At 35.5% G+C, this 72,089-nt stretch overlaps 1 pseudogene; it reads right to left on the bottom strand.

Moving 5' to 3' along the window:
- Window positions 1-58,283: 58,283 nt before the first annotated feature.
- On the bottom strand, window positions 58,284-58,943 carry LOC149156377 (vacuolar iron transporter homolog 2 pseudogene; annotated as a pseudogene).
- Between the last annotated feature and the right edge of the window lie 13,146 nt (window positions 58,944-72,089).

Here is a 72,089-nt window from a genome sequence, read left to right as displayed (position 1 = left end):
ATGCCAAGAGGGTCAATACATTCGCTACTAATCAGATCACTGAAAGGCCCAGTACCTCAGAAGAAACAAGACCAGCAACAGGACAAAGTCTCTACAACAGGGTAGAGAACTTATTCTTTATAATGAATGAAATTAAACATCTGTTTGAAGTGCCTCCAAACTTCTACAAATACACAGAGGCAGATGAGACTTTAGAGGCAATTCTGAGACATCAATTGCCCACACAGGAATGGTGGACTAAGGCGATACAGATGATATTATAGACAAGAAGCCATTCACTAAGTTTTTCATCAAAAAATACAAGTTATCATGCACAGGAAAATTTTGATAAAATCAGCATGCATGGAGAAGAATGGGCTGAGCCGACTCAGCAAAACTATTCGGCCACCAAGGCAGCAGTGACAGTCACAGGTGACAGGGCCGAAAAGCTACAGGAGGACAGAGCTACAAAGACACGTCATTCATCATTTATAACAGAGCGTTCAACCGACTCAATGGCCTCCAAAGGTCAAAAAGTCTTCTGACAGAATTGAAGAGCATTTATGTTGTATTCAAAGCTGTAATAACTTCTTATCTATTGTTCTGTACAAGTTGGTGAACACATTTATTTCTCAGATGACTCAACGCCTCAGATATTTTGTATGACCGCTTGTATATATTCCCCCCTCGCATAAGTTTGCAGGGGTTGTTGTTGATTTCTCTTCTAGAGTTCTTATGCTGTAAATTTTCAGAGAATTAATACAAAGCTGATGGAATTTCCAAAGCTCTGCGTTACCTGAGGCATTGTGGTGTTTTTGCTGAATGTTGCAGGATTCCTGCGTATTTCATGGTTCAATAAGTTTTCTTAAAACTCTTCGTTATGTGTTTTGTCATCTTTTCATAGCTCATTCATGTTCTGTGTTTCACAGTTAATGGCAAGGAAAAAGAATAGTTCTAGGATTTAATCACAGATTACCCTGAACTCAATCTATGCTATTACAAATGTTTTCCTTCAATTATAGTCATAAGGTCTAATTCTTAAATGCTACACCTCCAAACTATATCTTTCACAGTGATCGTTGTCTCAGGAATTCAAGTATGCTCCTGTGCAATATATCTCATTCTTACACCCCAGCTTAGTGGAGAATTCTTAATTGCTTTTCACTGGTTGATCACAGCTCATAATCACACTTTAAATTTTGTTTCATGAAGTATTTAAAAGGCCCTGTAGTTTCAGCAACTCAACTCAATATTTCAAACAACCTGTAGCCACGGACTCCATAGCCCAATGGATTAGAACTATCTGAAGATTTGCACCTTAGGTACAGAAAGATATCCCTCAATCAAAAAATAAACCAAACCCTGAACTCATAACTAGCCTAAAATCTTCACAAAACAGAGACAAACCTTAAAGAGAGAGCCCTCTCTGATTACAGTTTGGCTAGAAGTTGTACTCCAAAGATTGGTTAGTGGTTACCCCGGCCGTATTCCCTTGGGAGTCAAAGGGAACAACCTGGGTGTTAACAAGAGGGATGGTTGGTTTTAGTCTTTGGGTGTTGGAAGTCTCTTTGTAAAGAATATTCTAAAGAAGAAGGGAAGCATTTTTTTGGGTTTTCCACTTGGAGGGGTTTTTCCCTAGCTTGGAACCTATATCTTGTGTATTTTGTCTCTTTGTGATCTTCTTTTTTTGGTAATTTATTGATGAACAAAATTAAATAAGTAAAGAAGTATTATCAAGCTAAGGAAAATGAGTTATAATATACAAGTCTCCAGATTTTCCAACACACTTTAACTAGATAGTGGGACTGACAACTAAGAACAATCATTCGACATGCCACCTTCCACTTTGGCGAGACCAGGTGGGTTGAGAACAAAGAATTTTCTAGATCCTTTCCCAAAAATTGATAGCCTCAATTGTTTTTATTGTTATAATGTAATAATAACCATTGTATTCTCTTAACCATTCCCATAAGCTCATTTCTCTGCCCTGTGGCTAGGGTTTCACTTTGCAACCCTGTAATGATTTCTCCATCTTTTAGAAATAGAATTTTGGTCAAAGAATGTAAATGTACACTAATTTTTCATTATACTAGGGCTTAGAAAGCAATGTACAACTATATTTTAATCCATAATCTTAACTGGCCTTGAAGTCGAGGTTGTGGAGCAACTTGGATTGAACATGGACTTGTACTACATAAATTTACTACACTAATATTTCCATAGCACATGTTAGGACGATTATCATCAATGACATGTCTAAGAGGTACTGAGCGTCCTTCCAGATAATCAAAATTAGATAAACTGTCTCCCCTATTTCTTTCATTGGTATAGTAGCTTCCAATTGGTGCAACACAACCCAGAGCCAGCTTGTAATCATATGTCTTGGAGAAATTATGTAGCAAAACCTAGAGCCATAATGTAATCAAATGTTCTAGAGCAATAGTAGGTCCAGAAAACGTAGGGATCCAAAATATCAAAAGATCTTGCCAACATGCACATGGAGCAGTAAAACCCATTGGAGGATTGAACTCAGGGTGAACATGATGGATCTTCTCATAGCCCCATTTATAGTGTAGCCACTTATTTATCTAGTAGTCCAATAGTCATGAGTCATGAAATAGACTGCAGAACTCATTTTGTTCATACATAATGAGAAAATAAGAACATAGAGAAAAATGAAGAAAAGGCTTACCTTGATCAAGGGATACAATGGCACCTACAAAAGTCCCACAACTATAAATAATACAAACAAGACAAATCTGTAGCAGTATAGCATTTCAGACTTGGGTGATTTATAGCAATACAACAATTTATACATGGGTAATTTATATCAATGAAACATTTCAGACATGGATGTCTGAATTGTGGGTTGAATCTTATACTTTTTGGTGTTTAGAAAAGCAGATAAATTGTGAAAACAATGAGGAACGCGATGTTGTGGTAATGCGATTTTTTGGTAGTGAAGAATGTTGTCAAGTATTCTAGCTAAATATAACCAAAGAGTTTACCAATACGGTAGGGCCCTGCCCATCTCGAACTCTGCCTGCTCTAATATTTAAAAGTAAATCATTGTAAAATGGTCAAGATCTTGCCAGAACACCCCAATTGATAGGGTCGTATTAATCGCCATGCCTAGTTGCAGCTACCAGATGTTATATTATTGGTGCTCCTCAAGACCTATGAGGTATGTGCGAGAGTTCAGTGGAGCGTTCAGGTGGGCCTCATCTAAGGTAGGAACTCACATGAGGTACATGCATATTATTTCATTTTTATTTTTTTTCTATTTCATTTTGATTTATTTTTTAAAATTTATTTGTTTTTTATAGGCATTTTGAGGTGGTATAAGGTGTCGACTTTCAGCAGACATCGCAGGTCATCCAATACAACCAAGGAATAAGTCAGTCAATGTTACTCATATAAATATATACTTAGATTTCTCCCAAAAATAAACATAGAGGCACTAATCTGTTCATATCATACTATTCCTTTGTTTGCGGGGTTTTTACTCATGAGTTTCCAACCAATGTTAGTGTTGGAGTGGGAGAAGCTAATTTTCCATTACAGAAGGTAGCTTACTAACACAAGTAAATTTTATCTCAAATCTATTATGTCAAATCTATGCACATATTTCAACTTTGTTTTTTGCAGAGGACTATCAAATTCTTGGTAGTTCGATTTAGCGTTTACATATAACACATTGACTTTGTTACTTTGATAAATTTTATATATCTACATATATTAGATTTTGTAGAGAAATAGATTCCTTAGAGATGGATTTGAATCTTTCACTCCAGGCCTCACTCCTTAGTTGTTCTTCAAATCTGGAAACCTACAAGGAAGATCAAAGTGTTATGCAAGATAAAAGAGCATATATAACATACGTCAAACATAAACTATTTAACAGATCAAGTGTAACACCCCTCCCTTGTGTGTTAGACTATTGTAAACCTAAGCTGAGAAAATTTATGTATGATGTGTAATATGAAAAGCAAATGTATTATTAAATAATTAATAAATTGATCACTTGGAAAAGCAAGACACCAAGAGATGAGATTCTTTCCAAATCCCATTGAGAAATGGGATAGGATAAATCTTTCATGATAAATCTCCTAGATTTGATTCTAGATAAGTTTGGATTCATTGGATGTAAATATCCATGAGATGAACTGGAGAGAAATATACATCAAGAAAAACATTAAAGGTTTTTCGGAGATAAAGGAAAGCTTTTATGAGGAAAAGCCTCACAGGAGATAAAGGCGAGCTTTTTTGAAAAAGACCTAGGCAAATGGAAAAAAATCCATAAAAATGGGGCATTGCTAATGGAAACTATATCATGAAAGAGGGTATTAATACCCATTGCATATATCAATTGGAGGCGGTTGATCCATGGCAAGAACCTCGGCTAGGGGGGAATCAGAGGTGATTCATGGTTGGGTGTTGGTGCTTCACTTTCCAAGTGATGTTTTAGAGGGATTCATTTGCGTAAAATGTTCTATATGATGTTTCTTCCTTCTCTGTCTAAATTTCATTTAGTTTATGAAATAAGTTGCACGAGTTCGCTAGCCATGAATGAATGAAGGAATTGTATATAGTCATTATGTATGATTAGATCTGTTTCTGTTAATGGATTTTATGAGATTCGTTATATCGATGCATGTGATAGTATGGCTCATTATTAATTGTGGGTAAGGCTTAATTGGATAATTATGGTACATATTATTTAGGTTAAGCATCCAATGTTGTTCCTTTGACTACTCATGCATAATCTATATGGTGACCATATTAAACTGCAGCAAAAAAGAAAAAAGGTGGTAGAACTATGAATTATGTATGATGAAGGATTCCATTTTTTGCATGTGACTATGACTGTATCACGAAGATAGAAGCCTAGTAGGTAGTTGTTATTTGCTTAGGGTCAGGGAGTTATCTTAATTAATTATATTAAGTTGCTTGTGGGCTACCCTTGTATGGGTGTGTGAGACATCTACTGAATCTAAAATGTGATCATTATCATGTTAGGGAATATAGGATTCCTCTGATGTTAAGTGATACTCCTGGTTAGCTTGACATACATATATGCCTAAGACCTGAATGCATATGGAATTGCTATGGAGAAAGGCTTCTAGTAATATTGTTTAGAATTTTCCATACCATGCATATCTCAAGACTTACATACAATATAGTTGGTTTAGCTTCTCTTGCATGTTGCCTAAACCTTACCTTCACTAATCCTTCTATATATGCGTAAGGTATGATTCATGAGCAGGATAGTGGGGATATATGCAAGATAAAAATTGCATATAAACCTTGAAGAAGTTGTGATTTAAGCTTGAGGACTGATCCAAAGAGTACGTAAAGGGTTCATTGCCTTCATGATGTATTTTCAGTTAATATTTTGAGTATAGTAGTTGGGATGATCACCATGTATGCAATAATTAGTTAAGTAGACGGTGAAAATGCCTGAAACTTGATTGTAAATAAAGGAATTTTTAAAGTTATGGAGCCTAGGGGCTAGAACTATGAATTATGTATGATGGAGGATTCCATTTTATGCATGTGACTATGGCTGTATCTCAGAGATAGAAGCCTAGTAGGTATTTGCTATTTGCTTAGGGCCAGGGAGTTATCTTAATTAATTATATTAAGCTGTTGGTGGGCTACCCTTGTATGGGTGTGTGAGATATCTACTGAATCTAAAATGTGATCATTATCATGATAGGGAACATAGGATTCCTCTGATGTTAAGTGATACTGCTGGTTAGCTTGACAAACATATATGCCTAAGATCTAGACGCATATGGAATTGCTATGGAGAAAGGCTTCTAGTAATAATGTTTAGAATTTTCCATACCATGCATACCTCAAGACTTACATCCAATATAGATGGTTTAGCTTCTCTTGCATGTTGCCTAAACCTTACCTTCACTAATCCTTCTATATATTCCTGAGGTATGATTCATGACCAGGCTAGTGGGAATAGATGCAAGATAACAATTGCATATAAACCTTGAAGAAGTTGTGATTTAAGCTTGAGGACTGATCCAAAGAGTAGGTAGGGTTCATTGCCTTCATGATGTATTTTCAGTTAATATTTTGAGTATAGTAGCTGGGATGATCACCGTGTATGCAATAATTAGTTAAGTAGATGGTGAAAAAGCTTGAAACTTGATTGTAAATAAAGGAAATTTTAAAGTTATGGAGCCTAGGGGCTAATTTGTAAGGATGAAGAGGTACGTTAGAAATTGAATCGGAAAAATCAAGTTCAAACCTTTTTGGCCTCTGGGCCAATCCACCTCTGCATCATATGACAAAGAATGAGAACTAATTAAGAAAAATAACCCGAATTAGGATTTCAAGTATTAATATCAATATATATAACACTTTTTGAAACATTAAAAACTAATGATGGTTTTTATGCATACGGTACTTATAAAATAAGGGTTGTAATTGACTAAATTATGGTATAGGCATCAATATGTGAAGATAAAAACCAAGTAGTAAAATCTTCAATATTGCTAGTCAAATCAAAAGTACATTGAGGATGAAGCTAAAATCCTGATCATATGAGTTGCTTATCATACCCGCAAGAGTAATAATTGTTTAACTTAGAAAATTGATTAAAGGGTTGACAATAATAATGGGTTATAATAGCATTTTCGTTAGTTATAATGGGTCAACATATCATGCAGGTGACATTCAACATAGTAAGTGTATAAAAATAGAAGTTGTAACTTTAACTAACCCTATATTATTGATAACCATCGGCAGTGGAAGGAACGTTTGAGGTTTCGAAACCATAGCCTTATCAGAACCCTAACTAGGGATGGTATATTGTATTTCACTATTAACTTTGGCTAACATTGTATGGGGAAAGAATATCAAAATCATTATTAATGTCACCACTTAATCAGATCTTGAAGATGATGGAAGACTATGACTGGATTCATATACATGTTAGGTGGACGGAGTAAAAGGAAGTGTTACCATTGTGTGGGTGAGAAAAATAAACATCTTACTATCTTACAGTGACTATGTCATAGTTTAACCCTTCAAGTTGAGAGGACAAACTAGAATACTCATCATCACAGATACAAAATCAAAAAAAGGAAGGCACGTTTTGAACATCGCCTTTTATGCAAAGGCTTGAAGTAGAATCCATATACAAATAAAGGAGTAGGAATGTTTTAAAAGCTTATTGAATAGTAAGTTCAAGCATTTTTACATTTGGATAACGCAACAACATTACAGTGATTGTTCTTCTCTTCCCACATTATCCGCTTGGATCGTACCAATTGCTGCCAGCGCTTATGGATGAAACGTGTAGACGATCATGCGTAATGTGTTAAAGACATGGATTATCGTAACGGGTCAAAGGACCTAGATAATGTTTAACTACCATCAGTGATTAACGGTCATTAGCATTTAAATCCATGCTGATGTAGAGGAAAGTATGGGTGAGCTACCAATTTTGGCAACTAATGAATCAAGAAAAGGATTTTGAAAGCAATAATGTTGCTATAACTTCCACACATACAAAGCTCATGTTCGCCTATTGTATCTTTTAGAAACATCACCAGAAAAGCTCTAGACTGATGTTTCTCTTCTAAATACTACCCTTTGTGTCTACTTTATCACAAAGAGGAAGTATGCAAGTTAACCAAAGAAAATGATAAGGTTTCAAGGAGGGATCATAGAAAAGCAGTAACATTGTTTCCTTGATTGACTGGAAGGATCTATCCACTGGGTGAAGGAGATAAGTTGAGATGATGATTATCCTCATCACCGCTATTATTCGAATCCATAAAACATTATCTTACCTCTGCGATAAACACAAGAAGGACAGGATAAAATTGGAAAGAAAGGATAATAATTATCCCATTGTGTGCCTTATCCTCCAATCCATAGACGTTACACAACATTAAATAAACTAGCTTGATCTTGAATGAATTACATTGCTTTATAGCTGAGAATGCCGAACCTGATTTCTGTAGGAGTTTAAGAGGCTATAAGCAAGACGCTACTCATAAGTAAGTGAGCAAGCTCGGTCTCTGTAGACCTCATAATGCTCTGTAGAGAGCAAGGGTAAGTATTATTTCCTTCAGTCAATTTGGTTATGTTTGAATTAGTTGAAAGTATGTTAAAAATTGTTCTCAAGATCGTCTTTTTTGTGGATATTGCGAGCCCTTCACACCAAGAAAAGTTTTGGCACTGCGGTGGAATGCATGTTAATTAGAAAATTGCACAATGGTAGAATGTCTATTAGTTGGAAACTGTACGACATTCTCTGGTAGGGTAAGTAAGCTCAGTGTCTACACCCATTTTGATGATTCTTGGTATTTATCATTTTCATGTCAAAAATGTTCTATTGTATCTGAATGAATTCTAAAATAAATAGTCACCGTAATTTCAAATACTTTCTTCAAGAATTCTTTGGCAGCTACATCTTAATGAAATTTTTTGCGACAAAGGGTGTACGTTGTTATATATATATATATATATATATATATATGGCTATAAATGTTGTCACCACTACCATGCATGCTCTTTCCATGAGAGGTGTTGAGTTTACTGAAACCATAACGTTCTATAGAAATTTTCCTTACCAGAGGGCTCTCGGCTTTGACTGAGTTATTTATAGTGGTAATAGAATGATATGATATAAAATTTGTATCCCTAAGTTTCTCAAGGACAATGTATCTGTTCTCTCTGTCTAGGAGGAATCCATATTAAAGAAACTTAAGTAAATTGGTGGAAATTTGAATTAATGGATCGTGGCTATTACTTGGTTATGGCTGTGACTTTGTTTGTTGGAATTTTTTGATAAATTCCATAACAAACAGACAAAAACATGCTCTATTTTTATACTCTGTTTTAACACAGAAAACCCAGAAAATTGCTTGCTGGACATGGTGTTTCAGCAACACAATTTTTTTCAGTTGCTGTAACTGGTGTTTCAGCAACGCTGATCGTGGTGTTTCAGCAACGTAAATTTTTTACGTCAAGTATTTTTTTGGTTACGGTGTAACAGCAACAGGAAAAATTAACTTGTATTCATAAACAGTAAATCATCTGATACAAATTTGCCTTCCTCACATAGAGGGATTTCTACAAGGCTACTTTTAAAGACAGTTCAAAACTTAAAAGAACTTCATGCTGTAAACAGAAAATACATTACTGTGTCTGCACTGCTGTACATTACAGAAAACAAAATACTCTGTCTCCTCTGAAAAATCAACACGCTGTTTTTCACTGCTGTGTCTGCACTCTGCATTGTTGTGACTGCACTCCTGTGCATTTACAAAACATGTTGCTGTAACACTCTGTTTCAGCTCAGAACGCTGCTATAACACGCTGCTGTAACAAAAAAAACTTCTGCACTGTTGTGCATTACAAAGAGAGCTTCTGTCTCTGTTCCTCAAAAAACTTACACACTGCTGTGTCTACTTTTCTGCACTGATGTGCCTTCATTGTTGCTTCTACTCTTCTCTACAGCACACAATCACATTCAAGCGCTGCTGCGCTTCTCTCTTACATTTCATTTACAGTCCCTGCACTGCTGTGCATGAAAGCTTCTTTCATCTGAGCTCGTGCTGCTGCACATTCTTTTTCAAAACACAGAAATTACATTTGAGCGCTGCTGCGCTATATTGCTGAGAGATTAACACTCCTACCGCTCTACTTCTATGCTGCTGCTCATTACATTAAAACAACACACTAGAAAAAACTGCTTAAAATTATTATGACAAGACTGGAAATTAAGACAAGGTATGGAGCAGCAGACAAATAAATCTAATTCCTGAGATTTTTGGATGTTGCGATACATTCCCCATGTCTGCAATAAAACCTGTTGTTTACCATTTTTACCAACTCTGTCAACCGCATTAAATTTCATTTATCGCTTGACTGATAAATCTGGTTGTCAATGAAGATTCAAATTCATGTCAAATTCATTGCTGCAGGCCCTGTACATTCAATCGGACAGCTGCCCATCCATATCGCATGGCTCTATCTGCTCCAGGGAAAATTGTTTTGGTAAAACTGTTGTCCATGTGTCTGCTGTTTTAATTTGTGCTGGGAAGCGTACTGGCTTTCTGGAAACAGTACGCAGCAGGGGAAATTAATATTTCAACACTCCCCTTTAATTTCAACTGCTGGGCATTCTGTTGTACCCAAACACTTCCTCTCATAGAGGAATTCACCAACTGCTTCTGATGCAGTTCCACAACCAATTAAAATTGTCTTCCTCTTAATAGAGGGGTTTACCTGAGACTGTGCTTAAGAGCACCTTCCTCATGACAGAGGGATTCACCATAACAATGTGCTGAAGAGCACCTTCCTCTTGAGAGAGGGATTCACCTGTGACTATGCTGAAAAGCATCATCCTCTTAATAGAGGGATTCACCAAGGAACGCTTTTGTTCCACAAACCAATTTCTGCTATCTCAGAAAATTACAGTTTCAGCCAGGCTGTTGCTGAAACACACAGTTTCAGTCACACAGTCTGTTGCTGAAACACGTGTTTCAGCATCTCGCAGACAGTTGCTGAAACACGCCTGTAGAATGCATTGCTGCTCCAAAACACAGCGAGAGCATCTTCACAATAGTGCTTAGGCTGCAATATGCTCTACACTGCTATTCATTACAGACTCTGTCTTCTCCTGAAAAACATTACACTGCTATGTGTAAAATTTTCAATACATTTATGCTGCTGCATATTCCATTACAAAACTTTATCTCAGCAACTCTATCTCAGCACTGCTGTTTCAGCACTGTTGTTTCAGCACTCTCTCTATCACTGCACTGTTGTGCATAAAATAACTTCTCAAATTGCTCTTGCACTGCTGCGCATTCCTTTCACATTTAACAACAAAAATACGCACTGCGTGCTCCCCTTCATTGATTACACTCGCACTGCTGTTGTGCCATTACCTTTCATTTCTTCAACAAAAAATTTCATGCTGCTGCATTTTCTTATTTGCATTGCTGTGTAAAAACACATTTCTTCATTCTCTCTTAGTTCTGGTTTCATTTTCTTCGCACTACTGTGCTTCTCCTTCTTGCCATCACGCTGTTTTGCGCTGCATTCTCCACACAACAAAAATTAACACGGGGTGCTGCCTTTTCTTTTTACACCCTTGTTTCACACAATCTTAGTCTTCATTCATCATTTTTTTTTTTTTTTTTTTTAACACAATGCACTGCTGTGCGGTTCCTTTCATTTCTCTGCTGCCACACATTATCATTCACCCATGTGCATTAAAAATCTGTTGTGCCTGTTTTTCTTTATGCATTTCTTTGCATGCTGCATTGCATATGAAGAAAAACATTACATTTTTTTACTGCTGTGTATTGTACTCACTCTGCTGTGAGTATGTTCTCTCACATTACATAGAAGGAAACTACCTTCCATTGCTATGCATTTCAATGCATATGCTCCATAACAAAAATTTCCAAACTGTTGTTTTATGTTCTGTCTTCCCACTGCTGTGAGGGTCTTCTTGCTTTGCATACTTTTCTTATCTCGCTGCTGCTCTTTACATTTCAGCGCTGCCATCTTTTCTTGTTTATGCATTTCTGTGCATATTGCATAAACACAAAGCAAAAACATTGCTGATTTCATCACTGCTGCATATTACCTTTTAGAGGGATTAACAAAAATTTCATTTGCAACTGCTGCGCTGCAATACATCCTTCATCAACAAATGACTGTTAATACAATTCAGCAAACAAAAATTACAAGCTCCCCTTTAATGTGTGCTTGTCTTCTTTTAGCAGACTCTTCTCAAAACAAATTTAGATCCACTGGGGAGTTCAAGGGGTTTTCAAATTGCCTTTCCTTCCTTCTCCATACTTGTGTAACTTTCTTCTTTTGCATGGGTCTAACTTGCATAGGAGCCCATGTTAAGTTACAATCTAGTGCCATATGCCCAATGTTATGACACTTGAAGCATTCAACATTGTTCATGAATAACATTTCATGATTTCTTCTTGTGAAATTATTTCTTGGAGATTGTTGGGGACCACAACATCTATCTCCATGAAATGCTCTATAGTCTTTTGCCATATGACCAAAGTTTGAGCAAGCATAACAATAACCATAAAATAAACTTTGATACCTGGGAGATGGAGGTTTCCTTGATGTACTTCTGAAGCCTTGCTGCCTTGAGATCCTTTGATGATAACCATTGCCTTTTGCCTCTTTGACATCAGCTACATTTCTTCTTGGAGCTGGTTTTATGCTTGGAGCAGGATTTCTTCTATTGCAGCCTTCATTTTTCTCCTTGCCTTTGCTGGAACTAGGAGCATCACCATCTCTTTCTGGCTTCTTCACATCTCCTTTGCTTAAAGCATCCTCATCCTTGTTTGAGGGTTCAGCTACATACCCAAGTCCTGATTTATCATATGGAGATCTGTGATAGCTGAGCATATCATCCAAGGCTTGAGAGCTCTTCATGATCTTGTTCATCCCTTCAACCTTCTTCCTGAGGAGAACAATCTCTTCTTCCAATCTTTCACACTCATTATTCTTCTTTGCAAGCTGTTCCTCAATTTCTTCTTTGCTACAAGTAGCTTCAGCTGCTACTATTTTGAAGGAGATAATATCTGTCTTCATTTTGGAAATTTCTTCATCTTTTGCTTGACTGCTCTTCATTTTCTTTTCAGCTCCTTGTGCCCGCTTCTTCGCTTCTTGTAGTTCAGACTTAAGAGAGGTGACCTCTACCTTGTACTGTCCAATCTCTTCCACAAGCTTATTCACTCTCTTATGTCTTTGTTCAAGTTGGTTTGTCAAGGCATCTACCTGCTTCTTTGCTTCATTCAGCTGATTTGTCATGGATATGACTTCTTCATGGTGTTTCCTATTGCTTTCATCAAGTTCCTTCTTAAGCTTGGCAAGCTCTTCATCGCTTTCTTTTACTTGAAGCTTGATGCGGTCAAGCTTTTCATTCTCAGCTTCTATGATGGGTTCTTCTTGACTTATTGTCATGGTCAGTGCTCCCTTTGCATGAAGGTCATGCAGTCTGTCCCATATATCCTTTGCTGATGTATATTTTCCAAGATTCTTCTTCACTGAATCAGGGAGACCATCCAAGATAGTCTTTGCTGCTTGTGCATCATACTCCATGGATTCTTTATCCATCTTGTTGTCATCAATCACTGACTCCCAGACTTCAATCCCTTCAAACATTAGGAAAGCCCTCATCTTTATTTCCCATACATCAAAGTTTCCATCAAACTTTGGAACTTCAAATAGAATGTATTCTAATGGATTGCCTTCTAGTTTAGTAGAAGGGGGAGACACATTTTTAACAGCCCTGGAGGCTTTCTTCTTTGACCTTGCCATTCTTATCTAGGCTTTAAAATCTCTGACTGTGTTTTTAAAATCACTGACTGTTCCTTCAACAACAACACAGAAAATTAGTCTGAGAAATACCTGGATCCTTTCTTAGCTGAGTCTTCACTCTGCTGGTGAAGCTGCTACTGCAATAAACCCTTCCTTCAGCTTCTTTGACACTTCAAAGAGCCTGGACTAGCTCTGATACCATGTTGGAATTTTCTGATAAATTCCATAACAAACAGACAAAAACATGCTCTGTTTTTATACTCTGTTTTAACACAGAAAACCCAGAAAATCGCTTGCTGGACATGGTGTTTCAGCAACACAATTTTTTTCAGTTGCTGTAACTGGTGTTTCAGCAACGCTGATCGTGGTGTTTCAGCAACGTAAATTTTTGACGTCAAGTATTATTTTGGTTACGGTGTAACAGCAACAGGAAAAATTAACTTGTATTCATAAACAGTAAATCATCTGATACAAATTCGCCTTCCTCACATAGAGGGATTTCTACAAGGCTACTTTTAAAGACAGTTCAAAACTTAAAAAAACTTCATGCTGTAAACAGAAAATACATTACTGTGTCTGCACTGCTGTACATTACAGAAAACAAAATACTCTGTCTCCTCTGAAAAATCAACACGCTGTTTTTCACTGCTGTGTCTGCACTCTGCATTGCTGTGACTGCACTCCTGTGCATTTACAAAACATGTTGCTGTAACACTCTGTTTCAGCTCAGAACGTTGCTATAACGCGCTGCTGTAACACGCTGCTGTAACAAAAAAAACTTCTGCACTACTATGCATTACAAAGAGAGCTTCTGTCTCTGTTCCTCAAAAAACTTACACACTGTTGTGTCTACTTTTCTGCACTGATGTTCCTTCGTTGCTGCTTCTACTCTTCTCTGCAGCACACAATCACATTCAAGCGCTGCTGCGCTTCTCTCTTACATTTCATTTACAGTCCCTGCACTGTTGTGCATGAAAGCTTCTTTCATCTGAGCTCGTGCTGCTGCACATTCTTTTTCAAAACACAGAAATTACATTTGAGCGCTGCTGCGCTGTATTGCTGAGAGATTAACACTCCTACCGCTCTACTTCTATGCTGCTACTCATTACATTAAAACAACACACTAGAAAAAACTGCTTAAAATTATTATGACAAGACTGGAAATTAAGACAAGGTATGGAGCAGCAGACAAATAAATCTAATTCCTGAGATTTCTGGATGATGCGATACATTCCCCATGTCCGCAATAAAACCTGTTGTTTACCATTTTTACCAACTCTGTCAACCGCATTAAATTTCATTTATCGCTTGACTGATAAATCTGGTTGTCAATGAAGATTCAACTTCATGTCAAATTCATTGCTGCAGGCCCTGTACATTCAATCGGACAACTGCCCATCCATATCGCACGGCTCTATCTGCTCCAGGGAAAATTGCTTTGGTAAAACTATTGTCCATGTGTCTGCTGTTTTAATTTGTGCTGGGAAGCGTACTGGCTTTCTGGAAACAGTACGCAGCAGGGGAAATTAATATTTCAACAGTTTTAAATAAAACTTCTCCACTATGTGCTTTTGCTAAATATACAGGAAGACGTAGAGGCAAAGATAATGCAATGAGTAAAGGGCAATAGAATCATTCCCCAAACTACTTTCCATGATCTAAATTTTATGTTGTGAAGGAATAAAAGATCACTGTAATTGTTTTGCGATGTTTTGTTCCTAATACGATGATGATGCATAATACGTTCTGTGCAATTGTTTCCTAATGATGACTTGTTGAACTAAATCAATAGATTCTTTATGATGAATATCAACATTAATTTGGAAGCTTCTAACAGTTGGGAAGAATGATTTGTTTACAACGTATTGTTGTCGTTGTTATTAAATTCAATGCGTGAACGCACTGACAATATAATTCAACATTCCTCATCCACCATCTATTTCTAGATAAGAGTAGCCATATTACGGAACCACACTCGTTTGATCCATTACAAAAATTACAATTATGTCTTCCAACAATGAAAGAATTGTACAATATCTAAAATATATTATTAGAATACATAAATGGTGATGTAACTATAAGTTACAAAAGGCGTAAAACATTATTTAATGTTGCCTTTAAATGAATAGTGTCATCATATCAAAAACACATTGCGTTAGACTTCTCAATATTCCTGAATCATCTCTACCTAGTCATGCATTTGAGTTAACTTGGTCTCAAGTCGGTTATCTACCTATGACTTAGAGTTGCTAGAAGCGAGCGCCAAAAAATTAATGAATTATTTACACTGCAGGGTTTTGCTGGTTTTCACCAGTGTTTGAGGAGTATGAACAACACTCTTGCAGTACAATTGTGCCGATTAATTTGCTGGGTGGAGTATGCCAACAAGAGGTTTCTATCAAAACCCTAATAAGCAAGTTACTTACTTGATTGGAAGATTTGGTCTAGTCTTGAACATGTAATAAGAGTCAGGGAACAATTTTTAAATGGACACTCGTAAGCGACAAATGGTTGTGAAAATGAAATCGATGTGTTATATATGTGACAAAAATGAAGAGATGAAGAACATAAATGAATTTTAGAATACATTATTGACTATTTATCAACGAAAAGGAAACAAAACGTAGAATAAACCATATTTAAAAGAGTAAGTGGTTGTGGGATTGAAATTTTGTGGAATTGTGTTACAATTTTTGAATTTAAATTCTATTAGGTACAAGTTGGTTTATTTGAGTGGGACGACCGGGTATAACTATTGTGTATTCAAAACTAGAGTAATGGTTATGATGAAAAATTCGTTTAGTATGTTTGAATTGCACAAATTTCCATGATATGGAAAATTATTTGGCGGAGAATTATACTTCATGCAATAGGTGTTGCATTGTCATGTGGTGGAAACATAGGAACGTAAAGAATAATACAAACAATTAACCTGTTATTGATATCAATAAGTTATGAATATTATCGATTTGTTGTATATATACATATGAATTAACATGTTCTTATGATAAGAAACAAGGGAGTGCATTACCAAATTATGAACATTTTCTCATGTCTAAAACGAGATATTTAAGACACCATGGAAGGGATATAGTAAGACTTGATGAATAATCGAGTAGGTATAAATCCGTACAGTCATATAAAAAAACTAAAAAAATCTTACAACTAAGTCATTATTTCATGCTTAAACTATATGTCATAATGAGAAAGTGGCTTAAAATGATGATGATAGATTTTGTTATATAAATATTGCATGAAGAATTCATCATATGCTATGTTTCATAAAACAATGCTAAGTGGAGAGTTACCATGAGTTGTCTTATTGTGTTCCCTCCTAGATGAGGAACTTAAATCTTTATAAATTGTCAAAAATTAAGCCTTGAAAAATTATGCTTGCAAATATGTACAAGGGGGTAGATAAATAATAGATAACCATGGGAAAACATTGTCATCATATTAATACAATGTTTAAGATCAATAACAAGTAATGCATATAGGAGGAATATATGATTACTTGAGTGGCACACTTACATATGTTGCCTTCATGAGTGAAAGAATCACAATTCTCATAAAACTAGACTATGATAAAACCAGAAAGGAAATTTACCATGCTTATTAGAGAATATGTGGTAATTGATTCTAGTCAAAGATTAAACTATGGTCATCATGTTATAAAAACAAATAATGAATGGTATAATTGCTATGAAAGGACATGGGTAAATAAAAATCCCACCTAATACTTGAGAGGGTGATTATATAAAGAAGGAAATGTTAAACCTTAGTAAGGTAACTGGTTCATAAGTAAAAATCCAAAGGGAAATTATATACCTCATGAGAGGTTGGGGATTAAATAAGTGGGTTCCACCCTAAGTATTATACCATGGTAAAGGTTCCCATGAAATAGTGTTAGAATTGTGAGAACATGTTATTTGTATAAGACTATGTAGTTGTACAAATTGTCTTTCAATTTAATCGTTTGATTAATGCATTTTGGAATATGATTTGTTCTTTGGTTGGAATAAAGTGTGATTAAGAGGAACCTAACTTTAACAAGTTATTATATACCATGACATATGCATATTTCATTGGATATGCATAGTTGGACCTATAAGTCTCCCTGAATACAACAATATAAAAATAACAGTAATTTAAAAGAAGCACAATTTGTATGGACCATTTAGTCAATTAAATGGTATCCAACAATCTATTCAAATGGACAGATATCATACAATTGAAATACATATTTTGTATCAAGCATTTTTGGGAGGTTCTCTTGTTGGATTGCATTGATAATGTGTCTGAGTTGAATAGGACAACATAAGAAATGTTGCATAAACCATACATGAATTCATAAAATGGATAATTGATCTCTTGGTTAAGGGTGATTTAATGTTAAAGAGGAGGTGTTAACATGTGAATACCCTAAGATCATAAGTACCTACAAACTAAAAGGGTGTATAATTGAAAGTATTAAAACTTTCATGTGTAACTCATGAAGGGGAAATGAGATTATATCTACACTAAATTATGCAGGGCCAACAAGATGTTGAGGCATGAAAATGGAAATAGTAAATCACACGAGATTAATTATTTAAGTGTGGAGTATTGATCTGATGATTATTAAACTTCAAAAAAACAAAATCTATGAGTTAATAGTCTGCTTTAGAACATTAAGCATAAGGTATTATTAAGATGAAAGTAAGCATGAATCTTTTATATTGATATTGTGTTACAACCATATGAAATCAGAAAAGGATTTGCACTTGAATAGTATGACATAAAACTTTCTTTGATTGCAAAAAGGGAACATGTTCACAGTTTGTTCTACTTACCAGAAATAGAGGAAGGAATGCTTGGCATAATGCTATCATGGTTGAAAACATGTGGATAAGTGTATGTCATGCAGGTGATGCTATGGACATTGGTAAGATATGCAGTGATACAGACTGTACTATGCATAAGAGATACATATGGTACCAGTATGAATATATATATGGCATGATTAGAACATGATATGTATAGATATGTGTGTAATACACCTTGTGTGTAGGTATGCATAATGACACTGGGTAGGTGTCTTGTAGGGCAACCGACCTAGAGGTTGCACAAAAGAAGGAAATTAAGAAGTGGTTCAAGGATAAGTAACAATGGTTTATTTGTAGTTTGGCATACATGTGATTATGATGAGTATATATGGTTATGATGGTTATATGTGAGCTAACCAATTATGATGTTCTATGCATATTGGTGTGGAAAACATACTAACTGACATGTTGTATGGGCAGAAACGAAAATAATCAAGTGTTCGACCAAAACACAAAGGCTAGGAAGAATGCAGGGGGAAAACATGCATTCTTCGAAATAAATAACGAACAATATAAGCCATAGTTGTTTTAATAGTATTGAGTGAAAAATTATGAAATTGATCATGGTAAACTTAGTTGCATTTCTGCATCTAAAATTTCTTACGAACTATTGAAAACAATGTTTCAGGTAGCTATGGAAGGAGATGTGCTGGGAGCACTCCTTGTAACCGATATACATCAGAATATTTAAATGAGATGGCAAGGCCATAAAAGCTGTGGATTCATAGACAACTACCTGTGAAAGAGGATGCAGTAATACACCGAGGACGGTGTAAAGTTTAAGGGAGGGAGTATGTAACACCCCTCCTTTGTGTGTTAGACTATTGTAAATCTAAGGTGAGAAAATATAGTTATGATGTGTAATATTAAAAGAAAATGTATTATTAAATAATTACCAAATTGATCACTTGGAAAAGAGAGACACCAAGAGATGATATTCTTGCCAAATCCCATTAAAAAATGGGATAGGATAAATATTTCACGATAAAGCTTCTAGATGTGATTCTAGATAATCTTGGATGGATTGGAGATAAATATTTATTAGATGAATTGGAGAAAAATATCCATAAAGAAAAACATAAAAGCTTTGCGGGAGATCAAGACAATATTTTCTGAAAAAGGCCTAGCTAAATGGAAAAAAATCCTTAAAAGCGGGATGCCACTAATGGAAACTATATCATGAAAGAGGTTATTAAATACCCATTACATATATCAATTGGAGGTAATTGATCCATGGAAAGAACCTTGGCTCAAGGGGAATCAGAGGTGATTCATGGTTGGGTGGTGGTGCTCTGCTCTCCAAGTGATGTTTTAGTGGGATTCATTTGCGTAAAATGTTATATATGATGTTTCTTCCCTCTCTGTCTAAATTTCATTTAGTTTATGAAAGAAATTGCATGAGTTTCCTAGCTATGAATGAATGAAGGAATTGTATATAATCATTATGTATGATTAGATTTGTCTCTGTTAATGGCTTTTATGAGATTCCTTATATGGATGCATGTGATAATATGGCTCATTATTAATTGTGGGTAAGGCTTAACTGGATAATTATGGTACAAATATTTAGGTTAAGCGTCCAATGTTGTTCCTTTGACTACTCTTGCATAATCTATATGATAACCATATTAATCTGACAAGCAAGTAGGGTGGTAGAACTATGAATTATGTATGATGAAGGATTCCATTTTATGCATGTGACTCTAACTGTATCACAGAGATAGAAGCCTAGTAGGTAGTTGTTATTTTCCTAGGGCTGGGGAGCTATCTTAATTAGTTATATTAAGTTTCTTGTGGGCTACCCCTATATGGGTGTGTGAGACATCTACTGAATCTAAAATGTGATCATTATCATGTTAGGGAATATAGGATTCCTCTGATGTTAAGTGATACTCCTGGTTAACTTGATAGACATATATGCCTAAGACCTGGATGCATATGGAACTACTATGGAGAAAGGCTACTAGTAATATTGTTTATAATTTTCCATACCATGCATATCTCAAGACTTACATACAATATAGCTAGTTTAGCTACTCTTGCATGTTGCCTAAACCTTACCTTCACTAATCCTTCTGTCTATGCCTGAGGTATGATTCATGACCAGGCTAGTGGGAATAGATGCAAGATAACAATTGCATATAAACCTTGAAGAAGTTGTGATTTAAGCTTGAGGACTGATCCAAAGAGTATGTAAAGGGTTCATTGCCTTCGTGATGTATTTTCAGTTAATATTTTGAGTATAGTAGCCGAGATGATCACCGTGTATGCAATAATTGGTTAAGTAGACAGTGAAAACCCCTGAAACTTAATTGTAAATAAAGGAAATTTTAAAATTTTGGAGCCTAGGGGCTAATTTCTAGAGGTAGGCTGAAGAGGTACGTTACATCAAGAAACATTAAGCTAATAGCATAAACATTTACACAATTATGGAAAGTGAACATGAAATCTGTATATTAAGAAAATAAAAAGGGAAGCATACAACCTATGCCTTAATGTTGGAGCCCTCCTTTTGGTGGATGTCCAAGTCAAAGCAAAGACTCTTCAAGCACTCCTCCAACCTACAATGGGTAGCATGTAAGCATAATCTCAACATAGGGATGCAGCAACCAATTACCAACCATTTGGGGATGGAAGGGAGTGAATTTATACAAAGGGAAAGAGAGTTAGGGATCCACAAAAGAGGGAGGAAGGTACACATCTCAAGGGGAAAGCCCATGATGATAATATTAAGAGGTCCAAATGAGAGAGCTCAACCATATCAACAACAACCAATATCCATCTCATTGTTCCTGAAGGTTCTAGTGAGTGAAGCTTCTCCTCCAGTTTGGGAAAGCATACCAGAAGAGGTTCAGTGTGAGTTTTCCTATGAAGACTCACACTAGAAGCATGAGTGTATAAATGAGAAACCTGCCATCAGCACGAGTAGGCAATGGATAAAAATGTGTTGATGCCAAAAATTAGGTTTTTAGGCAACCTTCTCCATAATGTATTCAGGGAAGTTTTCCTTTGATTCCTCAGGGAGGTTTTAGTTTGTATATCATGATGAATATGTTGCACAGTAGGCCATATTTTGGCACTTCGAGATATAGCATAGGAAGTGAACAGGGGATATGACAAAACATTGTGTAACACATACCCCCAGCATGAAGGAAGAATAGGGAGTGATGGCTGAGGGTCTTTACATGTCAGTGAAGGGATGAGAAAAAGATCGTTAGGAGACATACAAATCAAGAATATACATATACATATACATATCTGACATCTCTAATGATCATGCCCAACAATATAGGAAAAGGCATCGAATAATACATGAATCAACGGTATGGACGCATCCATCCATAAAAAGGGATCATGTGCAAGGATCCTCAGTATGGTCATAGCCATCCGAATAGAAAATATCATGAATATGGACCCACGGTATGGTCGCTACCATCCGTCCAGAGGAAACATGTGTATAATCATGAATGACACATAACTCCAAACAAGCTAGACTCTATTAGACAAAATCCAGGGTTTTGCGCTCTATGTCAACCCGACTAGTATACAAATTCTAACATGTGAATAGATGTGTCAAAGTTAAAAATGATAGAAAACCACTTGATTATCAATCAATGATGTAAACCATTAACAGGAATGAGAGAAACCACCAATAATAACAATGACTCTCAAGGTACAATCAACACAATCCATGACTGTGAGTAGTGGAACTGAATTTGAACACCCTTGGAATCATCAAATCGAAGGTCAATGATGTAAACCTATCACTAAATGTGAAGAACTTTCCATTGAGGCATGCAAGCTCTAAGGTACTGGAAGGGAGTTTCTAGATCATCTTCCTAGATAATGAGTTGAAGTTGACAGGAAGTGATCCATCAAAGGAGGACCATAATGAATCCCACATCATCGAAACGAAACAAAAGGAATGCAGTAGAGTAGATAAGTGTGATGGAGGACCGTGGGAGAAATTCAGGCAGTTTGTAGGAAAATATAGCATATAAGACTTTTCTTGAACATATCACTGACACAAATTTGGCATCATTTGACTCAACATAGGATCAGAGGTCATGATGACAGAATGATATGATCAAATGAGAGGCAAATTGGATTCCCAAAACCTGACACGAGTAATAGATGAGTGTCATGTTCAAGAGAAACATGTTGCCTTTACAGGATACAAGAGATGAACACTTTCACTTTTCTCCCCATAATTTCTGTTGAGTACCCCATATCTTTTTTATAGCAAGTTTGAATGGGATAACATATGTTTGCCATATAAGTTCACCCTTCAGATGAATCAATCCTAGTAAGTTTTGCAAGCACTAAGAAGGAGGAACTTGATCTCGTCATGGCGACAAGTCGTACATTGTTTAAGTTTTATGAGTCTGACGGAGGTGAAACTTGGCATCTTTTTAATGTTTAGAGAGTTTGAAAAAGAAGCGAAAAATAAAACTCTAAAGGTCCCTTTTCGTAAATCGTCTCTCGAACACGGAAAGGTAGAAAATAATATTCAAGAGAACCTCCTAGCCATGTTTGACTAATGTATTCCTTTTTTTGTACAATATTCTATCTCAGTCCGGAAAATCCTTAAACTTATATTGAGTAGATCTCATTTCATTTACTTTTATGAGTTCGAAATGACAAGTAATCGGTGACCTTTCCATTTTTTGATAGTTAGAAAAGAGCTTAAAGATGACTCCAGGGAATCACTTTTATGTTTATTTTTTACGAGTCTAAAAAAGTGATTAAAAAAAACTCATTTAATCAGTCAATATAAATCACCATCACTAAGAACATATGACCTATTGTTGTACATGGAAATGCGCATTACTAATTTAGAGGAAAAATATTAAAAAATGAGTGAAATATGCCCTAACTTGGTAAACATATTATTTAAAAGCTATAAATAAGGGAAAAAGTAAGTAATTTTTACCATCTTACCAATTTGCAATTGTGAGAGCATATTTACCTCATTTTACCTCGATTTTCAAGCAAGGAGGACGAGCAATCCTAGACATCATTTGTCGAGCTACTTGTTATAGGTAATAGATCTATCCTTTCCCTTGATTTTAGTAGTAATTTTATGCATTATCATCCATACGGTAGGTTGAAAGAAATATTTAAAAGAAAAATACATTGTGGGTGACCAACGCAGGTTTCACCCATCGGACTCGCGCTTCCCACCCTCAGGCCAGTTAGTCACTCGCGCTAGCAGCGTGAAAAAATTCCTATACAGACATGCTGGCGCCGAGGTAAAATTTTTGAAGTGAAATCTTCTAAGAAAAATAGTTTATCTTGATTTTTCTCTCCATGGATGCTCATGAAATGTTGGTTTGTTGATCTTTTGTAGGAAAGCAAGTCCAAAATGGTGATTGAATGGAAAGAGAGGGGTCATGAAGCTAAAGACCATCAGGATATGTAGGATGAAGATTGTATTGATTCCCTTTGAGCATTTGGACTGCTCAAGTTCTTCATGATTCCCGGGATCATAGCACAACCTGAGTTATTGCAACACTTAATTAGTTGGTGGGATGTATATCACCAATTGTTCATGTTCAGGGATCGAGAGCTTAAAATAGAGATGATCGACATCTACTTCATTACTGGGTTGTCCAAAAAGGGACAATGGGTGCAGTTATATGGATCATGCACTCAAGGAGAGAGCATAGATATTCTCATTGCGAGGCATTGTCTAGAAACCAAAAAGGGTAACAACGGGAAGATTGACATAAAGACTATTACCAACGTCCCACTACAAACAATCCTCCATACCATGACTTGAATATCTGGGGTGCAAGCATTGCATGAGGTGTCAAAGTCTCATTTCCATTATGCGATTGAGTTCCTAAATCCCACAGTTTTCAACTGGTGTGAAGGTTTGTTGGTGTGCATGAAGCACCAACTAACCAAGTGCAAGAGGGGGAATCTGAAACAATTTGGTTTCAGATCTATTCTAGGGATATTCATCTTGGAATGTGTGCCATTGTTTCTCTATTAGTGCTTGGAAGTGCATCCACTAGCACCCAGAGATCAACGATTTCTAAAATGGGGAGAGTTGATGTCACGGTGTGGGTGCGATCAACATATGTCATTCCATCCTGCACTTTTCGGATGGTTTCATCAACAGCTAATCATGGTCGATGGCTTGGAATATTCAGCAACAAATTTCCAAGGAGATTCAGATCTTCCACTCCCTCCAGGGGAATGGTGGACCAATTCAGGTAAAAAATTATTTCTAAAGTTTTTTGAAGTTTTTATCATTTTTTGTATATGTGTATTGATATTTGACTTATAATGTCGTGTAAATGTTGGACCAAAGAGACCTTCAAGGGTTTCTCCAATAGCTAGGCGAGTGGCATGCCAAATCGAGGATGCTCCTCCATATGTAGAGGGAACAAACCCCATCATCGAGGTAGAGCGCAACTTGGAAAGCTTAACCAGTGGGATTCCAGAGTGTGCCTCGATTCATGAGGTGCCATTACAATACCAGAGGCACACAGTAGGGGTATCTGCTAGACTGCATCAGCTTCTGGGCTGAGTCATTAGAGTTTTTTGTGTTATCATGAGCACCATGTGGACAGATAACCAACTTCTAGTTTACTTTCTACACTATGCAGGTTTATAAATCCATGTGTCTCAGAACACTAATTTTGTTATTTTGATGTAGCAAACTCTTTTTCAAACACTTTCTATATATATATATATATATATATATATATATATATATATATATATGATAGTACATGTTTTCCTATTTACCATATCTGATATGTGATGTTTTATGATTTACAAGTTTTACAAATGTTTATATAACACAAAATTAGCCAATGCATCTGTTAATGTGTTCATGTGTCTTGGAATGTGATGATAAGTAATAAAATCTAATTCTCATTCCAATAAATGAACTCACAAATACATTCTCAAAATTTTAGGGTTTCTGACTGAATATTGTCCATTAAGTTGTAGCACAATGACTTGTGAATCAAGTTTTATGATTAACTTTCTAATGCCAAGAGTGATAGCTTTTGACAAAATTTCGATGACCGCAGTATATTTGGCAATGTTATTAGTTGTCTGACCCAAACATATACCTTGAAAATTCACTAACTCACCATTGGGGTCATAGATTGTCCATGTAGTGGAAGATAGATTTTGTGTGCTACAACAAGCACCATCAGCAAAACCGACATAATGGTTGGATGACATTTGCAAACCAAGTAGAGCACGAGGTAAGAAAAGGAAAAGGTTTTCAAAAGAAAACTGATACAACAAAACAACACTGCACACTAATGTACATAAGTATTTACATGGAAAATGAGATCGAGCCCATTTGTGGACTCGAGTAATCAATCAATAGAGAATAAAGCTAGAGTCTTACCATTGGCATGACACGTAAGCATTAACTTGGCCAAATAGTGGAAAATGACAATGACCCCATGCCCCCCGGGGGAGTTAGGGTTACGAGTCATAGGATGAATACCCCATCTCGATAATGGGTGAATGGTAAATATTTGGTGAGAAGATGTCATTAAAGAAGCCAAGAAATCTTAATCTAATGGCAAGAGTAAGATGCTTCTAGTTGAATGATTTTTACAATCTTAGGTTGGACTGAAATGTCAATGAGCAAGGTACTAGTGATGTTCCCCATGTTTCCATCAGAAAAAACTTCATGCACGAAGATGGGTGTTTGAAGTGGATGGGTAAGTGTACGAGGAACAAAGGTATCCAAACACGATGAAATCTCTCCAAGACTCGAGAGAAATGAGGAATGTTGATGAGCATCATTCGAGGGAGTTTCCTTAAGAGAGATAACCTCATTGATGCTCTCATCAGCAAGACATGTCTCGTTCAAGGGCTCTAGAGAATCCCAAGAACCAAGCTAAGGAGATTGTTAATACATGTCTAGATGCATACTAAGAGTAGTATGACTTTCAGAAGTGGCTATTGAAGCCAACACAACAACTAGGTAAGCTTTTTCCGCTGGGCTAATTGGCATAACATCACCAAAAGAATCAACTTGATTAGGAGAAGGAACGATCCAAGGATCATAAGAAGTAGAGATCATGTTGAAAGAAGCGACATGAGGAGGTGAGAGTGAAAAAGTTCACATAAGAGAAGAGTCTTTAAAAATACCTACCCTAATTCTCTCATAGCAAATGTTCGTATTTCCCACATAGGGAACGTTGCCATTTGAAGAACCAAAAGAGAAAAAGGCTAATTGATCAACGATGACTATTTTCCCTTCATGAGGAAAATGGAGCACGTGGAACAAAGAAGAAACCACACAAAACATATCATGCATCCAACTTCTACCAACTAGAAGGTTATAATTCAAATTCACATCCATGACTTCTACTTCTAATTCGATAGTTTTACCTTCCAACGTGATGGGAAAATGTGTGAGAGTACAATACGGGTGAGATCCTGTGCCATCAAAGGCTTCTAAGGTTTTCGTAGACTAGTTGAGAGGCGAAGAGTCGATAGATTATAGCATGAAACAAACATGATGCAGGTGGAAGCACCGTCATCAATCACAGTCTAATGAATCATATTCCCTTCTATAATAACTTGGATTAAGAACGCAAGTTGATGGGGAAGACGAGGAACATGATTTTCCATGTCAAAAGTGATCAAATTCAAATCCGTAGGTTCAATTCCTCCTGTAGTGGATAGTAATGCTTTCTATTGCGTTCAAAAAGTTTGGAGAATTTCCAAGGAAGACATCGTCGAAGGCACTTGAGCTAAATCTTCAATAATATTGTAATGTTGGGCAGCTTGTGTATTCAGATTGTGAGATGATCTCCAAAGAACACCCTTGGGGGCGGTCAGATAAAGAAGTCATTACTAGGTCTCTCAATATGAGGAGGGTCAGAACTCGGTAGAGTAGAAGTAGAAGGTGTATCGGTAACTTCTTTCTCCACATTCTATTTTTGAGTAGTTTGATAGTGTTTTTACTGGGTGGCAACATAAATAGGCACAATTCCACTCATGTAAACTTGAGAACCAAAATATTTAGAAGATTGTGGTTGTGCTACCAATTGGGTCTATTGTGATGGGAAAGGTTCTTTTAGTACAACCAGTGTACTTTGAGTGCCTTTTAACAAGCGAATAACTTCCACACAATGGGGACAATCCTTGGTATGGTGATCTTCATCACAAATGAGGCAAGGATATTTTGGCTTATGTTTAGATGCATCATCAGTAAACAACTTTGGAGGATCCTGTTCTGGGGTATCAAATTTTTCTTTTCCTTTACCCTTAATTTTACCTTTAGAGGCTTTGTCTATAGCAGTAGGCTGAATTACATTAACCTCAGAGGTTTTACTAGGATTTGGAGAGGGATTCAAAGGAGGATTAGATGCAGGATTCAAAATGGATTTTTGCTTTGAAGAAGCTTTACTAGAAGCTTTTGTCACTGATCTAATGATACCATCGATAGGTGGTACATCCTGAGGCTTAGACGATATTGGATTTATAGATGGTCTCGGAGCATCAACCAAGAGATCATAGAATGTACCGGATTGGGAATACACCAAATCTTAATATTGGGCATGGGAAATGGATTGATCTTCGGTTACACAATCTCCCATTACTGTGTCCTTGCAAATTTGGTTGACGAATGATTTGATAAACCATTCAGTTAACAACTCATCAGGTATAAGAACTTGATATGATCAAAGATGTGGGTAGAAGTATGCTATTTCAAAGACATAAGAAGATGGGTACCAGTTTCATAATGAACCAGTAACTAGAAGTGAGTAAGGAAGGCCATTTCCAAAAAATATTCAACCCGGGAATTAGATGAACACCATAAATGTTAAGTCATAACGTGGGCCTGGTAGTCTTCTCCAGACTTTCCTTCAAATTTCAGACAATGTCCAGGAATCTTAGTGGGAACCCGAGGCCTATAAGGTGAATGAACTATTGGATCATTAGTGAGACTTGACACATCCAGCAATTCCAATGTTGCTAGAAATGGCAATTGTGGGTTGAAAGTCATGGGAAGCCTTTGATAAAGCCCATATTTTGGATTCCATCCTTGTTGTTATGTGTTATTTGGAATTTTTCATCTACAGATAAATATAATTTCCCTAGGTGGGTAGATACACCTAGAACAACAGATTTAAAGAATTTAACCTTTTCCTATAGCAGTTAAAAAAGTCAAGCGACCTACTTGTTATCTTTCACCTCCCTTTGTCTCCTTTGAATACCTCTCGTTTCTCCTTCTCGAACTGAATCCGCTTGATAAGTACCTGCAATCATAAACAGAGGACAAAAACAATCAAAGCAAGAAATATATCTACTATAAGAAAATGGAATCAAAAGCATTTACACATATAATCATCATACATAAAGACAAGAATATGGGAAAAGGTGTAAACAACCTTATTAAGTAGAAGGAAGAGTTACAACCAAAGAATTCCAATCCCATGTCACTCATCTAGCTTGAGTTCCATCCTTCATCACACCAAACGCACAATGCTCTAGCAGCATAAAAATACTTGCTATAATATCAAACCTCAAACCAACAATATCTCCTTAAAAATTGTCAAAGTCCAGCCCCTAATCACTTAGATGAGTGCTCAATTTATATGAAAATGGAGGTGGTTTGGTCATAAATTAGGGTATTGAATGGCATTCCAAACTTAGATTTAGTTTCCATGGAGGAAGGGATGAGATGATAGGAGGTTACTTAACTCATTCCCTATCCAATTTCGAGATCATAGGAGATGATAAGTGTGGGAATCTTCCAGAAGGCTCCAGAAGATAAGAATATTCCTCGAACCCTACGAGGATTTCACTCAATCTCGCACAGCGCAGGTCAAAGTGGGCATAGGTGCACTAAAATGCACCCTTACATGGGCCTCCCTGCATTGAAGCACATTTACCCCTAACCAAGGCTACACTAGCCCCTCAAGGAGGCATTTCTGGAGGGCTTCAGGCCAGGAAATTTTCAGGGAAGGAGGCATTCAAAATGATGACTTGTCTAGGGAATGTAGCAATTATATTAGGGTTTGGTGAACCCTAATATTACTGATGTGAATGTTGGGAGTGATGTGCCCAAATGGATCTATAACAGTTACCCCCTAAATCATGAAGTTGAAAATGATAATGTCGAGTAATATGCTTTACGATGTGATGAGGAGGTTCTGAAGCAGATGGTAACCTGCATCAATTACAATACATAATATCATGATATTTTGGATTTTTCATGAATTGCTGAGGGAAGACATACCCATGCTCAGCATATAAACTTTATTACAAGTACATAAATAGTCGTCTACATATATACACCCATGATGGGATGACCATCAGTGTAAATCCATTGTACAAATGATTTAGTACCATCCTGAAATCGCAGCCCGGATGGATGAAACTAGATCCAGGGTCTTCTATCTTGTTCAATCATTCACTCAATTATGAGTTTAACCATGTGAATATGTTATATGAAGTCTAACATGGGAAGACACCATCTGATTACCATCCAATGATGTAAGTTGTGTAATAGACGTGAGAGAAATCATCGATAATGATAATGATCCTCAAGGTACTGTAGTGCATTCTCCATGGTGTGAGTGGATTTTTTGATGTTGAACACCATAGAAAGCCTTTCGGTTGAATTCTAGTGATGTCAACCTATCGCCGGAAGTGAGAAACTTGCCATTCATGTATGCAAGCCTCAAGGTACTGAAAGGGTGTTTTGAAGTCAACTTCTTGGATAATGTGCTGATGGTGACAAGAAGCGACTCATCTTAGGAGGGCCTTGATGTATCCAACATCAACGACATGAAACGAGTGTAATGATTTTTGGAGACAGAATGCCACTGAAGAAACAAGGTTCAGGAATGGCAGTCATGAAAGTGAAGGTTTATGAGTATTGCAAAGGATGAATTTAACTGAGTGAATTCTCTTGAACATGTCGGCGACACTGAATGAATTGGTAGAATTGACCCAAAACAAAAGTAATGGATGGTATGATAACCATCAAGCAGATAACCCAGTCCAAATAGTCACAGTGATGAAGTGAAATTGTCATGTTCAAGAGCGACCTGCTGCCATATAGTGGTTTACCCCTTTTCCCATTTTCCCCGGACATTGGTGACCAGTACCTCTTTATTTTTATCAAGCTTGAGGAGGATAAGGTATGCTTGTTGTATAATTTCACCCTTCAGGTGAATCCATCGCTATGTGATGTTTTAACGAGTCTATCGAAGGTGAAACTCGTTCCTATCATGAAGGACAAATTTGTCGCTATTTGATGTTTTAACTAGTTTAACGACAATGATAACTCAGTCCTTTCCATGTTTAGAGAGTTTGAAAAGTGACAAAATGAAAACTCCACAAGTTCTTTTTCATATATTTGTCTCTCAAGTCCGAAAAATCTTAAAATAATACGAGAGAGAACCTATTGACCATGTTCAATCAACGTATTCATTTTTCATAAATAATCTATCTCAGTCCGGAAAAGGGTTAAACTTATAATGAATAGATGTCATTTCCAATCCTTTAACGAGCTAAAAATGACAATCACTTGACACTCTTTTCATATTTTGAGAGTCTAAAAAGAGATTAAAGAGGACTCCGCTTTGAGGAATGAGTGGTGTCTAGGATAGGAACTGGTTTCGGTGATGTTGGAACTTCTCAAAACATCTTGATTTATTTGAAGAGGTTGGATAATAAGACCACTCATTGCAACTGTTCCTTAAAAAGGGTAAAACAACCAAGTGAAAGCATATGATCAGCCAAGCAGATAACGACGATGGAAGGAGAGAAAGAAAGGCTCATGTGACGGAAGAGGCTGATATAATGGCAATCACGAGGGTTAAAATGGAGATGGGTTCATTTTTACACAAGCTTGAAGAATCATGTTTACACAAGCTTGAAATGATCAACTATGCTTGGATTGAGTTTCATTTTTACACAAGATTGAACCGAAAAACTATGCTTGAGATTGGTTTACATGACCCTAGCATGATGACTTGATTATAGGAGAATTCCCCCCAAGCTTCATTACATTCACTAGACTACTCGTGGCTATGAGGTGGATAGACTGAAGGTTCATATATGAGATCACGTGAAATACTCGACTGGGATTTTACGAGATCTAAAATATGTTATTCTAGGTGTAACTACCAACCTACGAAAATTGTATTTATCCATAGATGAAAAATTCCACATAACAAATTAGCGACTCCACTAGGGATCAAACCCAGAATCTCTACTCTGCGAAACCAGAGATTCTGGGTTTGATCCCCAGTGGAGTCGCGAATTTGTTATGTGAAATTTTTCATCTACGATAAATACAATTTCCCTAGGTGGGTAGCTACACCTAGAACAACAAATTTAAATAATTTAACCTTTTCCTATAGATGATAAATAAGATGAGGGGCCTACTTGTTATCTTTCGCTTCCCTTTGTCTCCTTTGAATAGCTCTCGTCGGTCCTTCTCAAACTGACTCTGCTCGATAAATACCTGCAATCATAAATAGAGGAAAACCAATGAAAGCAATAGATCTATCGACTATAAGCAAATGGAATCAAAATCATTTACACATATATTCATCATACATAAAGACAAGAATATGGGAAAAGGTGTAAACAATTTTATTAAGTAGAAGGAAGAGCTACAACCAGAGAAGTCTGATCCCATGTCACTCATCTAGCTTGAGTTCCATCCTTCATCACACCAAAATCACAACACTCTGGTAGCATAACAATACCTGCTATAATCTCAAACCAACAGTATCTCCTTACAAATTGTCAAAGTCCAGCCCCTAATCACGTAGATGAGTGCTCAATTTATAGGAAAATGGAGGTGGTTTGGTCATAAATGAGGGTATTGAATGACCTTCCAAACTTAGAGTTAGTTTCCATGGAGGAAGGGATGAGAGGATAGGAGGTTACTTAACTCATTCCCAATTCAATTTCGAGCTCATAGGAGATGATAAGTGTGGGAATCTTCTAGAAGGCTTTAGAAGATAAGAATATTCCCAAAACCCTATGAGGATTTCGCTCAATCTCACCTAGAACAGGTCAATGTGGGCCTAGGTGCATAGAAATGCACCCTTACATGGGCCTACCTGCACTAAAGCACATTTACCCCTGACCAAGGCTACGCTAGTCCCTCAAGGAGGCATTTTTGGAGGGATTCATGCCAGGAAACATTTTGGGAAGGAGGCATTCAAAGCGATGACTTGTATGGGGCATGTAGAAACTCGATTAGGGTTTATGAGACCTAATAGTATTGATCTAAATGTTGGGAGTGATGTGCCCAAATGGATCTGTAACAACTTCCCCCTAAATCATGAAGTCGAAAATGATAATGTAAATTAATATGCTTTACGATGTGATGAGGAGGTTTTGAAGTGGGTGGTAACCTACATCAATTATAATATATAATATCATGATATTTTGGATTTTTCATGAATTGCTGAGGGAAGACATACCCATGCTCAGCATATAAACTTTATTACAAGTACATAGTTAGTCATCTAAAGATATAGACCCATGATGGGATGACCATCAGTGTAAATCCATTGTACAAATGATTATGTACTATCCTGAAATCGCAGCCTGGATGGATGAAACTAGATCAAGGGTCTTCTATCTCGTTCAATCATTCGCTCAATTACGAGTCTAATCATGTGAATATGTGATCTGAAGTCGAACATGGGAGGACACCATCTAATTACCAGCCAATGATGTAAGTTGTTTAACAGACGTGAGAGAAATCACTGATAATGATAATGATCGTCAAGGTACTGCAGTACATTGTGCATGGTGTGAATGGATTTTTGATGTCGAACAGCATACAAATTCTTTTGGTCGAACGCCAGTGATGTCAACCTATTGCCAGAAACGCGAAACTTTCCATTCATGTATGCAAGCCTCAAGGTAATGAAATGGTGTTTCTAAGTCAACTTCTTGGATAATGTGCTCATGTCGACAAGAAGTAGCTCAACACAGCAGGGATTTGATGTATCCCACATCAATGACACGAAACAAGTGTAATGATTTTTAGAGATGGAATGTGACTGTGACACAAGGTTCAGTAATGGCAATCATGAAAATGAAGGTTTATGAGTATTGCAAAGGATGAATTTAACTGAGTGACTTCTCTTGAACATGTCGGCGACACTAAATGAATTGGAAGAATTGACCCAAAACTAAAGTAATGGATGGTATGATAGACCGTTGGTATGATAACCATTAAGCAGATAACCCAACCCAAATAGTCACAATGATGAAGTGAAAGTTTCATGTTCAAGAGCGACCTATTGCCATAAAGCGGTTTACCCATTTTCCCATTTTACCCAGTCATTGCTGACCAGTGCCTCTTTATTTTTATTAATATTGAGGAGGGTAACATATGCTTGTTGTATAATTCCACCCTTCGGGTGAATCCATCGCTATGAGATGTTTTAACGAGTCTAGCGAAGGTGAAACTCGGTCCTGTCATGATGGACAAGTTTGTCACTATTTGATGTTTTAACCAGTTTAACGACAATGATAAATCAGTCCTTTTCATGTTTAAAGAGTTTGAAAAGTGACAAAAAGAAAACTCCACAAGTTCTTTTTCATAGATTTATCTCTCAAGTCCGAAAAAGCGTAAAATAATATCAGGGAGAACCTATTGAACAAGTTCGATCAACGTATTCCTTTTTCGTAAATAATCTATCTCAGTTTGGAAAAGGGTTAAACTTATAATCAGTAGATGTTGTTTCCAATCCATTAGCAAGCTGAAAAGGACAAGCGCTCAACAATCTTTTCATATTTCGAGAGTCTCAAAAGAGCTTAAAGAGGACTCCGATTTGAGGAACGAGTGGTGTCTTGGATAGCAACTGGTTTCGGTGATGTTGGAACTTCTCAAAACATTTTGATTTATTTGAAGAGGTTGTCTAATAAGACCACTCACTACAACTATTCCTAAAAAAGGGTAAAACAATCAAGTGAAGGCGTATGATTGGCCAAGCAGATAGTGACAATGGAAGGAGAAAAACCAAGGCTCATCTGATGGAAGAGACTGATAGAATGGAAATAACGAGGGTCAAAAGGGTGATGGGTTCATTTTTACACAAGCTTGAACCATAGGGAACTATTTCTGGATTCAGTTTCATGTTTACACAAGCTTGAAATGATCAAATATGCTTGGATTGAGTTTCATTTTTACACAAGCTTGAACCGAAAAACTATGCTTGAGATTGGTTTACGTGACCCCAGCATGATGACTTGATTCTAGGTGCATTCCCCCCAAGCTTCATTAAATTCACCTAAGTAGACTATTCGTGGCTATGAGGTGGATAGAATGAAGGTTCATATACGAGATCAAGTGAAAGACTTGACTGGGATTTTACTAGATCTAAAATCTGTTATTCTAGGTGTATCTACCCACCTATGAAAATTGTATTTATCCATAGATGCAAAATTCCACATTAAAAATTGGCAACTCCACTAGGGATCGAACCCAGAATCTCTCGTCTGTGAAACTAGAGATTCTGGGTTCAATCCCCAGTCGAGTCGCTAATTTGTTATGTGGAATTTTTCATCTATGGATAAAATACAATTTCCCTAGGTGGGTAGCTACACCTAGAACAATAGATTTAAAGAATTTAACCTTTTCCTAATACAAGGGACCTATGTGTTATCTTTCGCTTCCTTTTGTCTCCTTTGAATATCTCTCATTACTCCTCGAATTGAATCCACTCGATAAGTACCTGCAATCATAAACAGAGGACAAAACCCAATCAAGGCGAGAGATCTATCTACTACAGGCAAATGGAATTGAAAGCATTTACACATATAATCATCATACATAAAGGCAAGAATATGGGAAATGGTGTAAACAACTTTATTAAGTGGAAGGAAGAGTTACAACCAAAGAGTTCTGATCCCATGTCACTCATCCAGCTTGAGTTCCATCCTTCATCATGGGAAAAGCACAACACTCTGGAAGCATAACAATACTTGCTATAATCTCAAACCTCAAACCAGCAGTATCTTGTTACAAGTTGTCAAAGTCCAGCCCCTGATCACTTAGATGAATGCTCAATTTATAGGAAAATGGAGGTGGTTTGGTCATAAATGACGGTATTGAATGGCCTTCCAAACTTAGACTTAGTTTCCATGGTGGAAGGGATGAGAGGATATGAGGTTATTTAACTCATTCCCTATCCAATTCTGAGCTCATAGTAGATGATAAGTGTAGGAATCTTCTAGAAAGCTCTAGAAGATAAGAATATTCCTAGAACCCTATAAGGATTTCGCTCAATCTCGCGTAGCGCAGGTCAAAGTGGGCCTAGGTGCACTGAAATGCACCTTTACATGGGCCTACATGCACTGAAGCGCATTTACCCCTGACCAAGGCTACGCTGGTCCCTCAAGGAGGCATTTCTGGAGGGCTTCTGGCTAGGAAGCTTTTAGGGAAGGAGGCATTCAAAGTGATGACTTGTCTAGGGCATGTAGCAATTGGATTAGGTTTTGATGAGCCCTAATAATACTGATTTGGATGTTTGGAGTAATGTGCCCAAATGGATTTGTAACAGTATGGGTTCTACCCCCAAAGTGGTGGATTTTGACCATAAGGAGATTGATATTTCCCCCACTGAGGTGTATCTTGACCATACATAGGTCGATTATTCCCACAAAATGGTGGGTTTTGACCAACGTAAGGTTATACTAACCTACCATAAGCCGTTGAGAAGCATAAGGTGCATAAACCATTTGTGCGGCATATGGATTATAAGGTTATTGTTGCAACTATTGACACTGGTGATAAAATTATTGGCCCTGCTACTGCATGGGTTTACCTTGTGGCTGCGAGGGTTGACCTTGTTGATATAAAGGTTGGTTTGCTGTTAGAAGGGTAAACCTTGTTGTTGCAGCAATTGTTGGTAAGGCCCTTGTTGCACATAAGGTCCTTGTTGTTGTACATAAGGTTGCTGGTGTTGATAAGTTCCTTGTAGAATTTGTTGAGTTCCAAGTTAGTACTGATAAGTTCCAGCTTGAATTTGACTAGATACCCCAAATGAGGGTTTTGAACTAGGTTGCATTTGGGGACCTACCTATTGAGTAAAGGGTGGATATTGAGGTTATTAAGAGCCATATAGAGGATATGGTTGTTGGTAGGGTATTTGAGCCGAAAGAGGTTGTTGATACAGGATCTGGCCTGATCCAGATTGAATTTATGATCCACTAGGATAAGGTGCACTACCAACATTTTGAATAGCTCCACTAGTGTGTGTTTGAGGTGCACTCACATAAGCTCCACCCGAAACAGGAGGTACATAAGGCGGAGGTGGTTGTTGCCCATCATGCGGTCAGATAGGTGGTGGCACATATTGTCCACTTAATGGAGGACCTTCAGAATTTATACATATATTAATCACCCCAACCGTAACTATTGGTTGTACAGGAACTAATGAAACTGCAGTTCATACATGAATTTGAAAGGCCACGTTTGAAACAAACGGACCAAAGGTAGGCATGGAGCCTGATGACGAAATGGGAATGTGATAAAGTGAAGACACACTTAGAGTACCTGAAACTAATTGAGCGAAATATGTATAACGAGCTGGAAACAAAGGCTCACTACTTTCAAGGGTGGTGGAGGTGAAACACTTCCCACATATGGACAACCTTCAGGTGGAAAGTCATATTTAGAATCATTATCAACACCAGGAGTATGAATAGTTGAGACTTCTGGAGGACCCTGAGAATAGGTTGGAAACTCACCTTTTGAATCCATGGTTGGAAACAGTTGGTGAGGAGGAATCCGAGACGGTTGTGGAGATAACCACAAAGGTACACTAGGAGACGGTTGTGGAGATAACCACAAAGGTACACTAGGATTATCATATGGACTATAAGGTTGTTCAGGAGATATAAGGAATGGATCAAAAAGTTGATTCAAAGGGAATAAAACAAACCTCTGTGGACTCTCAGGGGTTTCTATATCAGATTACTAAGATGATGATAAGTCTCGAGGTGGAGGATGACAAGCAAGGGGTTAGATAGTTGGTACAATTCCAAGTTCAAGACGTTGGGCTTCAAGTGACTATGAAAAATCAGGACGAACTCCTTTTGAGGACCCTTCAGTGTGACATGATGAAGGGGAAATGTAAGGTGAACCTGGTGGTTCATCCATGATGACCTTTTCTCAAGAAAAAAAGGGGTGGTTGATTTGAGCCTACAATTAAAATTTACTATTAATCAAGTTGTTGGGTGTGGAGCCTGATTATCTTCTTTATTCAGAGGTATGACCAAATTGGAGCCTAGTTCGTAATGTGGTGGCAACGCTGCCCATAATATTTGTGGTGCAAGGGGGGTCCACAGGGGGTGACAACAATCTTTAGGAGCCCCCCCTTGGCGGGGGATCGGGGGCAGTGCCACTGAAGCTAAAAATATATGTAAAATTTCCTTGTAAAATGATGTAATTTCGTAGTCAATATATTCCATTCATTAGGCAGAGATCTAACAGTAGAAGTTATGTTTAATTTAGGTTTTTGCCCTAGAAGGCAACCCCTTGCTATATATTAGGGAATTGTATTGCGTCTATATAGATCTATATTCTGAGTGAGAAAGAGAGAGGAGATTGTATGAGAGTGAAGAGGGAATTACAACGGATATGTTGTAGGTTGTATCTCTTTATTTTGTTGGATAATATAAAAGGAAGGACTGGCTATTTCACATGGACGTAGCCCAAATTGGGTGAACCACGTATATTTTTATCTCTCATGTTTTAGGTGTTTTCTGTGATTATATTTCTTCAATATATTTTATGTGTTCCATTGCTATGTAACATATAATTTTCTAACAACGGGTATCACAGTCGAAGGTCTATTTGGCTAATAAATTCACAGGAGAGAAGGGTTCCTAGTTCAAGTGGGAGAAATGACGGAAGATGGTAGGTTTAGGGTCAAAAAATTTAATGGGAAAAACTACCAGCTATGGAAGATGCAGATGGAACATTACTTATACCAGAAAGATCTATACAACCATTGAGTGGAAATACAAAGAAGCTGTCGAAAATGACAAACACAGAATGCGATATTATCGACAGAAAGGCACTTGGAACAATACGGTCATGCCCAGTGGCATCGGTAGCCATGAATATTTAAAAGAAAACGACAACAGGGGTTTTAATGTCGGCATTTGCCAAACTATATGAAAAACCCTTGGCCTCAAATAAGGTATTTCTTATTAAGAATTTATTTAATATGAAGATGTCAGAAGGTGGATCTGTTGCTGATCATTTAAATGAATTTAATATAGTTACCAGTCAATTAAGTTCTGTAGGAGTAAATTTTGATGATGAAGTTAGCGCTCTGTTATTTCCTTGCTCATTGCCATAAAGTTGGAATGGTTTAGTTATGACCATTAGTAACTCTCTCTCTCTGGATCTAGTACTTTAAAGTTTGATGATGTTGTCGGTGCAATTCTTAGCGAGGAAATGCAACGGAAAAGCTCCGATGAGGCATCAGGTAATGCTTTCACTGTAGAGACTAGGGGAAGAAAAATGGAAAGAGGAAAGAGCCTAGGATATCACAGTAAGTCAAGGAAAGGTAGATCCAAGTCCACATCGGGGACAGTGTGCTGGAAATGTGGGAAGAAAGGACACCTAAAGAAAGACTGCAAGTCTTGGAAGGGAAAAGAAGGAGATGCGCAGCAAGAAAACAATCATGAAGAAAATGTGACAGGTGATGTGTTGCAAGATTCTTTGATTCTTTCATTAGAAAATATTATTGATGTCTACGTGGTAGATTCAGGGGCCTCATTCCATGCCACACCTGATAGGAAACATTTTCATGATTATGTTCAAGGAGAATTTTGGCAGGTTCAATTCGGTGATGATAAACCTTGTAAAATCATTGGAATGGGTACAGTTTTCATAAAACAAAAGAATGGAAATTAATGGCTATTAAAGAAGGTAAGGCATGTTCCAGATCTAAAGAAAAATCTAATTTCAACAGGGCAATTGGGAGGTGAAGGATGTGTAACTACTTTACAAGTAAAACTTGGAAGGTCTCTAAAGGAAGAATGGTAATAGCAAAAGGAGAAAAGGTTGGTACATTGTATTTATGAAATGGTATTTCTAATTTTCTTAATGCTTTAACCTCTACAGGAGAAGATACAACATTGTGGCATCATAGGCTTGGGCACATGAGTGAGAAGGGGATGTAGATTCTTCACTCAAGAGTTTTGTTTCCAAGATTGAAGCATGTTGATTTAAAATTATGTGAGAATTGTTTTTATGGAAAACAGAAGAGAGTCATATTTCTAAGAGTTGAGAAAGAAAAGAAGAGCAAACAATTAGAGCTTCTGCATACAGATGTATGAGGACCTGCTCAGGTATCATCTCTCAGTGGCTCTCATTATTTTGCTACTTTTATTGATGATGCAACCATAAAGATTTGGATTTATTGTATTTGAAATAAATATGATGTATTTGATACTTTCAAGAAATGGAAAGCTTTGGTTGAAAATGAGACAAGAAAAAGGTTGAAGTGTCTAAGATCATACAATGGAGGTGAATATTGCAACAAAGAGTTTGATAGGTATTTTTCAGAGAATGGAATTCATAGAGAGAAGAGAGTTCCAGGAACACCATAAGAAAATGGTGTGTCAGAAAGGATGAACAGGAAAATCATGGAGCATGCAAGGTGCATGAGATTGCATGCAGGATTGCCTTTACAATTTTTAGAAGATGTTGTAGATATTGTTGTTTATCTAATAAACGAAGGGCCTTCAAGTTCCTTGAATGGTGGTATTCCAGAGGAGGCATGGACAGGTAAAAAGGTAAACTACTCATTTTTAAGGAATTTTGGTTGTGAAGCCTTTGTTCACATTAACAAAGAAAATAGAACAAAGTTTGAGGCAAAATCGAAGAAATGTACCTTTATAGGATATGGTGTTAATGATTTTGGTTATCAATTTTATGATTATGAAAAACACAAATCATTAGGACCAAAGATGTCATATTCAATGAAAAGTTTTTGTATAAGGATCAGCTATAGGAAAAGAAACAGGAAAAAGAAAACAGAGAATACACAATGCTTGATGAGGTCACAGAAAAAGTGATGGTGCCTGAAAATCATAATGATTAACAACGAGAACAACAACAAGCACCTCAAACACCTGGAAGTGGTGTTAGAAGATCTACCAGGATAAGTAGACCCCCTGAACGATACTCTCCTTCATGATATTATGTATTGTTGACCGATTCTGGTTATGAAGAAGTAGTGCAGGTAGAAACCAAGAAGAAATGGGAGCAAGCCATGAAAGAAGAGATGGACCCCTTAGCACATAACCAGACTTGGGCCTTAGTCAGGTTGCATGCAGGTGAAACAACATTGCATAATAAATGGGTTTACAGGTTTAAGGAAGAAGATGAAGGTAGAAAAAGGAATAAAGCTAGATTTGTGGTGAAGGGATTTGGACAAAACAAGGGTATAGATTTTGATAAGATGTTTTCTCCTGTTGTTAAAATGACCTCAATCAAAACTATTTTAAGTCTAGTAGTAGGTGAAGATTTTCATCTTCAACCATTAGATGTAAAGACAACCTTTCTCCATCAAGATTTGAAGGAAGAGATATATATGCAGCACCCACAAGGATATCAGGCAAAAGCGAAAGAGAAACTAGTGTGTAGGTTGAAGAAGAGCTAGTATGCCTTAAAACATGCTCCAAGGTAGTGGTATCTAAAATTTGACAGGTTTATGTCTGAGCAAGGTTATACTAGATGTCACTTTGATCATTGTGTTTATCTCAAAAGGAAAAATGATGGAAACTATATTATATTGTTATTGTGTGTAGATGACATGCTTGTTGCAGGTTCTAATATGCAGGAAATAAACGTGCTCAAAAGAAAATTGGAAAAATCATTTGCAATGAAGGATTTGGGTGCTGCAAAACAAATCCTTGGTATGAGAATAACTAGAGACATGAAGAATAAAAAGATTAACATTATCTAAGAGTGAGTACACAGAAAAGGTGTTGAAAATATTTAATATGCAGAATGAAAAAACAGTTAGTATACCTTTGGATAGCCATTTCAAACTAAGTAAGGAGGTGTATGTTAGGTCCCTATAATACTAGTGATTCCCCCATTACTATTTTCATTGTATCCCTTATTGATATTATTGTGCCCCATATTGTTATTTTTGTGCCTTTACATTATTATTGTTAGGTTGCCTTGGTTATATTGTGACCCCTTAGACTCCTATATAGAAAGGAGGTTTTGTCATTCCTATCATCCAAGAATTGTTCATTTGTGTAATGTAAAAGAGGTTGCCCCCTCAAAGAGGCTTAATTCTAAGGCATTGATCTATCTTTTCTATCTTTTTGTGAGCTGGTTTCATAACATTTGATAGCAGAGCTTTGGATTCTAGGGTTCCACTGCTCCAAATAGGTCATCGTGGAATTTTCACTATAACTTTTTTCTGCAACATTTCAGAAGCGAAAAACAAAACCCATTTGAGATGAAATATGCTGAATCTCGTGTCTAAATTTGATACCTTGTCTCACTATATTTGCGGAGATATGATCTGAGGAAGTTAGGGTTTTTGCAAGCTCCAGAATATCATCTAAAACATGTCATCATGGAATGTTCACTATAACGCTTTCCCTATGAAGTTTCAGAAGCTGAAATGAAACCCCATTTAAGAATAAATCGGTTCGAACCTCAGCTCCAAATTTTAGATCTTGTCTCACTATATTTTCAGAGATATAATCTGAGGAAGTTAGGGGTTTTGCAGACCCCCGAAATACATTCCAAACAGGTCACCCTAAGAAAATCATCATAAAATTCTCTCTAAGCATCAGATTGAACTTTCATAAGAAGTTGGAGAAATATGACGGAATGTATTTTTTTGGGTACCATTTTCATAACCTAAGGTTGAAACAGTGACCAACGACACGTCGTACAAGTTCGCACTACTAAACAAGTCTATACTGAGGTCATCGTAGGAGATTTGGCATAGCTCTTCATTGGAGAATCCACTCTTCATCAGACTTGCGGGGTTAGAAAGATTACTTAGATGGTTACCGCAGGAAGCAATTTCAGCCTTGGGAGATCCAAAATTACAGAGATACATCAGATTCAATATCAAGCTCCTACAAAGTGAAAAACGGTGTGTAGTTTTTTAAATTTTTGCATAAGCCTAGTTTGAAAAATTAGTTTGAAGGAATTCAAAGGGCATAGTGAAGAATTATTATCGGTAATTGATGCCTTGAAGAGAGAAAATGGAAACACCTAGTAAGCAACCTAAAAGCTCTAGCATGACTCATGAAGAAGAGGAAGAAATGCGACATGATATATTAAAATTACGAGACCAAGTTCAACAAATTTCACTCACACAAAAAGTAACAGAAAATAAGATGGATGGTTTAAAGAAAGATGTAGAAGCTAAGATGGATGGTTTAAAGACAGGCTTGGAAGCTAAGATGGATGGTTTATAGAAAGGCGTAGAAGCTAAGATGAATGATGTGGAAGCTAAGATGGACAGCTTGGAAGCTAAGATGGACGTCGTGGAAGCTAAGATGGATGGTGTGGAAGCTAAGATGGATGGCATGGAAGCTAAGATGGATGATTTAAAGAAAGGCATGGAAGATTTGAAGACAGATTTCACAAAGTTTCTACAAGAAATGCTTACTGATGGTGAAAGGGTAGTAAAAAAAACTCATGACAAGAAAAAAATAAATGTTAATCATGATTTGATAGACTCTAACGTTGGATCGAAGAACCACCATGTTCCAAAGATTGATATGAGAAATTTTGATGGAAAGGATCCTGAAACATGGATACTACAGATGGAGCAATTTTTCGATCTCCATAATGTGCAAACCACACAAAAGGTACGCATTGCAACTTTATATTTGGAACCAAATTAGTTTGTATGGTATCGATGGCTTCGCTCTTGTAAAAAAATTGTCACGGGCTATGTTTACAGATGAAATGATAGCACATTATGAGGATACAAAAAGCAACACTTTTTTTAGCCAATTGATAATCTCAAACAAAAGGGTTGAATGATGGAGCACAATGAGGACTTCCAAAAATTAAAGATAAGGTAAAAGCTATTCCAGAGGAGCATAGGATTGATGTGTTCATAGGGACTTTAAAAGATAACATCCAACATGAGGTTCGCCTTTCGGAACCAGATTCATTAGATAAGGCATTCAGGTTGGAAAGAAAAATGGAAAGCAAAGTTATGGCAACAAGGAATCCTACCACTCACAATCATAAAGATGCAAGTGTTGCTACCCCTAGCCATCCACAACCTACATGTTTGACACCACAAAAATTGGAAGAAAAAAGAGCAAAAGGTCTATGTGACAGTTGGATAGAAAATACACTAAAGGTTATAAGTGTGCCGAAAAGAAATTATTTTACATAGATTGTGAAGAGGAGGAAGAAAAGGAATAAGAAATGTCAAAAGAAGAGGATATACACCAGGAATAAACCCTAGAAAAAGAAGAAATGAATCCGACCATATCTTGTAATGCATTGGCGGGAATTACGATTCCTCAAACTATCAAGATAGAAGGGCATATCAAGAAGAAAAAGGTAATAGTGTTGATTGATTCAGGAAGTACCCATAATTTTATTCATTGTAAGATAGCCAAGGAATTGAATTTATTTCTATATCCAACACCAGAGTGTCAAGTGATGGTTGCAAGTGGAGGAATGATAAATTTCTCAGGAAAGTGCCATAATATCAAGCTTTCCATGAGAGAATATGTATTGAATAGTCCAATGCTTTCCATTCCAATGGGTGGTGTTGATGTTGTACTAGGAGTCCAATGGCTACAATCCTTGGGTACAATAGCTTGTAACTTTCAAGATATTTTCATGAAATTCCCTGCAGAAGGAAAGGAAGTTGAATTAAGGGGTATCGCAGGGAAACCGGGAAAGGTAATTAGCTCTAACAAAATGGAAAATCTTCTAAAGGAAGAACAACGAGGCCTAATTGCACAATTATGTTCACTAGAGGTTCCCACATCAAAATCATCCATTTCTTCAAATCTCCAAAATGTCTTGGACAATCATTCCAAGGTATTTGAGACTCCCAAAGGCCTCCCACCTATTCATGATCATGATCATGCTATCAATTTGATTCCAGGAAGTGTTCCTCCAAACATCAGGCCTTACAGATATCCCTATGTCCAAAAGAGTGAAATTGAACATATGGTTGCAGAAATGATAGAGGCTGGTATAATTCAACCTAGTCAAAGTTCCTTCTCTGCTCAAGTAGTATTGGTTCACAGGAAGGATGGATCATGATGCATGTGTTTAGGCTATAGGGAGCTCAACAAGTTCACTACTAAAGATAAATTTCCCGTTCCTGTCATTAATGAATTATTGGATGAATTGCATGGATCAATTTACTTCACCAAGTTGGATCTTCATTCAGGATATCATCAAATCAGAATGAAGACTGAAGACATTCCAAAAACAACATTTAGAACTCATGAGGGTCATTATGAATTTTTGGTCATGCCTTTTGGCCTTACTAACGCACCTTCTACATTTCAAGGTTTGATGAATTCCATTTTCAAACCCTTCCTTAGAAAATTTGTGTTAGTATTTTTTGATGATATACTAATCTACAACAAACCTTAGAAGGATCATGTCCAACATGTTGACATGGTGCTCAAACTATTGGAGGAGAAACAATTATATGCAAAAACCTCCAAATGTTTCTTTGGAGTACAAGAGGTGGAATATCTGGGTCATATTGTATCTCAGGAAGGTGTTAAGGTAGACCCTAGAAAAATGAAAACCATTAAGGAATGGAAAATCCCCACATCCATAAATCATCTACGAGGATTTCTCAGATTGACAGGGTATTATCACAAGTTTGTTAAGAATTATGGGAGAATAGCAGCACCTCTAACAACATTATTGAAGAAAGATGCATTCTCATGGAATCTAGAAGCAACAAAGGCCTTTGAACATCTTAAAGGGGCAATGTTCGAAGCACCAGTCTTAGCTACACCAGACTTCACAAAAACCTTTATTGTGGAATGTGATGCCTCAGGAAATGGAATTGGTGTTCTTTTAATGAAAGAAGAAAGACCCACTGCTTTCGAAAGTCATCCAATCAAAGGAAATTATTTACACAAAGCTATTTATGAGAAGGAAATGCTGGCAATACTACATGCACTTAAGAAATGGCGATTGTACCTAATGGGAAGAAACTTCAAGGTAAAAACAGATCATGATAGTCTTAAATAATTTTTAGAGCAAAGATTATCTTTAGAAGAGCAACAAAAATGGGTCACAAAGATATTGGGCTATGAAAATGAAATCATCTAACAAAAAGGGGAAGAAAATTGTTGTGGCAGATCCACTCTCTAGAAAGGATGAGGATGTGGAAGCATTTCTTTTCACCATTTCTATTATCCAACCAGATTGGATAAACGAAGCAAGGGATGAATCGAAGAATGACGAGGAAGTGTGGGCACTCATTCAAAATATACAACAAGATCCTAGTACATCTGATACATTTAGTTGGAAAAATTTCATTATGGTACGAGGATCGGTTATACCTATGTAACAATTCCCAACTCAAACAAAAGTTTCTTAGGGGATTTCACACCTCTCCCTTAGGAGGGCACTCAAGGTTTCTAAAAACCTACCATAAGGTTAAGAAGGAATTTTTTGGGATGGCCTTAAATCGGATATTGAAAGGCTTGTGGCGGAATGTTTGGTTTGCCAACAAAATAAAGTTGAAACAATTAAGACCCCAGGACTATTAAAACCTTTATCGATTCCAAGCCAACGTTAAGAGGAGGTTTCAATGGATTTTATCACAAGTTTACCCAAGTCCGAAGGAAAGAGTGTTATCGTGGTGATAATTGACAGACTTACCAAGTATGTATACTTTTGTGCATTATCTCATCCATTTAAAACGAGTACATTTTCTACTACATTTATGGAAACAATTGAAAAGCTACATGTAAACACAAAGATTATTGTAAGTGATAGATATCCCATTTTCACTGGAAATTTTTGGACAGAATTATCTTCTTGTCTTGGTACTCAGTTAGCTCATAGCCTATCTTATCATCCTCAATCTAATGGTAAAAATGAGATAGGAAACAAATGTTTGGAAGGATATCTTCATTTCTTTGTATTTGATAAATAGACACAATGGGTCAAATGGTTGCCTATGGCTGGATGGTCGTATAACACTTCCTTCCATATTGCAACAAAAATGACCCCATCAATGGCACTTTATGGATATCATCCACCATCCATCACATCATATTTAAGAGAAAATTCTAAGGTTCAAGCAGTGGAAGGTCACATCGAGCATCAGCAACAAGTTCTCCAACTCTTAAAGGATAACCTCACCTTGGCGCAGAATAGAATGAAACAACAGGCAGATCAATATCGTAGCGAAAGAATTTTTGATGTAGGCGATTGGGTATTCCTATGGCTACAACCATATAAACAAATGTCCCTCAAGCAAGCTAAGAAGGATAATAAATTATCACCAAAGTATTATGGTTTGTACAATGTGTTGCAAAAGATAGGTACTATGGCATACAAATTGGAGCTTCCTGCAGCTTCTCGAGTGCACCCAGTTTTCCATGTTTCATGCTTAAAGAAGGTTATAGGTGACAAGAGTACAATTCAAACAATATTGCCAGAACTTGATGAGGAGGAAAAATCATATTAGAACATGAAGTAGTGAAAGAAACAAGAACTTGACAACTACAAAATTGATCAATTTCAAAGTATCTCATCAAGTAGAAGAGCTTACCTATTGAAGATTCCACATGGGAGGATGAGAATTTTATACAGAAGCATACAAAACTACTCAAGCATTGAGGACACCACTTTTTTGAAATAGAGGGGCGTGTTAGATCCCTATAATACTAGTGATTCCCTCATTACTATTGTCATTGTATCCCTTAATGTTATTATTGTGCCCCATAAAATCACACTATTGTTATTTTTGTGTCTTTATATCATTAATGTTAGGTCGGCTTCATTATATTGTGACCCCTTGGACTACTATATAGAGAAAGGAGGTTTTTTCATTTGTATCATCCAATAATTGTTCATTTGTGTAATGTAAAGGATGTTGCCCCCTCAAAGAGGCTGAATTCTAAGGCGTTGATCTATTTTTTCTATCTTTTTGTGAGCTGGTTTCATAACAGTGTGTCCCAAGACTCAGGAAGAAATGGCTTATATGTCTAAAGTTCCATATGCATCAGCAATTTGAAGCTTAATGTATACAATGGTTTGAACAAAGCCTGATATTACACATGTAGTGGGAGTTGTAAGCAGGTACATGAACAATCCAGGAAAAGAACATTGCATGGTGGTGAAGTGGATTCTTAGGTATTTGGGAGGTACCACAAATCAAGAATTATGCTTTGGTGGTTCAAACATTGCTCTACAAGGATATGTTGATGCAAACATGGTGAGTGATAGAGATAACATGAGGAGCACAACAGGGTATGTGTTTACTGTAGGTGGAACAACTGTCAGTTGGGTTTCAAAACTGCATAGTGTTGTTTCACTCACAACAATGGAAACAAAGTATGTTCCTGCTACAGAGGCTAGTAAAGAAATGATTTGGTTGCAAAGGTTTCTGGATGAATTAGGTAAGAAGTAGGAGTTGGGCAGATTATATAGTGATAGCCAAAGTGCCATACATCTTGCAAATAACTCTACATTTCATTCCAAAACTAAGCATATATAGCTCAAGTACCATTTCATACAGCCAATGTTGGAAGATGGACAGTTGAAGCTGGAAAAGATACACACTAGCCATAATCCTGCAGGTATGTTAACCAAGGTTGTAACCAGGGAGAAACTGATATTCTTGTCAGTTTTAATTGGTCTTCAAGTATGATGAAGTAGATGAGAAACAACCAGGTCCAAAGTGCAATCATTGTCCAGCAAATGAAGCTGTGATGGAGTTATTGTAATCAGTCTCCAAGTGGGAGATTGTCTAGTGTTGAGAATGATTGTCTTCTTTATTCAGAGTTATCACCGCATTGGATCCCAGTTCGTAATGTGACGAAAATTATGCCCATAATATTTGCGCTACAAGGGGGGTCCAGGGGGAGCGGCAGTGATCTTTAGGAGCCCCCCCTAGCAGGGGATCGGGGGCAACACCCCCAAAGCTAAAAATAGATGTAAAATGATGTAATTTCGTAGTCAATATGGGTCAATCATTAGGCTGAGATATGATAGTAGAAGTTATGTTTAATTTAGGGTTTTTTTCCTTAGAAGGCAACCCCTTGCTATAAATGAGGGAATTGTCTTGTGTCTATGTGTATCTATATTTTGAGTGAGAAAGAGAGAGGAGATTGTGTAAGAGTGAAGAGGGAATTACAACGGATCTGTTGTAGGTTGTATCTCTTCAGTTTGTTGGATAATATAAAATGAAGGACTTGCTGTTTCCTATGGACTTAGCCCAAATTGGGTGAATCACGTATATCTATGTCTCTCTTGTTTTATGTGTTTTCTACGTTTATATTTCTACAATATATTTTATGTGTTCCATTGCTCTGTAATATATAATTTTCTAACACAAGCAATATGAGGCGAAGGATAACTACATAGGTAAGTCATGTTATTGTGGGCAATTAAATTTTAGAACTTAAAAACTAGAAATAAATCAAAAGGGGTGTACTAGGTAAGAAGGTTTACCAAGTATCCATTAATTGTTATATACACCTTAGTCGAAACTAGGGACTTAATGTATGACAAGCGATCTCCCCAAGTGCTATGTTCGGTGTATCACGTTTACAAGGTGGCTGACTCAGTTACCTATGGCTAAAGGATAGAAACTTAGTGGGGTCTCCCAATATATACTCGATGGTACAGGGAACACAAGTCCATGTTTGCACTGTCTAATGCATAACCTTTCGGTGAGAGTGTTATTATATACTTACCATATTAGAGTGCCTTCGATATACCCTAGAGTACTGGAGAACCTCCAATATACTCTCGTACTGAAACATGATTTCACCCCCAGGATACAATCCAGGTAGTTAACGATAGTTGCTAGGTCTATAGGTGTTAGAACAAATCTCTAGACTAGACCTCTAAATGTTTGTGTTAACTCCCAAATGCTCCTTATGTTGATTCACTAAATTTTAAAGTTTTTCTTGAATTAGTTTTCAATTTTCAGCTCAAATGATTTCACCTGAAACCTAGTATGCAACTATATGAGAAAAAAGGAAACCTTTCATTTCAATGAATTCTATGCTAACAAGGGATGAGAGTTCAAGAAATTAATGCATCAAAGAAGAGAATGCATGAAACCATATGCCTCCACTAATGTTTTCCAAATGAAAAATGCAAGAGAAAAACTAAACTTCACTTTCACTAACGAATATGCAATATATTGAAAGAAAAAAATGATCTTCACTTCACTAAGATTCACTTTCACTTATATGGTGTTCTTTGATTTTAAGATGTTTACATGCAACTAAGCTTCAAATAAAGCAAAAACGAAGATTTTGATCCAAAATACTCCTAAATGCAAACAAGGCATCGATCAAAGTAACACCAAATTCAAAGCACTCAATAAAAATTTCTTTCACTTCCTCTTTCAAATAGATAAACAAATATACTCATTTCAATTTGCAAACCAAACAATGTAATCTATGTTTGAGAAATGACAAAGATGGATTTCAAATGAAAGATGATCTAATACACATGAAAAACAACTTTGCATAAGACAGACGGAAACCACTCTAAGTCAATGCTTCAAGTCATTGTACCAAATGAACAGACCAAATCATTTAGCAAACCAGAGACTCAAAGAAACTCACAGGATACAAGAGACAACCAATCCACTTATAAACCCTAGAATGAATCCAATTGCACTCAAACACTTGAAATTTTAGAAGAGTAAGGATTTTCTAATAAAATGAGATAATCAATCAAAACATAAAAAAAAACTAGTCATGTAAGACAAATCAGAATCTCAGGGGCTTAGACACATTGGGATTTGATAGAGAAACCCTATATTTTTGCCAATCTCATGGATCAACGTGGCTGTTAAGGCCAAAATAGCACAAAATTAGGGATAAGCGTGACTGTTTTATGAAAAAGTACATTGGTAGCGTTACTGCCAGATCAGAAAACATGTTGGTCGAGGAAAAAAGCAAAAAAATTAAATAATTTCACAAACACTTCGAGACTAAGCACTCTAAGACAACAACCAGTGATTGTGTAGACCTATATAAACCCAACCTAACTGAGAACATGATGGTGGGTCAAACTGATTAAGAGATCAGTTGAGAAAGGAGGATGAACAAGTTATAGTGTCCCCAGTGGAGTCACCATTTTTTTGTGAAGGAAAATCCCCTCTCCGGATAGAGGCGATCCGTCTAGCCCAATGAATGGGTCTATCAATAAAGCAAACAATCTAATACACACTTTCCTAGATTATGCTTGAAAAATGCAGAAAGAAGGACGAACCTACCTTGTTTTGATGCTAATCGCTTGATCCTTAGAGATGGCTTTGAATATTTCCCTCCATGCTTTGCTCCTTAGTTTTTCTTCATGTCTGGAAACCTAAAAGGAAGGTCAAAATGCTATTCAATATATGAGAGCGTATATAACATACATCAAACTTAAACAACTTAAAAGGTTAAGGAATATTAATCTAATAGCATAAACATTTACACAATTATGAAAAGTGAACATCAGATGTATATATTAAGAAACTAGAAAGGGAAGCACACAACATATGCCTTGATGTTGGAGCCCTCCTTTTGGTGGATGTCCAAGTCCAAGCAAAGACTCAGTCACTCATTCTACAAGCTAAAATGGGTAGCCTGTAAGCATAATCTCAGCATAGGGATGTAGCAATCAATGACCAACCATTTGGGAATGGAAGGGAGTAAATTTATAGGAAGGGAGAGGGAGTTAGGGATCCACAAAAGAGGGAGGAAGGTCCACATCTCAAGGGTAAAGCCCATGATGATAAGATTAAAATGCCCAAATGAGAGAGCTCGACCATATCAACAACAACCAATATCCAACTCGTTTTTCCCGAAGGTTCTAGTGAGCAAATCTTCTCCTCTAGTTTGGGAAAGCCTTCTAGAAGAGGTTCAACACGAGTTTTCCTATGAAAATCTATGCTGGTAGCGGTAGTGTATAATTGAGCAACCTGCCATCAGAATGGATAAGCAGTGGAATAAAACACATTGATGCAAAAAAATAAGTTTTTAGGCAACCTTCTCTAGAATGAATTCAGGGTAGTTTTCCTTTGATTCTTTAGGGAGTTTTTGGTCTATATATCATGATGGATATGCTGCACAGTAGTCAATGTTTTGGCACTTCAGAATATGGCATGGGAAGTGAACAAGAGATATGACAAAATATTGTGTAACACCATCAAGTCAGGTCAAGATGGAACAATCACTATGCATTTAGCTCGAGAAGAAGTCATGTGTTATTTTTTTTTAATTGTGAGGGGTGATAATATTTGACCATCACACCCTAGAAAGATCAATAGGTGGACAAATCACAACACTTTAACACAACAAATTTCTAAAGTGTCAAGGGCGACTGAAGCTTTAAGAGTGATGGGGGAGTATGAAGTTTCAAAGCTTTTTTGATGAAAAAAAAGAAAGAGGATATTCAAAACGTCTTTTACAGGATTGTTAAAAATAAGGATGAGTTGTTCATATTGTTATAAAAGGGCATGGTTCATATTAGGTATTGTTACATTGATAATTTTTATTCAAAAATATTCTTTTAATTAAAATAATAGAAATATTTTTATTTTAGAGTATTATTTATTTGAAAATGATTTAGTGATAAAAAAAGGGGCACAATCAGATTTTTAACAATGGCTTCCTAAAGTTTTTTGCCACATACACTAATTATGTTTGGTAAAAATTATGGATTTTGGCCTTTTAAGAATTTTCTTCAAGCTCAAGAATGTTGGGATTTCATGCATAATGACTATGTAGAGCCAATCGAAGAAGAATTAGTAGCCATGAAAAATAATCAGATAAGTGTAGTTATTGAATAGAGAAAGAAGGTGCATCGAGCCAAGTGTTGTATCCAGAATTTGGTTGACGACTCTATATTCGACATAATAATTGGTGCAACAACAACAAAATTGCCTTGGGATGTTCTCAACATTACATATCAAGGAAATGATATAGTTAAGATTGTTAAAATGTAGATGTTGAGGACTCAATTTGAAACCCTAAAGATGGTCGACACATAGAGTGTTGATCAGTTCATGACTAGAGTAATAAGCATCATCAATCAAATCAATATTATTGGTGAAACAATTGTAGATTGGAAGATTGTTGAAGTAGTCCTTCGAAGTTTGTTAAAGAAATTTGAAATGGTTGTAACAATGATTATGGAGTCAAAATATCTTACAACACCATCAATAGATATGTTGACTAGATCGCTTTTGACACATGAGACATGTCTTAACCTAAAACAAGGATCCATGGAACAATCTTTCAAGGCACAACCTTTTCTAGGCAGAGGCATAGGCAGAGGATATAGAGGCATAGGAAAGCATGGTAGAGGCAGAGGCAAATATATAAAACATCGTCATGCAATAGAAGAGTTTCACACCAAAACAATCATGGCAATCAAGATCCTCACAAAGGCAGACAAAAAGAAGTGGAAAGTTGAGCAATAAATCTACTATCCATTTCTATTACTGCAAGAAATTTGGAAACTATGAACATGAATGTCGAAAGAAACGAGAAGATCAACATAGAGGCAGTGTAAATATCTCTCGCAATGAAGGAGAATCATCTGAAGATATGCTTCTTTCCTCCCATGTTTTTGAAGACAATTATAGTGAGGACCTTTGGTTGTTGGACAGTGATTGTAGAAACCATATGACAGGTAACAAAAATATGATTTCCTGCATTGATGCTTCTATTGCATCTAAAATTACTCTTGGTGGCCATTCTCATATAAAAGATGAAGGGGAAGGAATTGTGTCTGTTCTTAATAAAGAAAAACAATTGAAAAATATACATGATGTTTATGTTCCACAACTGAAGCATAATCTCATTAGTGTAGGTCAATTGATGGAACACAACTATGATGTAATATTTCAAGGGACAACTTGTTATATTTATGACAAACCTCCCAATAGAAGACTTATAACCAAGGTAGAAAAAACCAAGAATAGAATGTTTCCCTTGACTCTCAGAAATACAAATTTGTCACAATCATTTGTACTTCTGAGAGTCAAGAGAAACATTCTATATGTTAAATAGATAGAAAAGCCTTTGTTCATACTATTACCATCTACGATAACAACAAAATACATATTATATTAAGACATATATCATGGATAACTACAATGGTTATAAGTAAATAATAGACCTTTAGTCATACTTTTACAATCTACAATAACAACAAAATACATATTACACTAGTGCCTAGATACACTCAAATTTTGATATGCTTTATTTCATTTTGGTCTTTATGAGAGTCATGCATCTTTATCATTCCATTCACATTTCACTAGTAAAGTGATTCATAATTGAATAATGTGTTGAGCAGTTCCTAAAATGTCTTAGGATGAATGAATTAATTATTATTATTGAAATTGCAACAAAACAGATAATCAAGATTTTTTTTAAGTAGTTTGCATATCACTATATTGAATACATATTTGAAAATATGCATATTAGTATTATTAATCACAAATTTACAAAAAAAAAATTGTTAGTTTGACTCACAGAAGATTTGAACTTTAAATCTCATGACTAACATAGTATTTCATAGCAATGTTATGACCAATTAAATTGAACATTGAATCTCATAACTTACACAATATTTCATAGCAATGTTATGGCCAATTAAATATATAAATAAAAATAATTAACTTTATGGAGATATTAACTTTTAAATAGCATCACATTTTACCATGTTTTGTTCGCTCAAACCCCACACTAAAACAGTGACTGGGCTTTGAAGGAAACGTAAACCGACATTTTACTCTGATCAGATAGAACAACCAACCAGTTTCTCAGCATTCTCTAACGGTTATTAATTACTAACTAAAACCTTTCGCTGTCCCTGTCCCTGTCCCTGTCCCTGTCCCTGTCCCTGTAGATTAGCAATAGCATCACTTTTTACCATGTTTTGTTCGCTCAAACCCCACTAAAACAGTGACTGGGCTTTGAAGGAAACGTAAACCGACATTTTACTCTGATCAGATAGAACAACCAACAAGTTTCTCAGCATTCTCTCACGCTTATTAATTACTAACTAAAACCTGTCGCTGTCCCTGTCCCTGTCCCTGTAGATTAGCCCCTGTAGATTAGCCTTCCCAATGGATGCCGTTGTTTATGCTGTGGTTTCTTCTCGTCCGGTTAAAGTAAGAATGGATATTGTACTAAATCCAAAACATATACAGTATGAGGGTAGCACACAGGAACCTTATTTCATGGTTTTTGTGGTTTTCGATTTCGGTACCTGCGCAGAAGCGTTGGAAGGCAACGAGTCCATACGTGGTTCCCTCCACTTCCTAACGATGCTGATCGTTTTTGGCAATTGTTCCCTTTACTCATGGCATACCAGAAAACCGTAGTAGTTTAAGCCGTAGTTTAAGTAGGGTTCAAAACTGTCTGGAAAAATATGGAAACTCTCCCAGGATTCCCATAAAATTTGGCATTTTTTTTCCCAATCTGGGTTACCGCTGTTAAATTTCAACATTTTTTCCCAGCAATTTTTGATGGGGCCTAATCTATTTCAGTATGAAAAGCAAGATTCAAACACTTATTATCAGAATTTAAAAAAAAAATTCAGATTCCCATTATTTTTTTGCTATTCTAGTAAATTTGATGCCTTTGGAAATAACAAAATATCTTAAAATTTAATGAGAAAAATATATAGTTTCATCCTTCATCATTATTATCAAAAATCTAAAATATTCTCAAAATTTACAATAAACATAAATACCACAGACCATTCCCCAGTTAAACAAATGCAAGTGCTAACAGGAATGCACTCTCTCGTTGATGGGAATACTACTACGTCTCTCCCACCTGCATAGTTCCGACTCCTCCGGTCATCGACGCCAGTTTTCACAGTAAGTAACAGCAGAAGATCGAAACTAACAATTTCGCAAATCGGATATAACCATATTAATGCTCAAATCCAATCGAACTACTAAATCTTCGAATTTTTAGGCCGAATTTGGTAACTATGATAAATTTAAAACTCCATTTGGTTTGGTTCTGGCATTTGATCTCAGATGGTTTAGCTTCCGGTTGAATCCTCTGCCTTAATTTGAAGTCCATGATCCCGTGAATATTATAGATTTCAAACCCTAAAACCCACCTCATTTGAGGAATATGCCTTGAAACCAAACTTGTATGCCATAACTCCAATATTTCGTCCGAATGCAAAATTTTAATTCTATTTTTTTGAAGTCCATTATCTCGTGAATATTATGGATTTCAAACCCTAAAACCCACCTCATTTGAGAAATATGCCTTGAAACCAAACTTGTAGGCCATAACTCCAATATTTCGTCAGAATGCAAAATTTAATTCTATTTGTTTTGGGTGGGGGAGAATTTTGTTTTTTTGGGTTGGGAGTTTTGATAACTAGTTATTTTTAATGTGATTTTTTGGAAGTTTTTCTGGTTTAATTTAGGTAAAATCTGAGAAGAATTTATTGAAATCACAAATTGATATGTAATCCTTGGACAATAAAAATACCCTAAATTTTTTCAAAACCCTGAATTTATATATACAATCAACAAACTAGATTAAAACATAAATCAAAATTTCACTTCAATTATTTCACATTCCAATTATTTCACATTCCAGGAAAAACTCACTTGAAATAACTCCCATTAATAATAAGCACGATATGCAAGCAAGGATTAGTTTATTTCATGACCAGAAGTGAGCAGTTATGGTGAGAGTGCTAGTAATGACAACGGCGGTAAATTCCGAGTTACCTAAGTCGCGCTGAAACTCTTCCCTTTTTTAACATCATGTCATGCGAAGTAGCTATTCGAACCGTCGTCCCAGAGGAAGCGGGATTTCATCACCCAAATTTGTCCAATCGTGAAGCATGAAAGAAAGCCCACCATCCCCTAAATTCACCGCCCACATCAATGGAAGTTATAAACTGGTGTGAAGGTCAGACAACACACAATTTTACAATTTTAATGTTTTTTCCTTGCTATTGTTGTTTTTAAAACATTGTTACATCAAGGCTTTAAAATCTTATTGACATTTTCCTTTGGAGTAAATCCATTTAATAAAATATTTTACACAGCAAGAACATTTTTTTTACAATAAAACATTTCCCCAACGTCGTAGCCTCTGCGTTACATCACTCACTCAACATTTGAAAGCTTATCTTATTTTATTTTAATAAAACTTATCTTATTTCATTTTAATATATTTAATAAAAAATTATGATTATATTATTAGCAATTTAATTTACTTAACTTGAGAATTATAAAAGGTAGATTCAAAAACACACCGAACAGGTTGTGAAATATAAAAACCATTTTGAAATTCTCGATCTTATCAAGCTTGTGTATACAACAAAAATAAAATAAAAAAATATAATCATATGCTTAAATCTAATGAGCAAATGACTACTAAATGTTTATAAATATCAATAACAAAAATATAATTAATAATAAACAAAAACAAAAACAAAAAATAAAAATAAAAAAATAATTTTGGTAAAGTTTGCACATCATCAAAACAAAAATTTTAAAAATCATAAAAAATAACTAAATTAAATATATTATTATTATTATCCTAAAGAATAGTATATAAATTACAACTTATATTATTATTATCCTCCATGATATTTTTTTGTATGTGGGACAAGGGACCTATCTCTGTGCATTGATTGACTATTAAGTATATTAAGATATATATATATATATATATATATATATATATATATATATATATATATATATACTCTAGTCTCTCTGGTTATATAAATTAAATGATTTATAAATATTGATAACTTCAAAATATTTATGTGCCATTTAATTTATTAGTAATTTAATTTTCTCAAGTTGAGAATTTACAAAGGGGTAGACAAACGAGACGTTACAAACACACCAAATAAGTTCTAAAACATAAAAACCATTTTGAAATTCTTGACCTCATCGAGATTATGTATACAACAAAAAATAAAAAATATACTCAATGTCTATAAATATCAATTCATAATAAGCATAAAAAAAACTTGTTTCATAAAACTTTTCACATTATCAAAATTAACTAAATTAAACATATCATCATTGTCATGAAAAATAATATATAAATTACAATATATATATTATTATTATTATTATCCATGAGACCCCTTGTTTGCCGGACAAGGAACCCATACATTCTCTACCCCCCTCTAGTTTTCAACCTATGATCTCTTAAGAGGAAACAGATACTCTTAACCATTAGACCCACTGAAGGTGTACATACATTTAAACAAAACATGTAACAAAATTTTTAATCATAAACACTCACCCATATTTAACCATGAAGATTCTTCTTCTGTAAATAGACTTTGTTCCAATACTATGGCTTATCAATACCACATAGAAAAAAAAAGCCAAGTATTTCATGTGACATTTGTTTAGACATTATTTTATTATTCAAATTAATTAAAAAGAAAAAATATTTTATTATTATTAAAAATATAAATTAATTCTTTACCTTTCACCAAATAATTATTAATAACCAAATAATTATTAATAATTATTTTAAATTCCGCATACAAATTCCTGTTCCCCTGCAAAATTATATCAGAAAAAGGAAATTAGTATTAAAATTTTGTTCCGTGGTATATGAAATACATGGTACAATTATCCAAATGTAATTAAAATAATGGCCTTAAAGTTCAAATATAATTAAAATAATAGCCTTAAGGTTCAAATAATTTTGAAGAATTACATTAGCAAAGAGCTAAATGAGGAATAAACCCCCTCATGAAATGTGAATATATACAATTTCTTTTCGCTGAGTAGCCAATTGTCATCTATAACTATTACAGCTTATCACTACAATCCTGGCACATATACTTGATTGTACGATGTAAACTATACATTTGGAAATAGCTATGCGCAGGTTAAAATACTATCCTGATATAGTTGCAAAGAGCTTTAGCAAGCCGTAGGTTACCAACATGGCCAACCACCCTCCTATCAGTACTCTCAGAGTTCCTTTCACCACGGGAGTGCGGCCATAGTATGCTCCGATTGCACCAAAAGCTATAAGGGTCACGCTCGACACCAATAACAGCACCACGACTCTAATAGCGTAATGAGTAATAAATGCTGCTGAGAGTAAGGGCACCACTCCTCCCACAGAAAATGCGAGGGACGATGCAATTGCTGCCAGGAACGGTTTAGGGAGGCTTTCATCCTTATTAGGATTTAGCACATCCTTTGCTCTTTTTTTCATGGTACAGACTTCTACATCACGTTGAGCATACACTGAAACGAATTCCCCAATCGCCATACTGCAAGCTCCTGCCACCAGGGCTGCCAAACCTGTTACAACCATGGTCTTTGCATTTGATTGGACTGCTCCCACTCCTATCATTAAGGATGCTATGGTCACTAATCCATCGTTGGCTCCCAGCACAGAAGCCCTAAGCCACTGCCCTCTTTGCTGGGAATTATCTACACATTTTCCTTCTCCCTCTTTCCTTCCGGTCAAATTGTGAACTGGTATCGTAACAACAACATCCGATTGTTCTGGACATGGCGATACCTCTATAACCTCCCCGTCCATTCTTGTAGAAATAGCTTCTATTTCACGGATTTGCAACTGTAAAGGTGACTTCCTGCCAGAAGATCAAAGAAAACAAAGCGAACAATCAAAGCAAGCGATTAACGCAAAATATAATATATTGACGACCGACATTAAGCCGCCAAACAGTAGCCGACCGCCATATCCTATTGGCGGTCTCAACAGGCCAAACTGTTGACCGCCGCCATCAACACATCCTGCTTACTGCATTTTCTGTCTGTGTGCGGTTCACAATAACGTCGATCCAAATTATAATATCGAGTGAGGCTAAATTTATATTATTATATCGATGGGGTTCACTAGGAGTAATTTTGGGGGTACGTACAGTTCTTTTAGGTTTATTTTATTGATTCATTTGTTTAACCATGGTATTTGGTTGTGGCCGTGGTGATGAGCATCGAGTGAGGCTAAATTTATATTATTATATCGATGGGGTTCACTAGGAGTAATTTTGGGGGTACGTACAGTTCTTTTAGGTTTATTTTATTGATTCATTTGTTTAACCATGGTATTTGGTTGTGGCCGTGGTGATGAGCAGCCCCTGTATTAAAACCAGTGGATAAGAGGAGTATCGCAAGAATATTGTTGATTGATATGAAACGATTGGCATGTGTCATAGGCTTAGGAATCTGTCAAAGTACGTATTTTTTAAATGGTTTCACTTTGTGCCTTTTTTATAAAACTCAGTTGTATGTTCCGACATCTACTGGTGTCAGGTCTCCATTTTAATATATAAAAATTATTATGTATTATTTTAATTTCAGCATGGATAATTAATTATGATGTTTTAATAATATGGGCATGTTCTTTGACCACTATATCGCAATACCACTATATTGCAAGTAGGAATAGTGAGGATATTCCTAAACATTTTAATTATTTTTTAATCGTAATTTTTTTTTTTTTTTTTTTTCTCTCTCTGATTTATTTAATTGCAGTAAGAGTTCTTCTACAATTTAGTATATAGGGGAGATATTGTCACGATGTTGTAATGTTACATAAAAAATATTAAAAAATAATGAGGGAGATGTTGTCACTAACTTAACTTTACATTAAAAAATATTAAATAAAATATATGTTGGCTAATATATATTGTATGCGCTAAAGATATTTGTAACGTTATGTGTAGGTTAATATATATTGTATATGTTGAAGATATGTGTAACGTTACTTTAAAATAAAAAAAAATTAGTTAAAAAATAATAATTAAAATTAGGAAAAGGAAGTGGAGGATTCAATTGGGCATATCTTGTAATAATAACCAGCTAAATTTCACGGCGTTAATAATAATAAATTTATATTTCTTTGCGTTAGGTTTTCAGTTGTAGGGAGGTGCTCAATAAAATTAGTAGGAGTGAGGGGAAATATTGAGTAGAATGTAATATTTAGTGTGGGGTGTGACGTGAAATATTAGGTAAAATTTAATAATATTACATTTTAATTAGTATTTCTCCCCACCCATCGCCACTATTTATTAGGTGGGGGTGGTTATAAATATTGTGTACAATATAATATTGTAATATTATATTTTATGTAATCAATATATTTGTAACAATTAATATAGATGTGTTCCATCTATAAATTTAATTGATAAGCAGATAAAAACTTAATATTTACAATATGACAAGATTTTTAATCATGAAAATTTACCATGGATATTATTAACTGCTGAGCAGGTTTTTTTTACAATACCATGAGCCAATACCGACAAGAGAAAGATAGAGAGGGAGAGGAGGGAAGAAAATTATAATACCATGGGCTACTACCATGGTTTATCAATACCATGGGCCATCTAGACTTTGGATTATTATGTTATGGATCTAGGCTTTTAATTGTTACAATACCATGAGCCAATACCATGGCTTATCAATACCACATGCCAACAAAAATAACTTATTTCAAAATAAAAATATTTGACAAATATTTTTTTTTAATTTAATTTTATAACATTTTTTAATTAAATCTAAGAGAAAAAATGTTATAATTATTTTTGAGGTATATTAGATGGAGGTTTTAGTAAATTAAAAAATGAGAATACTTTTATATATACATATGTGAAATTTATATAATATAAATAATATTATAAAGAACTAGGATAGATGCATCTTAACCAAGGATCCAAGCGATGAGAAAGCAAAGTAATTAACAATGATAGACAAAAGATAGTGTGTGATTCTTTTAATTTTTCTATTATTGTATTTTCTTTAATATGATTGATCCAAAATATAGGTTTCATATTTTACAACCAATTATGTTTTTTATTAATTTAGATACTTTCTTAAATACAATACAATGGGATCATATTTAAGAAAGAGAGTGAGATGGAAGGGGGAATAGAGTGTGGGAGAGAGACATAAAGGTGAGAGACACAATGAGAGAGAGAAAGGAAGAGAGAGAGGGAGGGAGAGAGATGGATTTGGAGGGGGAAAGAGAGGGAGTGAAAAGGGAGAGATGAAGATGGAATGAGGGAGAGAGGAGATGAGGGAAGAGAGAGAAAAGGCAAGGATAAAGATAAGGAAAGAAGGGGAGGAGAGAGATAGGGAAACATAGATATGGAGGGGGGAGAGAGGAGGAGAGAGAGAAGGAGAGAGGGAGGGAGATAGTGATAGAGTTGGAGGGTGGAGAGAGTGTGTGTATGATGGGGGGGAGATGAAGGGAGGTGGGAGAGAAGGGGAGAGAGAGGAAGGAAAAAGAGAGAGGACACGAGAGAGATGGAGTTGGAAGGGGGGGAAAGACATAGAGAGAGAAAGGTGGAGAGAGAGTGAGGGAGAGAGAGAAAGAAAGAGAGAGAGAGAAGGCAAAGAGAGAGAGAGGGAGAGGAAGAGGGCGAGGGAGAGGAAGAGGGCGGGAGAGACAAATACATACACAGAAGTTAGATCTAGAGAGTTATGAATATTTTAGATTTTCAATGTGGTTGTTGATTTCTAATCATATTTGATCACATGCACTATATGCATTGATTTCAGTGTAGATGTCGATTTATAATTCTATTTAATACCTTACACTAGATGCATTGATTTCAGCATAGATGTTGATTTCTACTCATATTTGATTGTTTGCATTAGATGCATTGGTTTCAGTGTAGATATTGATTTCTAATCCTATTTGATTGCTTGCACTAGATGCATTGATTTCAATATAGATGTTGATTTCTAATCATATTTGATTGTTTGCACTAAATGCATTGATTTTAGTGTAGATGTGGATTTTTGATTTGATGCAGCAAGATGTATGATGTACATTAATTTCAAAGTAAATAGATTAATAATGTGCAATGATTTTAGTGTAAGCACATCTCTACCTCCTCCATATATATCTCTATCTCCCATTGTCTCTCCTTCTTCATCTCTCTACCCCTAAACATACACACACTCTCTCCATAGCTATCTATCTCCCTCTCTCTACCTCCCTCCCTTTCCCCTCCCTCTCTCTCTTCCCCTTCTCTCTCTCTCTAACATTTCTCTCTCCATATCTATATCTCTTCCTCCCTCCCTGTCTTTTCCTCTCTCTTCTTCCCTTCCCCCCATCTATATCTCTATCTCCCCTTGTCTCTCCTTCTCACCCCCAAAACATACACACACTCTCTTAGTGTAAGGACATAAAAATTATTCAACCATAAGTACAATACTTGAATTTTCATCCTAAATAAAATTTTTGCTTACCCCAAATGTTTTCTTCTTGAAACTGTAAACTATTTATAATTGAGTACATTCTTATTATTCCCATTTTCCATCATTCAACATTGTTAATTACTTTGCATTCAAACACGGTAATAGAAAATAACTACCATTGAAAACTATTTTGGGTTTAACACTCCATAAGTCACAATGATTGAATTTCAAGAAAACTATTATTAATATTGGAGAGCAACAAAGACAAGGTATGTTGTTGACTATAGTATCTCAAGTTAAATATTTGAATGGTCTATGATTCCAACTACTCTTTTCATATGATTGATATGAGGAAATGGAAAAAATAATAGATGTGACAATAGGAATAGTAGAAGAAAATAGTTTCATATTAGTATTCACATTTTCTATGTGTCAAAATTGTTACATTGACACTTTGCACTCAAACTTTGTATTTCATCATTTTTTATCATTCAAGTTACTAAGAGTCTCTCTCATTTCAACAAACTAAGGTAACTAAGCAAATTTTAAATTAAATTGACCAAATTAATCTTAGACATATTTAGCATATTTAAAATGATCAAAATAATTAGATGTTTAGCAACAAAGTGAGGTAACTAAGAAAATTTTAAATTACATTAACCAAATCAAATATTTAAAATGATCAAAATAATTAGATGTCCAAAAAATGTTGTATGACCGGACATGACTGAAACTAGCGTAGATCCATCTTAACACTGGATCTATCAAGCCCCAAGAGGGATCAAATCTCTCAAGGTACAAACCTTTCCTCAAGTTTTGCACTCAAAAAATAGGTTTGCACCTCGAGAGATTTGTTCCCTCTCAGCGCTTAATAGATCCGGTGATAAGATGGATCTAGGCTGGTAAGCTAACAATTGAATACTAATGGTGAAAGCACTACTTTTCTCAATTATGAGATTAAGTGGCCTGACTACTTGTAAATGACTTAGTGAGAGGAATGGTAAAATGCCACCAGCGAAGAGGATGATAGTCGGGTGATAGGATGGAAAAGAAAGAGAGGAGATATATGTGTGGGTGTATGAGTAGAGTAGGAGAGAAGATTGTATGCATGAAAAAGGGTATGTATATAGGTATCATTGAAAATTTTAGTTGTTAATATTCACAGGTGGGCTAATTTTCCATGCTTTTTAAAAAAAAAAGATTCGCCAATTTCCATTTTTTATAAATACGATTCGCCCAAATTTTACAATATAAAATTATTTTGCCTTAAAAGTCTCCAACATTATATATAGATTATATGTAAAATCATTTTAAAATTGAATAATTTTACAAATACATCAATAAACATTTTATAGTTTGCATATCAGGGACTAGTGAGATTCACCAATGTTTTTAAACTTCAAGATAATTTTTCATCCTTTAAATTTTCCCTGATAAGTAGACTCCTAGCCAGGGAACTTATTTAAAACTCTTAGTTTGACACTTTCAATTATGTATTGAAATCCTATATAAGTGTTAAAGTGACGAATGACAAATTTGGGTACTTATCTCGAACATGAGAAGCCACTAGGAAGACAAGATGTTGGAGTGATTATGTGGTGGTGAAGAGGGCTTGTTGTTATACTATGTCTAACTAGTAGGGGGAACATAAAATTCATCGGGTTCTATGAGATTACACAAGGGGTTCTATGTGATTTAATCTTTTGACAAGTTGTTAGTTTCCAAAAACAATAGAGTGTCAACAAATATTTAAGAAGTAGCATAATGTATTGTAAAGAGAACATATTTAGCATTATCGCTCATCCCTTGGTCTGGGAATAAATTTATGCTAATACATTAAATTATTATGACATATGCTTGCAAATGTAAAAAGGAAAATAATTTAGTTAAAGTTATATAGAGGCCTTAGCCCATTTTGGGTATCAAATCAAAGATGGAAAAAAGATATATACATTGAATACCATGTTACATTTTGTAGGATAATCAACTTGTTCAAGGGAAAACCACCATGGTGTTATCTCAACAAATAGAATTAGAAGTTGTGCTAATATCTGGAAATATCACATCTACTTTATATATATTTATTTACTAAAAAAAATTACTTAGTAACTCATGGTTACTTTCTGAGTAATTTGAAGGGATGTTACATATGGTATCAAAGCAAGATAGGTTTTAACACTTTGGCCTTTGTGTTGACCATGATTCTATTAAGAAAATGAATTATTTATTTTGCACAAAATAAGAAGAAGAGTAAGTAGAAGGCACAAGTGATTGTAGAACCATAGGAAGACACTCACATAGGTGAACAAGGAATATATGTGCATCTCAGTGAACAAGCACAAATGCAAATGCCTATAGTAGAATTAATGAATATGGTGAAATATTTGAAGAAAAAGCTAGTGAATCTTCATGTTGGATAACGATAGTTGTTGAAATGTAGTGGGGATCAAGAGAAACTTATTAAAAACTTGATAGATAAATCCAATCCCACGACTGTGGAAATAGTAAGGGAGGGGGTAAACTGAGGATAAACGTCCAATTAAAAGATCTTTGTAGAGGTGGCTGAAATAAATGAATCAATATCTGAGGGTGAGGAAGAACACATTTTACCAAAATTTCATCCAAAGTCTAGAAAGAAGCCAAAAATGGAATGACAAGGAGAATTCGAGAAGATCAGACCCCCAATCTATGATAGGGAATCTGAAGAAGCAACAAAAGCATGGATACTTAATATCAATAGATATTTTCAAGGTTATGACTATTCTATGAATTAAAAACCAAATTATCTACCTACCAATTACACAGAAAAGATTCCTTATAGTGGGAAGAAGTCAAAATAATGCATCTTTTAGAGAATAAATATGTTAATTGGGAAGAATTTTAGTCACTTTTTAAAGATAAATATTTTACTCAACATTATTTAATGACAAAACCAAAGAATTTCATGATTTGAAAGTTGGCTAGATGTCAATGGATGAGTTAGTGACAAAATTTACTCATCTTTTGAGGTATGTACCCATATAAGAGAAGAAAAATCCAAAATACAATGCTTTATAAATTGTCTCCCACTCTTTTTTAAGGAATGAAGCAAGTACTATAATCATGAAATAATGGATGGGGCCAATAGGAAAGAAAGATTCATTATCATTAAGCCAAATAGAGGAATGAAAACCTGAAATCAAGGTCTAAGAAGAAGAAGGACATATTTTCCCAGGCTAGAAAAGGAGGGAAACCTCGATTATTTAAGTAATCTGGTAAGGGAAATCATAATTGGAATTTTAGTAAAAAATGTAATTAAACTCATAGAACTCAAACGTAAACTCAAAAAACATTCAAGTAGACATAATTCAGTAATAAAGGATTTAATGTGAAGGATAAAGAGCCCTAAAAGTTTAGGGATTGTGGAGAACCCCATCTTTTGAAAAATTATCCCTACAATACGAGTTTTGTACAAGACCTGTAGAACATTCAAGATGCCTCTACTATTAACAATGTGGCCAGAAATATTTTGGGTATCAACACAACCTTGGAGGAGCATCAAGAATAAAATCAATACAGCATGGTTGAGATCGAAGGTGCCATTTTTAACCAACCTATTTTTGTTTTGATAGACCGTGGTGCCAAAGTAAGTTATATTAGTCCCCAAATTGTAGGAAAATGTAAATTAAGTTCCGAAAAACATAAAAAATTCATTGTTGGTCCAATTATCTAGTCCATAAAATGAAAAAATTACTAATTGGGTGAAGACATGGCCATTTATGTTAAATGGAAAGTTTACCACTATTAGTTTTGACATCTTACCATTGGGTTCATATCATGTTGTGGTTGGAATGGATTGGTTGGAGGGGCATTGGGAAATTGTTATTTTCCTTCATAAAATTATTACACGCTCTAGAAAATGGAGAAAATCAAATTCTATGATGTATACCCAGGCCCATTTTTGTGCTACGAATACATGTTCTACAATTAAAGAGGATTGAAAGAAAAGGATGCCAGTTGTTTTCCATTCAAGTGGAGGACCATTGACAAGATAAACCAACTAAATCCTTGAGTGATTTGGAAGTTATACATGATTATCAAGATGTATTTAGTGATGAGATTCTTAGTTTACCTCCTAAGAGAGATATATATTTTTTTATAGAACTAATACTAGGAGATGCATTGGTTTCAAGGGAAACTTACTGGTGAGTGTACCTACATTGGTAGATTTAAAAACACAATTAGAAGAATTATTAAGAAAAGGATATATCAGACCTAGTGTTTCACTGTGGGGTGAACCAGTCTTGTTTGTTAGGAAGAAAGATGGAACATTTAGGCTATGCATTAGCTACCGATGACTGAATAAATTGACAACTAAAAATTTGTATCCCTTGCCTAGAACTAAGGATTTTTTTGACCAAGTAATAGGGGTAATCATGTTTTCTAAAACATATCCCAGATATGGTTATCACCAATATTGATTGAAGAAGACGACATTACAAAGACATTTTTTTAAACCCAATATAATCACTATGTCACACCCCCATAATTTTATTTTTATTTAATGTTCCATCTATGGAAATTAGTTCAATAAATTAAATGTACACTCTTCTATGTTTGTTGTAAGGATGGGTGTCCACACTACATAATATAGTTAGCCTCACTGTCATTTCATTGTACTGCTTTCTATACCTGAATAATTTCTCTAAGGTTTTAGTTTGGGTAATACCCCTTCCTTAATTACTCAATAACAATGGTTAGCATATAATGTGTTCATCTCCTTAGTGCACACCTTTCTTGGAATACTACCCCTAGTGCATCATAAGGTATATGAGATAAAAGAGGGGTATGGTGAAATAATGTGATTGGTTTATCACGATAACTCCCCATATTGTTCACTACTCTCGCTCCATGGTAAGCAGCATGGGTTTTATTGGTTGCCATGAATAACCAGTGTGTATGCTTTATTTATAATAAATGCAAAAGAGGAACATCTGCGTCTTCCCGGAAGAAGTTCTATATTATAATAATGAGTCTCATATTCAACCAAGGTATGGAAAACATAGGAGTTGTCTATAATGCGACGTTTTGGAGATTCCGGTGACGAAATCCGGCGGAAGAAATTGAGGTTAAATCTTGATTTGTTGCAGTTAAAATGGTTTTTTAACTGCATATTTGGATTCAGCACCCTGAAAAACCCCTAGGACGCTTTGATTGTGCAGAAACTAGCTATCAAACTTGCGATTCCAATAAATTGCTGCCAGATTTTGACCGGAAAAACCACCGGAAAAGCTTCCAAAAAGTCTCATTATAGACAACTGCGAAAACATAGTTCTAGTTCTGCGAACGATTTATTTCTTGAAGCATAATAAATGCATGTGTATGGTGGCAGCGATCAGTTTGAAGAAGGTATTTGTAAGAGCCTGATTTTGTGGAGTAAACTTTCTTGAATTTTGTATAATATGGTGCTTGGAATCAGGCATAATAAATGCGTGTGTATAGTGGTATAATAAATGCATGTGTATAGTTGCAGCAATCAGTTTGAATGTATTTACAAGAACCTGAATGTGTGGAGTAAATTTTTTCGAATTTCGTATAATAAGGGTTTGAAATCAGGCTATAAACAAAGGAAACTCGATAAAAAGAGGGGATGTGTAGAGAGCAATAATTAAGTGAAATATATAGTTAATAAAATACAATTTAAATTTGAGTTTATATACATCTTTTAAAGAATGTAGAAAAAGTTAAATTTAAGAAGTATGTTACAATAACATAAATGTCTCATAACAATAGCAATCTTTGCAAGCATAAGGTACACATGTTGTGGACAGTGTCAGTTTAGATTGGACAAACCTGTTCTTTTTTAATATGCTCAATCCAAGATGATAGTTCTAACTCTCTACATGCTTGTACTCTATGTAAAAACAATGTAATGAAATCTTACTCTTTAAAGAAAATAATTTTAAATTTTCATATGTAGAATAGGGTTTTGAACAATACTTATCCATATAAATTTAATATTTTCTTAATTACATTTCTAACTTAAAAACATTTTCAAAATTACATCTTTATGTTTATATTCATTGCCAAAAAACACTCTTATGTTCCCTTAATTTAAAGTATATTATTTTACGTTTCTTTAATTTAACTTATACTTTATTTCATATTTATTCACTTTATACCGACTTAACCATATAAATAATTCATTAAACCTTTTATATAAAAAAGTAACTTATAAATCTATTTAATATTTCAATTCTTTAAAAATATTAATCATATTTAGTTTAACTTATTACATATCTTTTTAAATGCCAAGATTGATTTTATTTATCTTTTTAATATAGATTAAATGAATCAAAACTTCTCATATATGAAGAATCCATACATAATTTGAAGATTTAATATATGTTTGTATAAATTCGTGGTTTCATTGATTTGAAAAAATAATTAAAGGTTAAAACACTTGTTAGGCCTTGCTCACAATATGGAACTTCAAAGATGGAAAGAGGGGTGTGTTGGAGGAGATAGAAGATTATATTAACATCAAAAAATAATATCTCAATAAATAAGAAGCACATTTGCTAACTAAGAAGCCATTGTAAAAGCAATAAATAATAAGTAAAAGAAGAGAGTAAAAAATTGATGTTACTATGCTTTGCAACTTCATGTGCACCTATTTGACCTTGATCCTTATGTATTTTCTACTCTTTCATTTCATAAATGCATCTTTCCTTAATAAATGGATATCGTGTCTTTTAAGTTTCAAGCATGTGCCCATTATTATTGAATTGTACACTTTTTTATTTTCATCAAGTAAGAGTGGGACCTTCTATTAAACTTAGTTAAATATACATAATTTACAAGGAGCCACACCTGCTCTGCAAAAGTTCAGCAGTCAGCTGGGCAGGCCAAACCAAACCAATCTTCCAAAACTAAGAGAACATAAACCGGAAAACTAGGGAGAACTGCCAAACAAAGCACAAGGAGCATAGTAAACCTTGGAGGGCAAGTCCAAAACCCGCCATGGAACCACAAGAGGTCCCACCACAAGTCAAACTGAAAACTGACAAACTGACAAACGGACAAACGGACCCAAAGGAAGTTAAAGCATAACACTCTAAATATTTTTCATGTCCGACCAATGCGCACACACAATCGCCACTGTTGATCCACTGATTAAGATCCAACGGTCATCATGGATATTGGAAGGACGAGAAACAAGATAGTCATTGGGCGGTTTTCTCTCTCCTCGTTCCGCAACGTGTCGCTCAAAGAGTGGAATCAGAGCCAAACACAGAAAAACCAGAAACCGTTCAGACCCCGCCTGATATACCGCTTGTGGTATTGGACTGGTTGACTCGCGTAAAAACCCACTTGACCTTTCGCCACGTGTTGTCCATTAATTCCTTCCAATGGGCAGTACTTGAGTCAATCCCGTTCACCCTAAGCCAAATGACAAGTGCTACCCTGCCCTGTGGACCTGTCCGAGTCAAACCATTCTTCATTCAATCAAAGGGAATCCTGACCTTGGAAAATCACCGAACCATGGCAGGTTGGATTGTATGGAGTCCTCCAACCTCTCGCCGGTCTTCAGGATTCCTCTGATCCTCCCTGTTAGTCCATAGTTCCATATCCTGTGTAGTGTTACATAGACAGTCCTCCTGCAATTTATTGACTTGTACACTTTGAATTCTAAAACATATTACATTAGTTACATTATTTCAACCATATAAAACCTAAATATTGAATGCTACTAAAATAAATATTCAACTATTTTAAAAGTCATATTTAAGATTAACTGATTGTAGAGACCATAACCACTTTTCATATATTTTCACCATTGCTGAGTTACAATAAATACAATAACCACTTTACTAATTATATTTTTAAAAACAAGAATCACTTTTCATATTTTCATAATCATGGAATTTACTGCAACAACTAAGTTACAGTAAGAAACAAGAACCACTTTTCATATTTACAATAAAAACAAGAATCTTTGTAAGCCATTACTCTATTTACAATAAATAGAGAGACCCATTTACTAATATTATTTCTATAAAAAAAACAAAAATCACTTGGCATAATTATGCAATTTACAATAACAACAACAACCAATTTACAATTAAAAAAAATAAGAACCACTTTTCACCATTACTAAGAAAAGGCCAATTTCCTATTATTGCTTAATTGGAAAAATTTAACTATGCCACTTCCTGATCATTATTGGAAAATGAAAATTGGACAACGATTTAAATGTGATTTGTGTTCCGCTCATTGTTGGGAAATGGGGAAATTTAACAATGATGTATAAATGATTGTTATGGAAGAACAAGAACCACTTTATGCAATCATGAAATTTATAATAAAAAAAATACGTTTTGAATAGAAAAATTGGAAAATGAGTCTAAAATTATTCACTCTCGGAGCCTTGCATGAAAAAGGATATAAAAATATTATAAATTATTCAAATTTCTAAAATTAAAAACATATAATTCATCACAAAATGTTAAAATTAAAAACATATCATTCATTTCTAAAATTAAGAACATATGATTCATCACAAAAGGTTAAAATTAAAAACATATAATTCATAACAAAAGGGTGCAATAGTGCAAATATCAAAATTTTCACTATTGAATTTGTAAATTATATATCAGTGCATAATTAAAATAATTGACTAACTTTCTGATTCCATATCAAGGATGGACAGAGCACCAGATTTATAATAAAAATAATTGACTAACTTTTTGATTCCATATCAAGGATAGACAGAGCACCAGATTCCTTGACCAGGAATTTTAAGAAATGCTACTATATCATCGTCAGTCTAACTCAGTGGTGTGCCTTGAACGCAAAATTTTACTAAACCCATAAGAATATTTTGGAACTTACTTTATAGATTGGATTTCACTAAACCCACACAAGCCTTATTGGAGATTACACAGTTTCCTTTAGAGACTGAATTTCACTGAACTATACAAGCCTTTTGGGAGACTATGCAGTTCTCTTAACATATTGGATGATATGAGAGATCAACTCATAATTAATCGAATAATTTTGGGATTCATTATTGATTGATGGAGGAGCCATAATCCTTGAGGAATTTTGAGAAATATTCCCACATCCTAGTCAATCTAACAAGGTAGTCTGAATATTGTCATGATAAAAGGAAAAGATTTTTCACTGAATCCACACAATTTGTTAGCGATATTACATAGTTCTCTTCACAGATTGGATGACCTTTTTCACATCCCAATGAACTAGTCATATACTAACCACAAGGGACCAATCGAGTTAGTGAAAATGAGCATTGTTTTCAACACCAATAGGGTTTAGAGGAACAAAGTTCCTGAAAATAAGCATTGTTTCAACCTCACCAGGTTTTGAATCTTCTAAAAAGTGAAAACTAGATAGTTCTATAGCACCACAAGGCTTTAATCCTCAAAAAGAGAAAGTAAAGTGTTGTTACAACCCCAGCAGCATTTGAATTCTGAAAAAAGAAAAAAAAAAAAAAAGAAGAAGAAGAAGTTAGGTG

Source organism: Pinus tabuliformis, chromosome 9 (genome assembly GCF_031772625.1).
Source record: "Pinus tabuliformis cultivar Carrire ecotype Pingquan chromosome 9, CPIR1, whole genome shotgun sequence".
NCBI lineage: Eukaryota > Viridiplantae > Streptophyta > Pinopsida > Pinales > Pinaceae > Pinus > Pinus tabuliformis.
Note: the sequence above shows the minus strand (reverse complement) of the source record. Positions and strands in the feature narration are given on the sequence as shown.